General features: G+C 48.9%; 4 protein-coding genes across 4 annotated transcripts; 1 reads left to right on the top strand and 3 right to left on the bottom strand.

Annotated features, from left to right (window-relative positions):
* Positions 1–32,469: 32,469 nt before the first annotated feature.
* Positions 32,470–34,435, bottom strand: LOC103644460 (glucuronoxylan 4-O-methyltransferase 1). Its single transcript, XM_008667663.1, has 3 exons — positions 34,422–34,435; positions 33,534–33,667; positions 32,470–33,131 (listed from the first exon to the last, which is right to left on the bottom strand). The coding sequence occupies exons 1-3, from the start codon at positions 34,433–34,435 to the stop codon at positions 32,470–32,472; spliced, it is 810 nt and encodes a 269-aa protein (XP_008665885.1).
* A 3,598-nt stretch (positions 34,436–38,033) lies between these two features.
* Positions 38,034–41,139, bottom strand: LOC100278469 (uncharacterized). The gene is made up of 2 exons (NM_001371711.1): positions 40,629–41,139; positions 38,034–38,535 (listed from the first exon to the last, which is right to left on the bottom strand). The coding sequence occupies exons 1-2, from the start codon at positions 41,076–41,078 to the stop codon at positions 38,200–38,202; spliced, it is 786 nt and encodes a 261-aa protein (NP_001358640.1). The 5' UTR covers positions 41,079–41,139; the 3' UTR covers positions 38,034–38,199.
* LOC100304379 (uncharacterized) lies at positions 40,759–49,555 on the top strand. The gene is made up of 6 exons (NM_001165816.1): positions 40,759–41,590; positions 43,327–43,418; positions 43,656–43,718; positions 48,789–48,820; positions 48,973–49,067; positions 49,155–49,555. Exons 1-6 carry the CDS (start codon positions 41,388–41,390, stop codon positions 49,237–49,239), a joined length of 570 nt encoding a protein of 189 aa, NP_001159288.1. The 5' UTR covers positions 40,759–41,387; the 3' UTR covers positions 49,240–49,555.
* An 823-nt stretch (positions 49,556–50,378) lies between these two features.
* Positions 50,379–51,978, bottom strand: LOC100192462 (Aspartyl protease AED3). Its single transcript, NM_001137682.2, has one exon. It carries the CDS (start codon positions 51,950–51,952, stop codon positions 50,657–50,659), a length of 1,296 nt encoding a protein of 431 aa, NP_001131154.2. The 5' UTR covers positions 51,953–51,978; the 3' UTR covers positions 50,379–50,656.
* Positions 51,979–71,100: the final 19,122 nt, after the last annotated feature.

Genomic DNA, 71,100 nt, shown 5'->3' with positions numbered 1-71,100 from the left:
TGAAGCCCGTGGCTCGGCTCGGCGTTGTCCTCAGACTCCAGACCACCGAGGGGAGCTCCTTCATCCATCGCTTGCCGAACTTGTTGAGGTCGTTGTAGATCCGTGGCTTGAGTCCTCGCAGAATCATGCCGTTGGCACGCTCTACTTGCCCATTCGTCATGGGGTGAGCCACGGCGGCCCAGTCCACCCGGATGTGGTGATCCTCGCAGAAGTCCAGGAACTTTCTGCCGATGAACTGGGTGCCGTTGTCGATGATGATGGAGTTCGGGACCCCAAAGCGATGGATGATGTTGGTAAAGAACGCCACCGCCTGTTCGGACCTGATGCTGTTTAGGGGCCGGACCTCGATCCACTTGGAGAATTTGTCGATGGCGACCAGTAGGTGCGTGTAGCCCCCGGGTGCCTTCTGCAAGGGACCGACGAGGTCCAGACCCCACACAGCAAACGACCAGGTGATGGGTATTGTCTGCAGAACCTGAGCGGGCAGGTGGGTCTTCCTTGCATAGAATTGACACCCTTGGCAGGTGCGGACAATTCTAGTGGCGTCGGCCACCGCGGTCGGCCAGTAGAAACCTTGTCGGAAGGCGTTTCCAACAAGGGCTCGGGGCGCTGCGTGATGACCGCAAGCCCCCGAGTGTATTTCTTGTAAGAGCTCCTGGCCTTCGGCGATGGATATGCATCGCTGGAGGATGCCTGAGGGGCTGCGGTGGTAGAGATCCTTCCTGTCCCCCAGCAAGACGAACGACTTGGCGCGCCGCGCCAATCGCCGAGCTTCGGCTCGGTCGAGGGGCAGCTCTCCTCAGTGGAGATATTGCAGGTACGGGGTCTGCCAGTTTCGATTAGGCGTGACCCCGCTCCGCTCTTCCTCGACGCGCAGTGCCTCACCCTCGGGGGCCGAGGGTGCCTCGGGCTGGGCCGAGGCCTTCTCGGGCTCGGGCATGTCGTCGGTCTTGACTGAGGGTTGATGTAGGTCTCGGGAGAAGACGTTTGGGGGAACCGTTGTTCGCCCCGAGGCTATCTTAGCCAGCTCGTCCGCAGTCTCGTTGTATCGTCGGGCGACGTGGTTGAGCCGAGCCCGTAGAACTTGTCTTCCAGGCGCCGAACCTCGTCGCAGTAGGCTTCCATCTTCGAGTCGCGGCAGTGGGAGTTCTTCATGACTTGGTCGATGACGAGCTGCGAGTCACCGCGAGCGTTGAGGCATCGGACCCCTAGCTCGATGGCAATGCGCACCCCGTTGACCAGAGCCTCGTACTCAGCCACGTTGTTGGACGCCGGGAAATGGAGGCGCAGCACGTAGCGGAGGTGCTTCCCGAGGGGCGAGATGAAGAGTAGGCCTGCGCCTGACCCTGTTTTCATCAGCGACCCGTCGAAAAACATGGTCTAGAGTTCCGGTTGGATCGGAGCCGACGGGAGCTGGGTGTCGACCCATTCAGCCACAAAGTTCGCCAAGACTTGGGACTTGATGGCCTTCTGAGGGGCGAACGAGATTGTCTCGCCCATGATTTCCACCGCCCACTTTGCAATCCTACCCGAGGCCTCTCGGCACTGGATGATCTCCCCCAGGGGGAAGGATGACACCACAGTCACCGGATGAGACTCGAAGTAGTGTCGCAACTTTCGCCGCGTCAGGATCACCGCGTACAGCAACTTCTGAATTTGTGGGTAGCGGATCTTGGTCTCTGACAATACCTCACTGATGAAGTAGACCGGCCTCTGGACGGACAATGCATGCCCCTCTTCTCGTCTCTCAACCACGATCGCGGCGCTGACCACCTGAGTGGTAGCAGCGATGTAGATCAAGAGGGCTTCTCCGGCAGCGGGGGCACCAAGATGGGCGCGTTCGTGAGGAGCACCTTCAGGTTCCCGAGGGCTTCCTCGGCCTCAGGGGTCCAAGTGAAGCACTCAGCCTTTCTTAAGAGGCGGTACAGGGGTAGACCTCTTTCGCCGAGGTGCGAGATGAAGCGGCTCAGAGCCGCAAGGCATCCCATGACCCTCTGTACGCCTTTCAAGTCCTTGATGGGCCCCATGTTGGTGATGGCCGCGATTTTCTCCGGGTTGGCCTCGATGCCCCGTTCGGAGACGATGAACCCTAAGAGCATGCCACGGGGGACCCCGAAGACACACTTCTCGGGATTGAGTTTTACGCCTTTCGCCTTGAGACACCGGAATGTCATTTCAAGGTCGGAAAGGAGGTCAGAGGCTTTCCTCGTCTTGACTACGATGTCATCTATGTAAGCCTCGACCGTTCGACCGATGTGTTCGCCGAACACATGGTTCATGCACCTTTGGTATGTCGCACCCACATTCCTCAAACCAAACGGCATAGTAATGTAGCAGTACATGCCGAAAGGTGTGATGAAAGAAGTCGCGAGCTGGTCGGACTCTTTCATCCTGATTTGGTGATACCCTGAGTAGGCATCGAGGAAAGACAGGGTTTCGCACCCAGCAGTGGAATCCACAATTTGATCGATGCGAGGCAGAGGGTAGGGAACCTTCGGACATGCTTTATTTAGACCAGTGTAGTCTACACACATCCGCCACTTCCCTCATTTCTTTCTCACAAGCACAGGGTTGGCAAGCCATTCAGGATGGAATACCTCTTTGATGAACCCTGCTGCCATTAGCTTGTGGATCTCCTCGCCTATGGCTCTGCGCTTTTCTTCGTCGAATCGGCGCAGAGGCTGCTTCACGGGTCGGGCTCCAGCTCGGATATCCAGCGAGTGCTCGGCGACATCCCTCGGTATGTCGGGCATGTCCGAGGGACTCCACGCGAAAACGTTGGCGTTTGCGCAGAGAAAGTCGACGAGCACTGCTTCCTATTTGGGGTCAAGCTCGGAGCCGATCTGGACCTGCTTGGAGGCGTCGTTGCTGGGGTCGAGAGGGACAGACTTGATCGTCTCCGCTGTCTCGAAATTGACGGCATGGCGTTTCACGTCCGGCGCCTCCTTGGAGAGGCTCTCCAGGTCGGCGATGAGGGCCTCGGATTCGGCAAGGGCCTCGGCGTACTCCATGTCGCATTCGTACACGTGCCAGTACGTGGGGCCGACGGTGATGACCCCGTTGGGGCCCGACATCTTGAGATTGAGGTAGGTGTAGTTGGGGACGACCATGAACTTGGCATAGCATGGCCTCCCCAGCACTGCGTGGTAGGTTCCTCGGAACCCAACCACCTCGACGTGAGGGTTTCCCTTCGGAAGTTGGAGGGAGTCCCGAAGCAGACGGGTAGATCGAGTTGTCCGAGGGGCTGGACGCGTTTCCCGGGGATGATCCCGTGAAAAGGAGCCGCGCCCACCCGGACCGAGGACAGATCGATCCGCAGGAGCCCGAGGGTCTCGACGTAGATGATGTTGAGGCTGCTGCCTCCGTCCATGAGGACCTTGGTGAGCCTGACGTTGCCGATGACGGGGTCGACAACGAGCGGATATTTCCCCGGGCTCGGCACGCGGTCGAGGTGGTCGCCCTGGTCGAAGGTGATGGGCTTGTCGGACCAGTCTAGGTAGACTGCCGCCGCCACCTTTACCGAGCAGACCTCCCGACGCTCTTACTTGCGGTGCCGAGCCGAGGCGTTCGCCACTTGCCCACCGTAGATCATGAAGCAGTCGTGGACCTCGGGGAACTCCCCTGCCTTGTGATCCTCCTTCTTGTCGTCGTTGTGGGCCCTGCCACCTTCCACAGGTGGCCCGGCCCTGTGAAAGTGGCGCCGAAGCATGACGCACTCCTCAAGGGTGTGCTTGACGGGCCCCTGGTGATAGGGGCACGACTCCTTGAGCATCTTGTCGAAGAGATTGGCGCCTCCGGGAGGTTTTCGAGGGTTCTTGTACTCAGCGGCGGCGACAAGGTCCGCGTCGGCGGCATCGCGTTTCGCTTGCGACTTCTTCTTGCCTTTCTTTGGCGCCGCGCTGAGTGGACGCCTTGGGGACATCTTCCGGCTGGTGGCCCTGGGGCTGCTTGTACTTCCGGAAGATGGCCTCAACCGCCTCCTGGCCAGAGGCGAACTTGGTGGCGATGTCCATCATCTCGCTCACCCTGGTGGGGGTCTTGCGACCCAGCTTGCTCACCAGGTCGCGGCAGGTGGTGCCGGCGAGGAACGCGCCGATGACATCCGAGTCGATGACGTTGGGCAGCTCGGTGCGCTGCTTCGAGAATCGCCGAATGTAGTCCCGGAGAGACTCTCCCGGCTGCTGGCGGCAACTTCGGAGATCCTAGGAGTTCCCAGGGCGCACGTACGTGCCTTGGAAGTTGCCGGCGAAGGCTTGGACCAGGTCGTCCCAGTTGGAGATCTGCCCCGGAGGCAGATGCTCCAACCAGGCTCGAGCGGTGTCGGAGAGGAACAGGGGGAGGTTGTGGATGATGAGGTTGTCATCGTCCGTTCCACCCAGGTGGCAGGCCAGCCGGTAGTCCGCGAGCCACAGTTCCGACCTCGTCTCCCCAGAGTACTTCGTGATAGTAGTCGGGGTTCGGAACCGGGTCGGGAACGACGCCCGTCGTATGGCCCGGCTGAAAGCTTGTGGACCGGGTGGTTCGGGCGAGGGATTCCAATCCTCCCCGCTGTCGTAGCGTCCCCCATGCCTGGGGTGGTAGCCTCGACGCACCCTCTCGTCGAGGTGGGTTCGACATTTGCGATGGTGGTGCTCGTTGCCGAGGCGACCAGGGGCCGCAGGCGCTGTGTTGCGCGTGCGCCTGGTGTGGACCGAGGCTTCCCGCATGAATCGGGAAGTCGCGGCGCAATGCTCTGAGGGGTATCCCTGCCTTCGGGAGGTCGAGCTTTCGGCCCGTTGGACCGCGACATCCTCCAGGAGATTCTTGAGCTCTCCCTGGATACGCCGCCCTTCGGTGGTTGATGGCTCCGGCATCGCGCGGAGAAGTATTGCTGATGTAGCCAGGTTCTGGCCGACGCCACTGGAAGCCGGTGGCGGCCTTGCCCTGACATCGTCGGCGATGCGGTGCTGGATGCCCTGGGGTAGGTGACGCGCTTCTCCGGCCGGAGCTTGGTCTGCCCATTCCTGTCCGATCTTCCGTCGGAGCGGCTCAAGTGTTCCTGCTCCCTCGTCGAGCCTAGCCTGCATCTCGCGGATTTGCTCGAGCTGTGCGTCCTGACCCCCCACAGGGACTGGGACCACAGCTAGCTCCCGAAGGATGTCAACGCGAGGCGCATGCCTAGGGAGATCACCGTTTTCCGGTATACCAAGATGGTTGCCTTCGCCGGGACCCCCTAGATCGACGTGGAAACATTCACGACTTGGGCCGCAGTCCTCGTCGCCGAAGCTGCGGCTACCGTCGGAACAATCGGAAAGGCAGTAGTCGCATGCAGTCATGAAGTCCCGCATGGCACTGGGGGTTACCGAGTCCGGAGAAATCCCAACAAAAGTCGGGCTTGTCATCTTCCTCAGAACCCGAGGGTCCATAGGTTGAGATGGCCGTCAGCCGGTCCTAGGGTGACCGCATACGATACCCTGGAGGGTTTGAACATGCCTTTATAAAAGCGTCCACCAAAGCGGGGTCGCTTGGTGGGTCGCAGCTGGATCTAAAAGGCATGAGATGGGGATCGGTCGGTACCTCCTGGTCGATGGGCGGTGACGAAGTCGCGTCAGGGACAGACTGCACCATCGTCTCGGGTACGAGGGTGACGCCCAGCAAGTCCTTTGCGAGCGTGCTGACGTCGTCCGTCCGCTTGGAGTTGGCGTGTTGCGGGGAAACGACGCTCGTCTTCGTCTCAGATGCGAGGTCGGCGCTCTACGTGTCCCCCGTTGGGGCGCTGGCGCCGTCGACTCGCTCGACAGCCGACGAGGTGCCGCCTCCTGCTTGGCCTTGGTTGCCCCGCCTCCTCCTCCGTCGGCGGGGGAGGCGACGGGACAAACCTGAATGTTGTTCTTCTGCCACGTGGGGAAGACGTCGTCGATTCCGCCGCCGGCGGGCGGGTTGTCGGCCGCCATTGTGTCGCGCGGCGGGGGAAGGAGTATCATGTCGTAGCTGTCGTCGAGGGACATGAACTCAAGACTCCTGAAACGGAGCATCGTCCCAGGCTGGAAAGGTTGCTGGAGACTACCCATCTGAAGCTTGACGGGAAGCTGTTCGTCAACACGCAGCAGGCCCCTACCTATCGCGCCAACTGTCGGCGTTTCGACCCCGGGGGGTCCCTGGACCGACGAGTAAATTGTCGCCGCGTGCCCCAGCCCATATGGGTCGGCGCGAGACGGAGCACGAAGGGGGGAAACGAGGAGACAGGCGTAAAGGGGAAGCCCATGGCCTTCGTGTTTGTCCTGCGCCCAGGTCGGGTGCGCTTGCAGTAGGGGGTTACAAGCGTCCGCGTGGGAGGGAGCGAGAGGCCTGCGTGCGTTGTCCTGTCCTCTCCGCGCGACCAACCTCCCCGTAAGAGAGCCCTGAACCTTCCTTTTATAAGCGTAAGGAGAGGGTCCAGGTGTACAATGGGGGGTGTAGCAGTGTGCTAACGTGTCTAGCACAGAGGAGCTAGCGCCCTAAGTACATGCCGTCGTGGCAGCCAGAGAGGTTTTGGCACCCTGTTCATGTGATGTCGTGGCTGTCGGAGGAGCGCTGGAGCCTTGCGGAAGGACAGCTGTCGGAGCTGTCGAGTCCTTGCTGACATCTCCTTGCTTCCGTAAGGGGCTGAGAGCCGCCGTCGTCATGGAGCACGTGGGGCGCCATCATTATTTGTTTACCGGGGCGAGCCAGATGGGACGCCAGTCTTGTTCCCTGTAGCCTGAGCTAGCTAGGGGTAGGGTAATGATGCCCCCCCTGTGACGTGGTCGGTCCGAGCCCTGGGTCGGGCGAGGCGGAGGCTCCTCTGAGGTCGAGGTCGAGTCCGAGCCCTGGGTCGGGCGAGGCGTAGACCGTCGTCTGAGGCCAAGGCTGAGTCCGAGCCCTGGGGTCGGACGAGGCGGAGTTCGTCGTCTTCCGGGGCCGAGGCCGAGTCCGAGCTCTGGGGTCGGGCGAGGCGTAGACCGTCGTCTAAGGCCAACGCTGAGTCTGAGCCCTAGGGTCGGATGAGGTGGAGTTCGTCGTCTTCCGGGGCCGAGGCTGAGTCCGAGCCCTGGGGTCGGGCGAGGCGGAGTTCGTCGTCTTCCGGGGCCGAGGCCGAGTCCGAGCCCTAGGGTCGGGCGAGGCGGAGTTTGTCGTCTTCCGGGGCCGAGGCCGAGTCCGAGCCCTGGGGTCGGGCGAGGCGGAGCTTCCTATGGCGCCTGAGGCCAGACTTGGCTGCTGTCAGCCTCTCTCTGTCGAGTGGCACAGCAGTCGGAGCGGCGCAGGCGGCGCTGTCTTCTTGTCAGACCGGTCAGTGGAGCGGCGAAGTGACTGCGGTCACTTCGGCTCTGTCGACTGAAGGGCGCGCGTCAGGATAAGGTGTCAGGCCATCCTTGCATTAAATGCTCCTGCGATACGGTCGGTCGGTGTGGCGATCCGGCCAAGGTTGCTTCTCGATGAAGACTGGGCCCCGGGAGAGCCGAAGGTGTGTCCATTGCTTGAGGGGGCCCTCGGGCGAGACGTGAATCCTCCGGGGTCGGCTGCCCTTGCCCGAGGCTGGGCTCGGGCGAGGCGAGGTCGTGTCCCTTGAGTGGATCGAGCCTTGACTTAATCGCACCCATCAGGCCTTTGCAGCTTTGCGCTGATGGGGGTTACCAGCTGAGATTAGGAGTCTTGGGGGTACCTGAAAGGGAAATGTGCCCTTGGGCCATTTCTAAGTGTTTTGGTGATTTAGTGTCCAACACAAGTGCCTAAGTGTAAAAAAGTGGACAAAGTACAAATCAAGGATAAAGGTATGTTTCTCAGGCTTAGTACATTGTTTTGTGGACTAATGTATTGTGTCTAAGTGCTGGAAACAGGGAAAATCCAATTGGAAATGTCTTGGCTCGAGCAGCCAAGAATCTGCTGAGTCTGGGAGCACCGGACTGTCCGGTGGTGCACCGGACAGTGTCCGGTGCGCCAGGCTGGCTCGCGCGAAGTGGCTGCTCTCGGGAATTCGCCGACGGCGTACGGCTATAATTCACCGGACTGTCCGGTGTGCACCGGACTATCCGGTGAGCCAACGGTCGGCCGAGCCAACGGTCGGCCGCGCGATCTGCGCGGGACACGTGGCCGAGCCAACGGTCGGAAGGGGGCACCGGACTGTCCGGTGTGCACCGGACATGTCCGGTGCGCCAACGGCTCCTAGATCTGCAACGGTCGGCTGCGCCATTTTTGGAAGGAGATCGGGCACCGGACAGTGTCCGGTGTGCACCGGACTGTCCGGTGCACTCGACGACAGAAGGCAAGGATGGCCTTCCTGTTTTGCTCTCAACGGCTCCTAGCTGCCTTGGGGCTATAAAAGGGACCCCTAGGCGCATGGAGGAGATACACAAGCAACCTTAGAGCATTCTTGATCATCCACACTCAGTCTTTGCACATTCGTTTGTCATCTTCAGTGATTCGAGCTCCGTTCTAGTGAGAACTTTGAGATAGTCTTTTGAGCTCGATTCTTGGCCGTGTGTGCGCATATTGCTGTGGATTTGTGTGTGTTGCTTCCCTTTCTTACTCCATGCTTCTTTGTGAAATTCAATTGTAAGGGCGAGAGACTCCAAGTTGTGGAGATTCCTCGCAAACGGGAAAAGATAAAAGTAAAGAAGAACACCGTGGTATTCAAGTTGATCATTGGATCACTTGAGAGGAGTTGAGTGCAACTCTCGTCCGTTGGGACGCCACAACGTGGAGTAGGCAAGTTTTGTACTTGGCCGAACCACGGGATAACCACCGTGTCATCTCTGTGATTGATTTCTTGTGGTTATTGTGTTTTGGCTCCTCTCTAGCCACTTGGCAATTATTGTGCTAACGATTAACCAAGTTTTTATGGCTATAAGTTTAAGTTTTACAGGATCACCTATTCACCCCTCCTCTAGGTGCTCTCAATTGGTATCAGAGCCGTTCTCTTCAAGAAGGGACTAATCACCCGAAGAGATGGATCCTAAGGGAAAGGGGATGGTGGTCGACAACAACGAGAAGGAGTCTATCTTCAACGAGCCGAAGAATGACAAGTCTACCGACTTGGGCTCAAGCCACAAGCGCAAAGATGGGAAGAAGAAGAAGACAAGGCGCATCAAGGAGATCGTCTACTACGACAGCGACGAATCCTCTTCTTCCCAAAAGGATGACGACAACGACTACAGGAAGACGGTCAATTCGAACTTTTCGTTTGATTATTCTCGTATTCCACATAATTCGAATTCGCATTTGCTTTCCATTCCTCTTGGAAAACCTCCACACTTTGATGGGGAGGACTACGAATTTTGGAGTCACAAAATGCGTAGTCATTTATTCTCTCTCCATCCAAGCATATGGGAAATTGTAGAGAATGGAATGAAATTTGATAGCTCGGATAGCCCTATGTTTGTTAATGAACAGATTCATAAAAATGCACAAGCTACTACTGTGTTGCTAGCCTCTTTGTGCAGGGACGAGTACAATAAGGTGAGCGGCTTGGACAATGCCAAGCAGATATGGGACACCCTCAAGATTTCTCATGAGGGGAACGACATCACCATGCTCACTAAAATGGAGTTGGTAGAGGGCGAGCTTGGAAGGTTTGCGATGATAAGGGGCGAGGAGCCAACCCAAACATACAACCGGCTCAAGACCCTTATCAACAAAATAAGGAGCTATGGAAGCACGCGATGGACGGACCATGACGCCGTCCGACTATTACTAAGGTCCTTTACCATTCTTGATCCTCATTTGGTGAATAATATTCGTGAGAATCCCAGGTACACCAAAATGTCGCCCGAAGAAGTCCTAGGAAAATTCATCAGCGGGCGAATGATGATTAAGGAAGCAAGGTACGTAGACGACGCCTTGAATGGACCGATCAACGAGCCGCAACCTCTTGCTCTCAAAGCAACAAGAAGCAAGGAGGCGCTACCTAGCAAGGTGGCACAAATTGAGGCGGCCGGACTTAATGATGAAGAGAGGGCTCTCATCATCAAACGCTTCAAGTCGGTGCTAAAGGGTCACAAGGGGCAGCCAAGCAAGACCAAGACAAAGGGGAAGCGCTCATGCTTCAAATGCGGTAAGATTGGTCATTTTATTGCTAACTGTCCCGAAAATGAAAGTGACCAGGAACACGGGAGCAAGAGGGAAAAGAAGAAAAATTACAAGAAGGCCAAGGGCGAGGCACATCTAGGAAAGGAGTGGGACTCGGATTGTTCCTCCTCCGACTCTGACAATGAAGGACTCGCCGCCACCGCCTTCAACAAGTCATCCCTCTTCCCAAACGAGCGTCACACATGCCTCATGGCAAAGGAGAAGAAGGTATGTACTCAAGACGGTACTACTTATGATTCCTCTAGTGATGATGAATCTAGCGATGAGGAAATAGACTACTCTAGCTTGTTCGAGGGATTGGATAGAAATAAAATTGATAAAATCAATGAATTGATTGATGCATTGAATGAGAAGGATAAACTCTTAGAGAAACAAGAGGATTTATTGTATGAAGAGCATGATAAATTTGTAGAAGCTCAAAGATCTCATGCTCTAGAAGTTAAAAGAAATGAAATGCTTTCTTGTGAATTATCTTCTTGCCATGAGACAATTTCTAAATTAAGGAGCATTAATGATGATATGAATGCTAAGTTAGAGATTGCTAGTAAATCTACCTCTTGTGTAGAAAATGCTTTAACGTGCACTAGGTGTAAAGATATTAACCTTGAAGTTTATAGTGAACACCTAGCTTGCATTTCTAAATTAAATGAAGAGGTAGCTAGTCTTAATGCCCAACTTAAGACTAGCAAAAGTGATTTTGAAAAACTAAAATTTGCTAGGGATGCCTACACGGTTGGTAGACACCCCTCAATTAAGGATGGACTTGGCTTCAAGAGAGAAGCCAAGAACTTAACAAGCCATAAGGCTCCCATTCCCGCCAAAGAGAAAGGGAAGGCCCCTATGGCTAGTAGTGTGCAAAAGAACCATGCTTTTATGTATCATGATAGGAGACAAACTAGAAATGCTTATAGGAATTATAATGCTTATGATGATCTTGACTCTCATGCCATGTTTGCGTCTAGTTCTTCCTATATGCATGGTAGAAATATGTCTAGGAGAAATGCTACTCATCATGTGCCTAGAAAGAATATTATTCATGCTCCTAGGAAAGTAGTGAATGAACCTTCTACAATTTATTGTGCTTTAAATGCTTCCTTTGCTATTTGTAGAAAGGATAGGAAAATAATTGCTAGGAAGTTAGGGGCAAAATGCAAGGGAGACAAAACTTGCATTTGGGTCCCTAAGGATATTTGCACTAACCTTGTAGGACCCAACATGAGTTGGGTACCTAAGACCCAAGCCTAAATTTGCCTTGCAGGTTTATGCATCCGGGGGTTCAAGCTGGATTATTGACAGCGGATGCACAAACCATATGACGGGGGAGAAGAAGATGTTCACCTCCTACGTCAAGAATAAGGATTCCCAAGATTCAATTATATTCGGTGATGGGAATCAAGGCAAGGTAAAAGGGTTAGGTAAAATTGCAATTACTAATGAGCACTCTATCTCTAATGTGTTTTTAGTAGAGTCTCCTGGATATAATTTACTGTCGGTTAGTCAATTATGCAATATGGGATATAATTGTCTATTTACAAATGTAGATGTATCTGTCTTTAGAAGAAGTGATGGTTCACTAGCTTTTAAGGGTGTATTAGACGACAAACTTTATTTAGTTGATTTTGCAAAAGAAGAGGCCGGTCTAGATGCATGCTTAATAGCTAAGACTAGCATGGGCTGGCTGTGGCATCGCCGCTTAGCACATGTGGGGATGAAGAACCTACACAAGCTTCTAAAGGGAGAACACGTGATAGGTTTGACTAATGTGCAATTCGAAAAAGATAGACCTTGTGCAGCTTGTCAGGCAGGTAAACAGGTGGGAGGAGCGCATCACATCAAGAATGTGATGACAACATCAAGACCCCTGGAGCTGCTACATATGGACCTCTTCGGACCCGTCGCCTATCTAAGCATAGGAGGAAGTAAGTATGGTTTAGTTATTGTTGATGACTTTTCCCGCTTCACTTGGGTGTTCTTTTTGCAGGATAAGTCTGAAACCCAAGGGACCCTCAAGCGCTTCCTCAGGAGAGCTCAAAATGAGTTTGAGCTCAAGGTGAAGAAGATAAGGAGCGACAACGGGTCCGAATTCAAGAACCTTCAAGTGGAGGAGTTCCTTGAGGAAGAAGGAATCAAGCACGAGTTCTCCGCTCCCTACACACCACAACAAAATGGTGTGGTAGAAAGGAAGAACAGGGCGCTCATCGATATGGCGAGGACGATGCTAGGAGAGTTCAAGACCCCCGAGTGCTTTTGGACGGAAGCCGTGAACACGGCTTGCCACGCCATCAACAGGGTCTACCTTCATCGCCTCCTCAAGAAGACTTCATATGAGCTACTAACCGGTAACAAACCCAATGTATCTTACTTTCGTGTATTTGGGAGCAAGTGCTACATTCTAGTGAAGAAGGGTAGAAATTCTAAGTTTGCTCCCAAAGTTGTAGAAGGGTTTTTATTAGGTTATGACTCAAATACAAAGGCGTATAGAGTCTTCAACAAATCACCGGGTTTGGTTGAAGCCTCTAGCGACGTTGTATTTGATGAGACTAATGGCTCTCCAAGAGAGCAAGTTGTTGATCTTGATGATGTAGATGAAGAAGATGTTCCGACGGCCGCTATACGAACCATGGCGATTGGTGATGTGCAACCACAGGAACAAGATGAGCAAGATCAACCTTCTTCCTCAACTATGGTGCATCCCCCAACTCAAGACGATGAACAGGTTCATCAACAGGAGGCGTGTGATCAAGGGGGAGCACAAGATGATCATGTGATGGAGGAAGAAGCGGAACCAGCATCTCCAACCCAAGTTCGAGCGGTGATTCAAAGGGATCATCCCGTTGACCAAATTCTGGGTGATATTAGCAAGGGAGTAACTACTCGGTCTCGATTAGTTAATTTTTGTGAACATTACTCCTTTGTCTCTTCTATTGAGCCTTTCAGGGTAGAGGAGGCCTTGCTAGATCCGGATTGGGTATTGGCCATGCAGGAGGAACTCAACAACTTCAAGCGCAATGAAGTTTGGACACTGGTGCCTCGTCCTAAGCAAAATGTTGTGGGAACCAAGTGGGTGTTCCGCAACAAACAAGACGAGCACGGAGTGGTGACGAGGAACAAGGCTCGACTTGTGGCAAAAGGTTATGCCCAAGTCACAGGTTTGGACTTTGAGGAGACTTTTGCTCCTGTGGCTAGGCTAGAGTCCATTCGTATCTTGCTAGCATATGCCGCTCACCATTCTTTCAGGTTGTTCCAAATGGATGTGAAGAGCGCTTTCCTCAACGGGCCAATAAAGGAGGAGGTGTACGTGGAGCAACCCCCTGGCTTCGAGGACGAACGGTACCCCGACCACGTGTGTAAGCTCTCTAAGGCGCTCTATGGACTTAAGCAAGCCCCAAGAGCATGGTATGAATGCCTTAGAGATTTCTTAATTGCTAATGCTTTCGAGGTTGGGAAAGCCGATCCAACTCTTTTCACTAAGACTTGTGACGGTGATCTTTTTGTGTGCCAAATTTATGTAGATGACATCATATTTGGTTCTACTAATAAAAAGTCTTGTGAAGAGTTTAGCAGGGTGATGACGCAGAAATTCGAGATGTCAATGATGGGCGAGTTGAACTACTTCCTTGGGTTCCAAGTGAAGCAACTCAAGGATGGCACCTTCATCTCTCAAACGAAGTACCCGCAAGACCTGCTGAAGCGGTTTGGGATGAAGGACGCCAAGCCCGCAAAGACTCCGATGGGAACCGACGGACACACCGACCTCAACAAAGGAGGTAAGTCCGTTGATCAAAAGGCATACCAGTCAATGATAGGTTCATTACTTTATTTATGTGCTAGTAGACCGGACATTATGCTTAGCGTATGCATGTGTGCTAGATTTCAATCCGATCCTAAGGAATGTCACTTAGTGGCGGTGAAGCGAATCCTTAGATATTTGGTTGCTACGCCTTGCTTCGGGCTCTGGTATCCAAAGGGGTCTACCTTTGACTTGATTGGATATTCAGACTCCGACTATGCTGGATGTAAGGTCGATAGGAAGAGTACATCGGGGACGTGCCAATTCTTAGGAAGGTCCCTGGTGTCATGGAACTCTAAGAAACAAACTTCCGTTGCCCTATCCACCGCTGAGGCCGAGTATGTTGCCGCAGGACAGTGTTGCGCGCAACTACTTTGGATGAGGCAAACCCTCAGGGACTTTGGCTACAATCTGAGCAAAGTCCCACTCCTATGTGATAATGAGAGTGTTATCCGCATGGCGGAAAATCCTGTTGAGCACAGCCGCACAAAGCACATAGACATCCGGCATCACTTTTTGAGAGACCACCAGCAGAAGGGAGATATCGAAGTGTTTCATGTTAGCACCGAGAACCAGCTAGCCGATATCTTTACCAAGCCTCTAGATGAGAAGACCTTTTGCAGGCTGCGTAGTGAGCTAAATGTCTTAGATTCGCGGAACTTGGATTGAATTGTAGCATATATGTGTTTATGCTTTTGATCATGTTCATTCTGCATTTTGTTGCTTATTATGGTGATCAAGTTGTACAAACATTCCCTGGACCTAACAAGTCCTTGTGTAAGTGATGCACATTTTGAGGGGGAGTTGTGCTACAACTTGACCCTTTGAGACTAACCATATGCTTGAGTTTGCTTGATTTAGTCTCGAAGGAGAATAATTGAAAGGGAAAAGGTGGACTTGGACCATGAAAGACTTCCACTGCACTCCAATGAGAGGGTAACTTATTCCAAGTTCATCTCATGAACTCTTATTGCCATTTGCTCTTAATTGAAGATTTTGGTGAGGCAATGGGGTTAAAAGGCCAAGATTGATCCCGTTTTGGTGTTTGATGCCAAAGGGGGAGAAAATAAAGGCCAAAGCAATAAATGGATCAGCTACCACTTGAGAGATTTGAAAATAGTAGAGTAGAGCTTTTGGTTTGTCAAAACTCATTTGTTGTCTCTTTTGTCAAAAGTTGGCTTCTTGTGGGGAGAAGTAGTGATTATGGGAAAAAGGAGGAATTTTGAAATCGTTGATCAATCTCATTTGGAATGACTCTCTTTATGCTTCAACATGTGTGTTTGACTTAGAGATAGAGATTTGAGTTTGATTTACAAAAACAAACCAAGTGGTGGCAAAGGATGATCCATATATGCCAAAAATGAATCAAAATAAATTTGAGTTTTATTTGAAGTGATATTGCACTTGTTCTAGTTGCTTTATGTTGTGTTGGCATAAATCACCAAAAAGGGGGAGATTGAAAGGGAAATGTGCCCTTGGGCCATTTCTAAGTGTTTTGGTGATTTAGTGTCCAACACAAGTGCCTAAGTGTAAAAAAGTGGACAAAGTACAAATCAAGGATAAAGGTATGTTTCTCAGGCTTAGTACATTGTTTTGTGGACTAATGTATTGTGTCTAAGTGCTAGAAACAGGGAAAATCCAATTGGAAATGTCTTGGCTCGAGCAGCCAAGAATCTGCTGAGTCTGGGAGCACCGGACTGTCCGGTGGTGCACCGGACAGTGTCCGGTGGTGCACCGGACAGTGTCCGATGCGCCAGGCTGGCTCGCGCGAAGTGGCTGCTCTCGGGAATTCGCCGACGGCGTACGGCTATAATTCATCGGACTGTCCGGTGTGCACCGGACTGTCCGGTGAGCCAACGGTCGGCCGAGCCAACGGTCGGCCGCGCGATCTGCGCGGGACACGTGGCCGAGCCAACGGTCGGAAGGGGGCACCGGACTGTCCGGTGTGCACCGGACATGTCCGGTGCGCCAACGGCTCCCAGATCTGCAACGGTCGGCTGCGCCATTTTTGGAAGGAGATCGGGCACCGGACAGTGTCCGGTGTGCACCGGACTGTCCGGTGCACCCGACGACAGAAGGCAAGGATGGCCTTCCTGTTTTGCTCTCAACGGCTCCTAGCTGCCTTGGGGCTATAAAAGGGACCCCTAGGCGCATGGAGGAGATACACAAGCAACCTTAGAGCATTCTTGATCATCCACACTCAGTCTTTGCGCATTCGTTTGTCATCTTCAGTGATTCGAGCTCCGTTCTAGTGAGAACTTTGAGATAGTCTTTTGAGCTCGATTCTTGGCCGTGTGTGTGCGCATATTGCTGTGGATTTGTGTGTGTTGCTTCCCTTCCTTACTCCGTGCTTCTTTGTGAAATTCAATTGTAAGGGCGAGAGACTCCAAGTTGTGGAGATTCCTCGCAAACGGGAAAAGATAAAAGTAAAGAAGAACACCGTGGTATTCAAGTTGATCATTGGATCACTTGAGAGGAGTTGAGTGCAACTCTCGTTCGTTGGGACGCCACAACGTGGAGTAGGCAAGTTTTGTACTTGGCCGAACCACGGGATAACCACCGTGTCATCTCTGTGATTGATTTCTTGTGGTTATTGTGTTTTGGCTCCTCTCTAGCCACTTGGCAATTATTGTGCTAACGATTAACCAAGTTTTTGTGGCTATAAGTTTAAGTTTTACAGGATCACCTATTCACCCCCCCCCCTCTAGGTGCTCTCAGTACCCCTAATTATGGTCCCCGACAAGAAGCAAAATTGCTTTGGGCTACTCATAGTGTCTGACACCCTGTGCAGACCACCTAGCAACAATCTACAGAACATCCGCCTATTCAAAGTCAAATCAACCTGAAGGTGCCAAGCTTGGTAAAATGATTTTTAGCGTAAAGTGTAGACTGTTCGAACCTACTGACGTCCGTGATTCACTTTATTTGACATTCGACGACGCATTTAATGTGATTATAGTCGTTGCAAATAACCATTGCAATCTAGCCATTGATCTTGCACGGGCAGACCGTCCGCAAGTGGATAGAGCGACAATAACGGCTATGTGGTGGTTAGAGGCTATAAATACCACCACATTCAATGATATCCAAGTGATCCAAGCAATCTAAGCATTCACTCACATCCCTTTGCAAGAGAAAGGGTTTTCAAATCACACTCAAAGCAACAGAAATCCTCCAAGTGCCATAATTGAGATAGTGATTGACGGGTCCCCAACAATGGGGTAACCATAGTAGGCACGTTACTTGTGGTAGCTCGACTAGACAAATGACCACGGGAGTAAAAGTCGATCGACTGTCGTCGAGCAACTCTACGAGGCAGATAGGCCGACCAAGTCCCACCGAGCAACTCTGTGAGGCGGACAGGTCGACCAAATCTAGTCTAGCAACAATGCGAGGCGGAAAGGTCGTCCAAGTCCCATCGAGCAACTCTATGAGGCGGATGGCCCAACCAAATTTCGTCGAGCAACTCTGTGAGGTGGACAGACCGACCAAGTCCTATCGAAAACTCTGCGAGGCGGACAAACCGACCATATCCTATCGAGCAACTTTGTCAGGCAGATGAGTTTACCAAGTCCCACCGAGCAAATCTGCAAGGCGGACGAACCCACCAAGTCCCACTGAGCAGCTGGGGCAAGGCGGAGATGTGAAGACCCACAATGAGGGCCGATACATCTGAGGTCCCTTAGTTCCATGACCCCCTGTAACGCACCTCATAGGCGCACACCTGTAACTATCTAGCGAGAAAACGAGACAGACATTATTGACCGACACCAGCCACGATAAGGCATGTCGCCACCAAATATCGTCTCGACTGACGCCACGACACGTCGAGGGAGTGACGGAGAGTCTCTATCAATGGGACGAGTTGTCATCACGTATGACCCTTAATTCCCCAACCCTACGGTGTGGGACCAAGCAAGTTCAACTACAAGGAGCCTCAGCACCATAGTCTCTATAGTAGCCCACAAATGGGACATGGCGGCCGACATACTGATCGTTCGCTTACGCGCATATCAGGAAGACAACGTCAGTAGAACTACGTTAGAAAAACTCCCATAGATAACAGATCCCACTCTGCTTCAAATGACCCATCTCTCTATAAATACCACCCCCTTGAACTATAAATGGGGCAGCTTAAACAGCTACCAGGGCAGGCAAGAGAGCTAGGAGCATTCTGTCGTAATTCTCCTCTCCCTCACCCTGACCCTCTCACTCTCACTAGCACCCTTTATAACGCCACCAAGAGCAATACTAAGATTAGCACTACAGTGGATGTAGGGCACTTGCCTGAACCAGTATAAACTCCCCTCGAGTCACGTGATTCACCATTCGAAGTGAGTCTGCGTTAGCCTTCCCCTATTGAACACAAATTCTATTGTGTCATCGGTTTTAGACACCACGACAGTGATCATTAGTGATTAGCGCCTTCTGAGATTGAAGGACCGGTGAGGCGACTAGATGGGGGTGAATGGGGGCCACTAAAAATTCTCTACACTAGAACACACTATGACTTGATTCCCAACTTATCCCAAACCTCTAGGGACTCACAAAGAACTAGATCACTGTGTAATTCAAACTAGTGTCATTTGAATACACCTAAAACCTGGAAGAGGAACAACCTAACTGTTTGCGCTTCCACTTCATATTCGTTCGGTATCAACCACCCTTGCTCAAACTTATGAACTTCAATTCCATATCTATTGAAAAGGCCTCAAAATTTCTTCATTTTTGGTGCTTAATGCCAAAGGGGGAGAAAGTATTAGGCCAAAGCAAAAGGACTGCACACCTGTTTTCTGAACACTTTTTACAAAACTTTGCATGAGCAAAAACCCTCTTTACAGCTAAGGGAAGAGCTTTTTCAAGGGGAACTTTTATTTAGCCAAAGGAAAAGGCATTTGAAATAGGGGGAGAATCTTTTCAAAACTTGAAAATGCTTTTGAAATCATATTATTATACCATTGGCTAATTGCAAAAGGTTTGCAAAAACCATCACATGCGGTGCAAACCTTTTGCAATTAGCCAATGGTATAATAATATGACCTGTGAACAAATCAATGATGAAGTCGTTGAGTTCTGCTGCCCACTTTTCCAATTCGTCCCTAAGCTTCTCCGCTTCTCATAATATCCTTGAGTGGTTGTGATGACGACACGATAATGTTGTGCGATTGGAAATAATGCCAAAGCTTTCTTTAAGCCATTAGGACTGTGTCGGAGAGGGAATTCTCCGGCCGGGTGGCGGAGTGCACCTGCCCTAAATCCTAAGATGAGGAGGGGGCTTAAGCGTTTTGCATGTTGGTAGATGAACGATAAACTCAGGAACACGCAAGGATTTAGAGTGGTTCGGGCCGCCGGAGCGTAATACCCTACTCCACTGTGTGTTGGATTGCTGTGAAAGCTTGAGAGCTCGGAGTCTGAGTTCGGTCTAAATGTTTGTCCCCGTGTTTTCTTTCCCCCCTTGTAACGCTGCATGCCTCCCCTTTTATAGCTCAAGGGGGCGCGTACAAGGGTGCTGAGCCCCGACATGTGGGCCCAGGAATATAATGGATGTAATACTTAGAGTCGCTGGAGCAATCTTCTTGCACTCTGACATCCGCGATCTGTGTGGTCTTGGCGTGCCGGGGAAGCTTCTCTGGCAACACATAAATGATGATGGACACAATCCTCCTTGCAGCACGGCGTACTGTTTGGCAATGGACTGGATAGGCACGCCGCCTGCAGGTTGGCCTGGACGCCGCCTACCAGCTGAGTGGACAGGTCACAATAAATGCTGAGGTGGCACATCGCCTGTCATCAGGGTGGACAGGCGACGCGTCCTCTCCGCAATAAATGCAGAGACTGTGCGGCCCAGAGGCCTTACGTCAGGCTCCGCCTGCTGGCTTACGTCACGGGCAACAAGCCACGTGGCAGCATCGGGTCTCCGCCTGAGCGGGGAGCGCAGGCGCACAGGACAAAGTCTGGACATGTGTCAGTACCGGACCCTTGCTTAGGCCAGGGTATCCCCTGTCCCGGGACCTCATTATGGATGGCCTGGACTTTACCCGGAAGGATCCGGACCCCATCCAAGGGACCCTGGCACGCTTACTTGGGAGTCCCGGACCGTATTCGGGGGCCCGGGCTGTGCGCACAGGGGTCCGGTGCTTCCTTGCGGAGGTCCGGTCCAGCTGATTGCATCCTGGGATATATCATCTTTTCTGGCTACGTGGCGCCCCTGGAGCCGTCCACATGGTGGGGTCGGGTGCTGTTCACCGTGCGGCTAGAGATTGTCGCACGGGCACCGTGCCTTCATACTATAGTAAGGGGTACCCCTGATTCAAGGTACCGACAGTGGCCCCCGGGCCCGCCTCAGGGGAGGAATGAGCCTGCAGGTGGGGCCAAAGTTTGATTGGCAATTGGCACACTGCTTCCGCGCGCTTGCTGTCATAAATTGTCGCCTGTTCACGCCAACTGTCACGCCTGTCTCCGCGGCTGACCGACACGTGACTTCCGTACTTGATGGTTTCACTGGGCCATGCGCGGGGTGCCTCGATACTGCTGCATTGGTTTTGAAAATTCACCTTCTCAGTCTTCTGCGGCGGCCCCGAGGAGGCACAGTATTGGTGCGAGCGATGGTGCGACTTCTCTGCACCCAGGAGCCGGTGCCCAAGGAGGATGGCTCGTGGACCCGAGCCCTTGTGCCAGGGACTGGGCTGTTGGTTTTGGCGGAGGCGAAGAGACGCACTACCGTAGGCGGAGGCGCGCTCTTCACGTGTCGATTCGCCTTCTCCGCACCTAGAAACCGGCGCGCCAGGTGCATGACATGTGGGCCTGGGCCCCCATGCCAGAGGTTGGACCGCTGGTTGTGGTGAAGACGAGGGGGCGCACTACCGCGGGGCGGTAGCATGCTCCTTGTGCGGCAGTTCACCTTCTTAACCGTTGGTCGCGGCGAGGATGAAGGGGCGCACTACCGCGGGGCGGTAGCACACTCCTTGTGCGACGGTTCACCTTCTTGGCCGTTGGTCAGGGCGAAGATGAAGGGGTGCACAACCGCGGGGCGGTAGCACGCTCCTTGTGTGACGGTTCGCCTTCTTCGCACTCGAAGACCAACGCGCCAGCTATATGACTTGTGGGACTAGGCCCCCGTGTCATAGGATGGATACCCTGGTGTGCATCGGGGGAGACTTCTCACGGTGTTTCGAGGCGGGAGCGGGGGAGTCTGCCTTTAAAGAGGGGTTCGTCCCTTGAGTAGCAGCCATGCCTTACTTCTCTCCCACTCGCGGCGTCCTCTCTCCTTCGAGCTTTCTGCGCCCCTTTGCCTTCAAGGTCTCTGCTTTGCGTTGCCGTAGTTTGCCATGGCCTTGTAAGTTCATCCCGAGCATGCCCAGACTGAGTGAGTGCTCGACATGGTATACCGCCTGCTTGGATGGGATGCGCCGGCGTTCGGCGGAAAGATTTGCGTCGGCGCCATCCATCCCGATGAACTTGCCGCTGGAGAGTTCATGCCTTTTGTCCTCCCCAGTGGGTTGGTGCTACCGGTCTTATCTTTCCTCTGCTGGAGGTGCGTGGCCTTGTGGGAGCGACACTCTTCCACCGGTGCTTGGCTTCAAGGATGTTCATCAGCCTTGCGGTGATGGAGAGCAAGCTGAGCTATACGGCTCCGCCTCCCACATGGGCTAGTGACCCGCCTCTTCCTCCAGCATTCGGAGGAAAAGGATGATCACCAGCCTTGTGAAGGAGGAGAACTTCGGTTACGCGGTCCTGGCTAGACCGCAAGCACCGCCTGTCGCCATGCTCCCAGCTCCATGGCTTGGATGGTCTTGTCCTCACCCCCGTAGGAGGGCGGGGGCGAGGACCTCTTTGCCATGGCGTGCACACTGAGGTGGTCGCCACCGCTGGGAGGTTGCCCGGTGCAGGGGTGGTTGCCGCCGCTGGCAAGTCGTCGGTGCAGAGGTGGTCGTCGCCGCTGGTGAGGCTGCCTGGTGCAGAGGTGGTCGCCGCCGCTGGTGAGCCGCCCGGAGCTAGCTTTCAACGCGACCCTGCTGGTGCAGAGTAGTCCATTCCTGCAGAGTAGAGATGGAGCTAGGACTCCGCTTGAAGGCGGATGTAATACTTTTGCTTTTTGTAAGGTACTTTTGAGTACTATTTATCAAGCAGTATTAGCACTTATCTATGTACCACTTGTCCATGTTGTGTGTGGTGTCACCGATTCCTCCTTGGTACCTGCCCCCCTGGGATGTAGGCTCGATTTGTCGAGGCTGCAGACCAGCATACCTAGGAAAGAGTTGGCAATGTCCCCCAGGAGGTAGCCTCGACTAGGACCCGGGCCTGCACACAGCTTTGGCTAGGGAGCATTAGTAGTACACCCGCAGGACCCACCATCTAACACTAGCCATCCTTTGATACATGCTCGGGACCTGCAGGGTCTAGTCTGGGAAGCCAAGTTGTGCATCCGGACCTCCTGGACGGTGGTTCTAGATACTAGGACACTCGTCACAGAGTGGTGGAGCGTGCAGGCCCACAGTACAGGACCAGGTTGAGCGGCTACACGACTCCGGACCACCCCAGGAGACAAGTGTCCATTCTCTATTTCCGGACCCCAGGTTGCCGGACCCACAAGACTTATAGCTCCAAGTACTAGGGTACTCGTCACGGAGTGACGGAGTGTGCAGGCTTTCGGGTATGGGACCAGGCTAAGCGACCACACATGCTCCGGACCACCCATGGAACGGGTTCCCGTTCTTTAGAATCGGCCCCCAGGCTGTCGGTCCCTCCTGGCTGTTCAATTTGGATGTCATCATGTCTGATGGGATGGGAACTGCTTAGGTGGGTTAGATAAAATAACATCCGGAAACCTGCAAGGTAGGACCATGGAGCAGTAGGATAAAACTATCATAGAGGCACACCTGAGGGGGTAAATCTTTTCTTTATAACCTGTCGTGCATGGGTGCAGACCAACAGGCCGGGCTTATGAGGGCGGACCTCACCGGGCTGGTCGTACACGTATTTCCTAGTTACAAAAGGGAGAAAAATTCGACCCCTCAGACTTGCTCCTATGGATAGAACTTACAGAGATGCTCCAGTGGTCAAGAAGAGGTACTCCTTCAGTCGTAGCAAGATAGTCACCCTCGGGTCAGCGTATTCCCATCACCTTGAAGGGTCCTTCCTAGCTGGGGGAGAGTTGCGGAGCCCTTCTGAAAGTCGCCTAGAGGGGGGGTGAATAGGGCGAAACTGAAATTTACAAAGTTAATCACAACTGCAAGCCGGGTTAGCGTTAGAAATATAATCGAGTCCGCGAGAGAGGGTGCAAAACAAATCGCAAGCGAATAAAGAGTGTGACACGCGGATTTGTTTTACCGAGGTTTGGTTCTCGCAAACCTACTCCCCGTTGAGGAGGCCACAAAGGCCGTGTCTTTTTCAACCCCTTCCCTCTCTCAAACGGTCCCTCGGACCGAGTGAGCTTTCTCTTCTCAAATCAACCGGGAACAAAACTTCCCCGCAAGGACCACCACACACTTGGTGTCTCTTGCCTCGGTTACAAGTGAGTATTGATCTTAAGAAAGAATGAGAAAGAAGAAAGCAATCCAAGCGCAAGAGCTCAAAAGAACACGACAAATCACTCTCATTAGTCACTAAAGCTTTTGTGGAATTGGGAGAGGATTTGATCACTTGGGTGTGTCTAGAATTGAATACTAGAGCTCTTGTAAGTAGTTGGAAGGTGGAAAACTTGGATGACTTGAATGTGGGGTGGTTGGGGGTATTTATAACCCCAACCACCAAACTAGCCGTTTGGTGGAGGCTGCTGTCGCATGGCGCACCGGACAGTCCGGTGCGTCACCGGACAGTCCGGTGCGTCACCGGACACTGTCCGGTGCGCCAGCCACGTCACCAGGCCGTTGGGTTCCGACCGTTGGAGCTCTGACGTGTGGGCCCGCCTGGCTGTCCGGTGGTGCACCGGACAAGTCCTGTAGACTGTCCGGTGTGCCACCCGCGCGTGCTCTGCTCCTCTGCGCGCGCTGGCGCGCATTTAATGCGTTGCAGTCGACTATTGGCGCGAAGTAGTCATTGCTCCGCTGGCTCACCGGACATGTCCGGTGAATTATAGCGGAGCGGATTCCCGAAGCTGGCGAGTTCAGAGTCGCTTTCCTCTAGAGCACCGGACACTGTCCGGTGTTGCACCGGATAGTCCGGTGAATTATAGCGAAGCGCCTCTAAGAATTCCCGAAGGTGAAGAGTTTGGCTTGGAGTCCCCTGGTGCACCGGACACTGTCCGGTGGCACACCGGACAGTCAGGTGCGCCAAACCAGGGCTGCCTTCGGTTATCCCTTGCTCTCTTTGTTGAACCCAATTCTTGGTCTTTTTATTGGATAGTGTGAACCTTTGGCACCTGTATAACTTATAGACTAGAGCAAACTAGTTAGTCCAATTATTTGTGTTGGGCAATTCAACCACCAAAATCATTTAGGAAAATAGGTGTAAGCCTAATTCCCTTTCACCTTCTTGGTTCGGTACTTGCTATAGGACTAGGTCCCGACCCTGGGTTCTCATCTGCGTTTGATGATGGGGTCCTCGTCCTTATGTTGTAGCCATTTCTGCATGGGCTTGTCAGAAACCTGGACCCGTGGGGAGTCCAGAAGGGTTTCCGGGGGAAGGTAGGCTTCGGCCCCGTAGATCAGGGAGCATGGGGTCCCTCAGGGGGTCCATCTAGTTGTCGCCACTGGAGTAGGAGTCTCCGGTGAAGACATCCTTCAGGCCCCCCTCGGGTGACTGATAAACGAGGTCCCGTTCAACCACAACCACCTCGCCGTCGTCGACCCTTTCCTTGCCAGGTCGGCGACGAGGTGGGGAGCCGTCCTTCGAAGACTGCTCGCGCCGATCGCTGACGCGTTTCGCGAGGTCGATGATTTCACGACACTCCGCGGCGTTGTGGCGACCATTGGGGTGCATAGGGCATGAGCCGTTGTTACCCCTCTGCGGCCGTGGGCGTTTGTTGCGGTCGCCCTGACCCCCGATCGCGGCTGCGACGACTAGAGCGGTGGACCACGACTTCTGGTGGTACAGTCCTTCTTCTTTTTCTTTTTACCGTCCCGAGGGACGGTACCCGATCCACCCGTCTGGGTAATCCCAGGCTGCGGGGGTCAAGTGCCATGCACGACCCTCGACGGCTCTGGCACATTTGTCGGTCAGAGCGAAGAGTGTGGAGACAGCCTCCACGTCATGCGTGGCCAACTTCTCCAACATTTTCTCATCACGTACTCCCTGGCGGAAGGCCGTGATGATGGAAGCATCGAAAATGCGAGGTATAGTACCTCGCACCTTGGTGAAGCGGGAGATGAATGTCCGGAGAGTTTCCCCGGGCTCCTGCCTCACTGCGTGGAGGTGGGCCTCCACACCGTGTTGCTGGTAAGCGCTGGCGAAGTTCGCAACGAACCGTGCGCAGAGCTCTTCCCAGGAGTAGATTGACCCTGGGGCGAGGTTCATGAGCCAAGTACGGGCAGGCCCAGACAAGGCAACATGAAAGTATGTCGCCATCACAACAGTGTTTCCACCTGCTGTTGTGATAGCGGTGACGTACACCTGCAGGAATTCCGACGGGTTTGACGTTCCGTCGTACTTTTCCGGTAGGTGTGGCCGGAACTTGGATGGCCATGACGCCACGCGGAGATGATCCGCGAGAGCGGCGTAGCCCACACCGGCCAAGGGGATACCCACTTGGGACCGGGTGCCCATTGGGGCCTGTGGTGCTACCGCAATGAAGTCTTGATCGAGGTTGCGACCCTCAATGTTTTGCCGGTGCTCGCGCACTCTCTCTAAAGAGATTCGGGCATCCTCTTCCGCACGCCTGCGGTTGAGCTCTACCCGGAGGTCGTCGGTCTGCGCGCCCCTTACTGAGGTTGAGCGCACAGACGTCGTTGCCTCATGTTGGCGCCGGGATGACCGAGGCCTGGACCTGGCCGAGGTGGAATGCGCCATGCCGAGCAGCCGGTCGACATCGTCGCGCCACTACTTCATGGCCCCTGACGAGGCCGTGGAGCTTGGAGGGTGGCGCAACAACTCTCTGGTCGCGGACAACGCGCCGGGCGTCGCCCTTGACGGAGTCCAGGATGCCTGTGCAGGCATGTGTTGCCGCACAGCGTGCACAGCAGCAGCCCCAGACACTGGGAGGTTGGATACTTGTGGCACGGAGGACATAGCTTCTTCCTCCACCATGAAATCCTCCAAAGTGTCGACGCGGTGCTCAACAATTTGCACCATCATGCCGAACAAGAGAACAAGCAAAAACCTAATGCCAAAGCCCCTACCTGGCGCGCCAAATGTCGGAGAGGGAATTCTCCGGCCGGGTGGCGGAGTGCACCCGCCCTAAATCCTAAGATGAGGAGGTGGCTTAAGCGTTTTGCCTGTTGGTAGATGAACAATGAACTCAGGAACACACGAGGATTTAGAGTGGTTCGGGCCGCCAGAGCGTAATACCCTACTCCACTGTGTGTTGGATTGCTGTGAAAGCTTGAGAGCTCGGAGTCTGAGTTCGGTCTAAATGTCCGTCCCAGTGTCCGTCCCCGTGTTTTCTTTCCCCCCTTGTAACGCTGCATGCCTCCCCTTTTATAACTCAAGGGGGGCACGTACAAGGGTGTTGAGCCCCGCCATGCGGGGCCCAGGAATATAATGGATGTAATACTTAGAGTCGCTGGAGCAATCTTCTTGCACTCTGACATCCGCGATCTGCGTGGTCTTGGCATGCCAGGGAAGCTTCTCTGGCAACGCATAAATGATGATGGACACAGTCCTCCTTGCAGCACGAGTGTACTATTTGGCAATGGACTGGACAGGCATGCCGCCTGTAGGATGGCCTGGACGCCGCCTGCTAGCTGAGTGGATAGGTCACAATAAATGCTGAGGCGGCACATCACCTGTCAACAGGGTGGACAGGCGACGCGTCCTCTCCGCAATAAATGCAGAGATCGTGCGGCCCAGAGGCCTTACGTCAGGCTCCGCCCGCTGGCTTACGTCACGAGCAACAAGCCACATGGCAGCATCGGGTCTCCGCCTGAGTGGGGAGCGCAGGCGCACAGGACAAAGCCTGGACACGTGTCAGTACCGGACCCTTGCTTAGGTCAAGGTATCCCCTGTCCCGAGACCTCGTTATGGATGGCTCGAACTTTACCCAGAAGGATCTGGACCCCATCCAAGGGACCCTGGCACGCTTACTTGGGAGTCTCAGACCGTATTCGGGGGCCCGGGCTGTGCGCACAGGGGTCCGGTGCTTCCTCGCGGAGGTCCGGTCCAACTGATTGCATCCTGGGATATATCATCTTTTCTGGCTACGTGGCGCCCCTGGAGCCGTCCACGTGGTGGGGTCAGGTGTTGTTCACCGTGCGGCTAGAGATTGTCGCACGGGCACCGTGCCTTCATACTGTAGTAAGGGGTACCCCTGATTCAGGGTACCGACAGACTGCATAAAGGACCTTCTCCATCTCTGTGTAATTTATTTTGGATGGACTTAATACTTCGGATATGAAGTAAACAATCATCTGCATTTTCACACCTTCGCTTACCACCTCTTGGACCAAGGCACCACTTACGGTTGTCTGCTAAGCTGATACATAGAGTAATAGAGGAGCCCCTGGCGAAGGTGGACAAAGTGTCGTTAGCTTTATTATATAGTCCTTCAATTCCTCAAAGGCTTATGATGAGGAGGACCCCGTTGAAAAACCTCTGTTGACTTAAGGACCTCAAAGAACAACAGGCTTCGTTCAACAGACCTTGAAATGAATCTGTTTAGAGAAGCCAACCTCCTGCTAACCTATGAGTCCCCTTTTCTTGACATTGGTGGCACCATCCGAATATTGCTTCGATTTTGCTTGGATTTGCTTCTATACCCTTTGTTGACATGAGGCAACCCAGAAACTTGCCTTCTTTCACTCTGAAGACACATTTCTCAGGGTTAAGTTTTAACCCCACCATTTGGAAATTGGCAAAGGTTTCTTAGGGATCTGAAATATGATCTTGTTACTTAGTGCTTCTTACAATGATATCATTGACATAGGTCAAGACATTCCTACCTAGCTGCGAACTTAGCGCCTTGGCTGTCATTCTGCTGAACCACCAGCATTCTTGAGCCACTCAGGCATCTAAAGGAAGCAATAAGTGCCATTAGGGTTATGAAGCTGGTTTTTGGCTCATCTTCCTTCTTCATCCATATTTTATGGTAACCTGCGTAGTAGTCGAGTAAACTAATGAGCTATAAAGTTGTAGCTGCATCCACTAGTGAATCAATTCTTGGTAATGGGAATTCATCCTTCAGGCATGCTTTGTTGAGGTCGATGAAATCAATACACATTCTCCATTTACCATTGTATTTCCTGATTATAATTGTATTGGCCAACCATTATGGGTCTTCTCTTATGACTCTAGCACTAAGAAATCTTTTAAATTTAGCCTTTACACCTTTGGCCTTGTCTTCGAACATTTTACGAAGCTTTTGCTTGTGTGGCTTGGCGCTTGGATCCACGTTTAGGGCATGTTCTATTATGCTTCTGTCCACTCCACACAGGTCATTTCCTGACCAGGCAAAGACATCCTTGTTGTGAAATAGAAACCTTCGAAGATTATACTCTTGCTCCAAAGTTAGCTGATTGCCGAAGATGACTCTCTGCTCTGCAACATCATCATGGAGCAGCATCGACTTCGGTTGATCCACCGAAGATGCCTTTCTTTTATTGGTTTCTCAGAATCCTGAATTTGAGATTTGGCTTCATCTATGTTATAAATAGTCTTGAACTCTTGCAGAGTCCCTTCTACCTTTCTTGCTGCTTCTTGACTGCCATAGACTGATTCACTCCTTGATTACTGGGTATCTTCATGTAAAGATAAGTTGAATGTAGAACTGCTTCAAACACATTGAGAGTTCCTCTTCCGATGATAGCGTTGTATGGGAATTTCATATCAACAACCTCAAATATGACTTCCTTTGTTCTTGTGTTATTGACATAGCCGAAGGTAATAAGCATGATCAACTTTTCTAGTGCCATCACCTGCTGCCCTCCAAAGCCACAGTGAGGGAAAGTTGAATCTTGGAGCTTATCTTTGGGCTCTTGCATTTGCCTGAAAGCTTTGAAAAATATGATAACTACAGCACCGCCTGTGTTAACCAGAACAAAACCTTTGATTACATAGGAGATAACCATGGCATCTCTGTGCGGATAATCTTTAAGACGAAGATCATCCTGAGAGAAGGTAATAGGAATGTGGGACCACTTGGTCCTATTGTAGGGTCCTTGAACGCCTACATGTTGCACCCTTCCTTGGGCTTCTTTCTTCTGCTTTTTGTTGCTAGATTTGAAGCTTGAGCCCCCCAGCGATACAGAGAGTAAGCTTCTCCATTGAAGTAGATGAAGCTTGATGATTCACCATTGTCTTTGTAGTGATGAAGCTCGTTGTGGTCGTGAGATCACCGGAGGCGGGCGCCAATGTTGGATACTTGATTTCAATCCCCTAGAGGCATTGAAAATCAAGGCAACACAAGTTAAGAATGTAGTTCTCCATCCTTGACTTCAAAGTGTTAATGTGAAGGACGAATGTCTTTATAAAGAAGTATAAATGAAACAATGCAGATTGAAACAACATTACACCATGAAGTATGAAAACCATCTTCTTTGCCTTAGCATTTTTATTCCATCTCTTTTTTTACATTAGATGAGTTTACAAGCATACCTTCGTCTCCTTAACGCAAGGTGACACGAAGGTACTTCGAAGGCTAAGCATCACGAAGTTGTTCCCTCGAAAAATGTACTTTCTATAGGGCACTGTTCATCTATTTATAAGGGAAGATGAATCACCTTTGTACATAATTACAATAATGCCCATCAAGGTTTTATACACATTGTTAACAAATGATATTAGGACAATAACATATTTTCTCCATCCTCAGCTGTGTGGGTTTCGGCCTTCGTTGTTTGGTAGCTTCCCCTTTGGCTTGTGTCCGAAGTTACCAACTTTGGCTGTCATCTTCACCATTTGCGCGCACAGACGAAGCTTCTTTGTACGCTACCTTGGTCGAAGGTCAGCTTCATCCGCCAGTGGAAATGTTCCTAAAATACACTTGTTTGTGCCGAAGCAACATGTTAAACGAGCGATCTTCGGCATAGAAGGCCCCTAACATACGGTAAATGACCATAGCATTAGTCGCACGACGTTGCGATCCGTCCATCTTATGCTCCCATAGTTTCATATCTTGTTCACCAGGATTTTGAGCCTGTTGTATGTTTCAGTTGGCTCTTCACCCCTCTTCATGGCAAACCTCCCAAGTTCACCCTCGACCAACTCCATCTTGGTGATCATGGTGATGTTGTTTCTCTGATGAGAAATCTTGAGGGTGTCCCAAATCTCCTTAGCATTGTCCAAGCCACTAACTTTGTTGTATTCATCCTTGTATAGAGAGGCTAGAAGCACAGTAGTAGTTTAGGTATTTTTATGAATCATTTCTTGCATGTGAATAATATTGTAGCTCTCGCGATCACTATCTACAACATGCTTCCCATTTTCTACTATGTCCCAAATGCTAGGATGAAGAGAAAATAAATGATTGCGCATCTTATGACTGCACCAAAAATAATCCTCGCCATCAAAGTGAGGAGGTTCGACAAGAGAAATAGACAATAAATGAGCATTGACATTGTAACGAATACACGAATAATTAAAATACGTCTTAGAGTAGTTTTTGTTTGACCGTCTTTTTCTTTGAAGGGGAGGAGTCGATGTTGTCCTTTGGTGAAGACGAAGAGGTGTTGCTGCCGTAGTAGATAATATTCTTGATCCTCTTCTTCTTGCCTTCCCTCTAGAGATGGCAATGGGTAAATACCCACCGGGTATTACTACCCCATACCCATACCCACGACAAAAAATAACCCCATCGGGTCACCCATATACACTGGTGGGTATGAATTTACCCTAATACACATACCCACGTGGGTATGGGTCACCCATCGGGTCACCCGTACCCACAAAAATTAAACATCTATCAAAATATTATATTATACAAATGTCAAGTATATACATCTAAATACCATTGTAAAATTTCTAGCATCATTTAACCAACCATTCAACACACCAAAGATAATTGGATAAAGTAATAACACTATGACAGTACTACATAGCACATTACATGTTCCATTACATGGTCATTAAATTGTCGTTAGACCTTCTATGACATTATGGCCTAAAAGGTTGTTAAATAGTAAAAAAGATGGATTACTAAAGTCCAAGATCATGCTTGGGCTAAGTTTATATTGGGTATTTTATACCCGCGGGTTAACGGGTATGGGTGAAGGTGGAACGTTCTAATACCTGTTTACCCATTGGGTGAAGATTTTTGCCCAATAGTAGACCCACAGGTAGAATATTTAGCCCACATGCATACCCTAATGGAGTAAATACCCATCGGGTATCGGGTCGCGGGTACCCATTGCCATCTCTACTTCCCTCCTCTTCCCGGATCTTGAGTTGACATGATTTTCTCTCTTGGACTCGTTGTTGAGTGTCTCCTTCTCGTCGTTCGCCTTGCCATTCCCTTTAGCATCGTTGGCCATTTCTTCGGGTTGTTAGATCCAACGGAAGAAACCGGCTCCAATATCAATTAAGTGCACATAGAGGGGGTGAATAGGTGATCCTACAGAAATTAACTTAAAACACAAAAAACTTGGTCTAAAAGTTAGAGTTAGAGCAAATTAAACCAACTTTGAGAGGAGAGAAAGAGATGTTCCCTTCACTTGATTGCTCTGTCATGACATGAACTAGACCTAGAGCAATATAGCAAGTGAGAGTACAAAACTTAGAAGAAAAATCGTAGTAAAGTAAATAGCACAAGAGATGCGACGATTGTTATCCCGTGGTTCGGTCAAGTGTAATATGTTTGCCTACTCCATGTTTGTGACGCCCCAATGGACGAAGGTTGCACCCAACCCCTCTCAAGTGATCTAAAGATCAAACTTGAGTATTACGGTTCTTCCTTATATCTCAGTATCTCGTTTGTGAGTGAGGAAACTTCTCAATTTAGAGTCTCCAACAGCTTTACACAATGATCACAATTAAAACCAGAGTAAGGGAGGGAGAAAGAACACACACGCAAGAGCAAATCACAGCAACACACGCAAGAGATGCAAAGACAAGAGCGCAAGAACACACCGACAGAGTTACAGTTCAAAAACAACGCTCAAATATCTCTAGAATCACCCGGAGGCGTGGTCGCGACGTATCAGAATGTTGTGCAGCTCTTGAGGTGCTTGTGTACTGTTCCAAGGCATGTAGGAGTCTCTTTTATAGCCTAAAAACATAGGAGACGTTAACTTATCCAAATTGAAGTCCGGTGCGTGACTCAACAGACTGTATATCACCCGGGTAGTCCGGTGCGTGACTATGGATATGTTTGGTTGGCTGGCCCAGCGCACGACCAGGTCCATTTGAAACAAGCACGCCATGTTTGGTATCCTGGCCCAGCTTGGGGGTCTAGCTGAGGCGAGCCACATCTGACTTCGTGGCCAGGCCCAATTGAAACGCAGGTAACTTCCTTCGCGCATCAGCCTGGCCCGTGCTCGCCCACTGCGCTAGGGTTCACTCGCCTCTCGAGTTCACTCGCAGACGCGCCGCGGCTCTCGCCTCTCTCGCCTCACGCCTCTTCGGTCGGGCTGCGCGACGCAGGCCGGGTGGGTGCGGAGCCCCAGCAGCGCGTCGGCGTCGGCCAGCGCCGTGTCGTAGGCCACGTGGTGGGACTCCAGCGCCGGGTGCCTGCCCCGCACGCTACCGATCCACGCCGCGTCCTCCTCCAGGAACACGGTCCGCCCCCCGTGGTTCAGCGCCGCCCACATGGGGCTGTCGAGGCCCAGCCCGAACACCAGGAAGTTGCAGGGCGTGCGGCGCTGCAGCACGCGCAGCGCCACCCTGATCTCCTCCGCCGTCTGCTGCGGCGTCGCGTTGGACGTGGCGTAGTGCACCAGCGGCTGCGGCTCCAACAAGCACGAGGGCGATGACGGGACAGGCGACGTGACCAGGGTGCGCGCGGCGAAGACAAGGAGGAAGCCAGCGAGCGCGGCGGCGAGGAGCAGGCGCAGCGCCACGCCGGCCTTGCCCTGCTGCGCGAGCCTGGCGCGCAAGGAGGCCAGGTGGACGTCCTTGCGGGCGTGCGTGGGGCCTTGCCGGAGAAGACGGCGGTGGAGAACAGTGGCATCTTCGGCTACGACTTCATCAACGACGTGAAGACGACGCTCGAGAGGGCGTGCCCCGGCGTCATCTCCTGCGCAGACATCATCATCGCCACAACAAGGGACACCGTTGGCATGGTGAGTGATGAGTTATATGGGCCAGGTTTATTTTGACCAGTCAACCAAATATTTTAGGTTGGCTCATTATATGCGGGCTTCTTTAACTCCGATCATCTCACTTAGTCCGGCTCAGTCTGGATCACGCAACCAAATATATCCACGTCTGGCTCGGGTTCATGTCACCACGTGGATGGCACTGGCATATCCTCTGGCTCACCGCAAAAAGCTCGGATCCTACTGGTGGACCCCTTCCAAAAGCGGGACTGCCTGCTGGCCCAAGTACATGTGCATGCATATCAACGATGCATTGGGGGTGCTTTGGGTTGGGGATGTATCAACGAGATGCGCATTTATCTGGCCGATTGTCTGTGTACCTCTATAACCTTGCAAAATGAACGATGCATTGGGTGGGGACGTGGGGGGTGCTTTCTGGAGGCTTGTTAATGGCAATGCCAATCCCAATCGCAAGCGCGCGTGGTGCCTGATGACGAGCAAGCACGAGGTGCCTCTGGCCGATAACAACGTAACGTAACCGGATAATGGATCGCAAAAGCGTCCCACTTTCCAGACAAGGGGGGCCTTTGGACCGAACGTTGGTTGGTCACTTGGTCTCACTGTCTCAGACTGTCTTTCAGTACGGAGGAAATGTATTTTTGGTGTTCAGTTTCAGCCACGAAGGGAACATGAACAGCTGGGCTTGGTTTCCGGCCGACCGGCCCAGTTCCCAGTAGGAGTACTTACAAGCGGCGAGACCTGTACCCCGCAGATCAGGATCATCATGTTCACGTTCTTGTTATCAATCATGTACTACGCGTACTTCCTTCCCGTACAGTACTGTACAGTACTGGGGCGTGCCAAGATCGCGTGAACAAACTCATCTGTGACAGATGGCCTCTCGTTCGTTGCTGGGACTAGCAAGTACAGCGGGCAACCATTTTGTGTTCTAGACTGCACTGTTCATGTGTTGCTCACCGTTCCTCGCAGAGATCATGTGAGCATGTTGGTTTTTTTTTTCCTCAAGGCCCATCACCAATTCTTCACCGCCAGTCATCACATCCCACGCCTGTTGCATGCAGGATCCCTTCTTGGCGGACGACGGTGAAGAAATAGGGCACCTTCTCGCAGCCACTAGAGTCCAAGACCAGGACATCAAAGGAGCAGCTGCCACTGCACGCGAAGAGGGGACCTATTCCCTTCCAAAGCAACGAACTTTCTTCCGCGGTTTATCTGTTGTAGCGCTTGCCTCCGCACTCGTCACTCACCTAACAGCCTCCATCCCCGCTGTGTTGTTGCATCGACCGTCCCTGGAGATGGATCGGCGGACATCTCAGCAGCAGTGCAGCACGAGCAGGCAACACGAGAGATGGATCGAGTACATGAGCAGCACCTAGACAGGAACTGGACGGACGTGGACAGGAACCGGATGGAGATGGATCGAGTACGTGAGCAGCATGGCAGCACGGGATGCCAAGGGGAAAAAAATGGATTGGCGCCGATGAAAACTGATTTAGTTGCTAAATACTATATTTGAGGCTCTGTTGTTGGAGACCCAAGTTTTATGTCACTCCTAAGTAGATTAGATCGGTTCTACAAATTAAATTTAGGACCTCGGTTTAGGATTCCTTTTTGGAGTTGCTCTAATTAGCTGTAGTGGGATATTTTACGTAGGAAGCATGGCTTAGATAGAACAATTAGGCGAGAGCAAAAATCTCTAAACTACAGTCAACCTGTAGTGGGATATTTTAGATTATTTATTTTTTTGACATAAAAATGATATGGACCAATTAGAGACGACACGTGATAGCAGACGATCGATATCGTTCTTCAATATAACAGTCAATACTGATCAGTTTCGCCTCCAAAGCAAGCCCTAGCGACCCGTCTAGAGAATCGATAAGTCCTAGGTCTCCTCGATCGGTCGTATAGAGAGTCCTCACATGTGAGTCTAACAGCCATGTTGGAGGGTAGGGTACACTTTTCACATGGATCTTTTCACAGTTCTAATGTTTTGTATTAGTACAATAATGCATGATGGGTCTGGCCATCTCCAGCAGAGCGTGTATATGAACGTGCGAAACACTATTTTGCATTGTAGACTATACCGTTTGCAGAGTAGATTTTAAAATATAAAGTGAGATAGGGAGTATGATAGAGAGGCTGATAGGGATAACCTAATATGATACGACTAATTTTGTATCTAACTGAAAGAACAATCAAATTAGTTTTGTTTATGTCTACTAGCATATATTTGTGCTAACGCTACGATTCCGAGAAGGGAAGGGGTCGACAACTGAAAGGGAAATGTACATTTGGATCATTTCTAAGGTGTTTTGGTGATTAATTGCCCAACACAGCACATTGAACTAACATTCTTCATATGAGCATGAACACATGTTTAAATCAAGCAAATTGAAGATGTGAAGTACAAATGAGTTGGATTGAAAGACAAAAAACTGCAACCTTGGGTAAAACTACAAAACCAGGAGGTTTACGTTTTTGAATAAGTTGCACTTACACTATACTATGTTTCTTGCACTTTTATTTGGCTACTAACTTCTTTGTGCAAGTAAAGTGGCATTTCGACTTAGCTTGAGCATATTTCCAACCATTTTGAAAAGAAGTGATAAATGTATGATTCAAGGTCTGAGTCAATTGTTTTTGTTGCTAACTATGTTTATCTAAGTGCTAGAAACCATCATAAAAAAGTCAAAAAGAAGTGAAGGAGTTTGGCTCAAAAGAGACAGAGTGGGCTTCTCCGGACAGTCCGGTGTGCCCCGGACATGTCTGGTGCTGGCCCGGGCAATTGGCCACAACTGGCTGCTCTCAGGTTTTTGCTTTGGCTCGCTGGCTAAAATTTACCAGACAGTCTGGTGTGCACCGGACATATCTGGTGGGCCAGACGACAAACGATCGACAACGCGATCGACGTCGGCCGCGTCAGCACACCAACAGTCAAGAAAGGGTCACCGGACAGTCCGGTGCCTACCCGAAAAGGAAAGCGACCAATCAACCGATCTTGTGACCGTTGCATACCAGAGTGTCCGGTGCACCCACAGACAGAAGGCAATCTTTAGTTTCCAAAGGAAGAAGCAGTCTCCTTGGCTTCTTGGGGCTATAAAAGAGGCCCATATGCGTGAATGCGTCTATACCCGTACACCAAGCATTTTAAGAGCACACTACAGCTCGGAAACTCCGCGGCCACGCTGTTCTAGTGTTTGAGAGAGATTTGAGCACATTTCTGAGCTGTCACTCTGGGTTTTGTTCTTGCGCTCTCCTATTTGTTTGTGTGCGTGTTGTTGCTGCTATTGTGCTCTTGAGTGCGTGATCTCAGTCCCTCTCTTACTCTAATTTTGATTGTGATCATTTTGTGTAAGGCTGTGAGAGACTCCAAACGTGTGGAGATTCCTTGCAAATGAGTTTGATATAAGGAAGAATACCATGACACTCAAGTTTGATATTTGAATCATTTGAGAGTGGTTGAGTGTAACCCTTGACGAAGAAGATCACCACAACATGGAGTAGGCTTTGGCCGAACCATGGGAAAAATCGTTGTGTCTCTTGTCAACTTTACTTTACTTTGATTTCTATTTTCCTTTGAGCTTATATATTGCTAATACACATCTCAAGATAGCAACCAAGTAAAGAGTCCTCCTTTATCTCCTTATCTCATCTAAATTTGGTTTAACTTACTTTAATTTATTTTACAGACTAAGTTTGTATTGTTTTAAACAAGTTTCGCAAGATTACATATTTACCCTCATCTAGATGCTCTCAACGGCAATGGAGCGAGTGAGGAGAGGAGGAGGTGGTGGGCAACGAGGTCGCGGAGAGGGGAGATAGATAAATATACACTAATTCCGTATCCTCTTAACTCCCTCCGCTTGCAAATGAGAGTATGAGACACACCATGCATGGCTAGTTCTTTCAAAGGAAAAACAAAAACCAAAATAATGACGTACGCAATTATGTCGGCGTAGCGTAGCGTAGCCATACCATAGCGGCATAGGCACCTACAAGGTGCAAGCGCATTGCAATTTGCAGAGACAGCCTGCTTTGACGGGACACATCTGCAGTTAGACCTACTTATCAAGAGGTCAAGACCAAGAAAAGATGGTCGTCGACGCCGTACGAGTCGTTGCTCCCGTACCTGGCGCAGGGCCACGTGATCTCGTTCATGGAGCTAGCCGACTGCCTCCTCGACTGTGGCTTCGCCGTCACCTTCGTCAACACTGACTTCAACTTCAACCACCACAGCACTGTCGCGGCCGGCTGCGGCTCGTGAGCGTCGCTGAGACGCTGACGAGATGGATGACGATGCCTCAACGCCTGCATGCAGGAGTCCATGCTGCTGCGTCTCGACGCACTACTCGACGATGACAACGAGCGTCTCGATAGGGTTACGTGATAGGGTTACGTGCGTCGTGGTCGACGTTGGCATGTTGTGGACATTGGATGTGATCAAGTGGGATGTCGTGGAAAAGATGATATAAACAAATGTTATCCATTGAATTTATGTATGTATGGGAAAGAGGATTATCCGGCTATGTGAATCATTGATTTTAATGATGTTAAGTCTAGATGCAATTTATCTGGTGAATTTAATTTGGGTTATGAAATTGGGGTGATTGAATTGTGATTTTTTGCAAAGTTAAAACTGGAGGATTATAGTGTGGTATAAATTAGCCAAAACTATCAGTATACGATTAATAATGGCGTGAATGAGATTAAAATTTGTTTAGTGTCATTGACTGGATTTGAGTTTTTTTAGGTATCGGATATGTGGTACAGGTTTAGCCAATGACAGAAAAATTGCCCAGGAAACAAAATACGGGCGGGTGAAATGACAGAAACTAAGAACAGCATGCGGCAAGCACTCGGCGTGGATCATATACCGGTTGCAAGGTAAAAAAGTTGGTATCGGTCTTTAGGACAGGCACCACATAATAAACCAACATAATAGTAAGAACCTACCTTCGTTTCCACGGCAACCCCGGTATAGTTAACTGGGCAAAATTGCAGGGCCAGTTAAGAAGTAAGAACCTACCCTCCCCTCCTGCCCCGGCCCCGTCCACCACGCCAGCCGCCTCGGCCTCCTCCACGGCGTCCTCCTGCCCGCCCTCCACCGCCATCCTTTTGGTGGCCACCAGACTTCTTGCCATTGCCGATCTTAAAGTCCTCAGGGAGGGGCAGTATGTTGTCCACACATTTGCGGAAGCTGAAGTCATCCACAGATCCATCAGTCCTGCGCACAAAGAAGCAGTGACTTTTCCACACCGGGTGGTTGCCTATCTCAAATGCTTCGACTCCTGCCCCAATCTTCTTAGCAGGTTCAGCATGACCTTTCCTCAGCAAATCCTCCAGCACCATTTGTTCATACTGCAAAAGTTGAGATCCAAATAAGAAAACCATGTGCCCATGAGCAGATATTAATGAAGGCTATGGGTTTATCTACGGGAGATCAATGTCACTACCTTTGTGGCCCATAAGGTCAATTACCTAGTGGGCACAACACAGATAGCAATCATTTTCGACAGCACAATAACCAACTGACAGATTTTTCCATTATTATTCAACTAGTTAGCTACCCGTACATTACTACGGTTTCAATATATCATATAGGTAGACCTTGCTTAAATGAAGTATTTCTTTGAATACAATTATATTTTTTTATTTTCAAACTATTAGTATAATTATATTTAGAATTTCTCAACTTTATATATCACAAACGGGCGTTGGTTTTAGTGGTAAGAGTCGAAGGCTTTGTTCCAGGCAGCCAGGGATTGAATCCCCTCGCCCCACCCCACTTTTTGAAAATTGGAGGAGCTCTCACTAGAAGCGTGGGGACGGGCGGACACAACGCACGAAGAAACTCGTGCTTCAAAGGTGTAGTGATAGTGACTTATAATGTATGCCTGTTTCAGGAAAACTAGTCTGCAATCATGTTAACAAGTCATCTACTTGACTTTCAAGTGCTACCACAGCAGCTGTTTAATTATTTTTTAAACCGGAAACACAAATCATTTTTCAAGTGCTACCGGAAACACAAATTATACAGACTGCAGACTTAAAAACACAAATGAAAAATAATAAGTTTGGGGAAAAAAACTAGTGCCATACAAGAAAAGCAAAGATTAGTACAATTCTTTCCATTTACAATGTACTCCCTCCGTTTCCTTTTAGTTGTCGCTGGATAGTTCAATTTTGCACTATCCAGCGACAACTAAAACGAAACGGAGGGAGTATCATATAACATGGAAGTAATGAGACCCAAAGTATCCTAACTGTCTAAGACCATCTACTGGAGATCCCATTAAGTTTAGCAACACATAACAAAGAAAAAGGGAACAAATCATCATTCTAGTATCACACATAAGTTCGAAAACTGGAAAGAATAACTAAACAAGAATGTTAAGACAGTGATTCATGATTCTGTGGATAGCTCAAAGCTATCAACAGCAGAGATTTATTAAACACCAGAAAAGCACTTGGAACTCTACACTGAAACTACAAGCCCCACTAAGCATATTATAAGTGAATCAAATGGCAAATGGTGTTTAAGATTTCAAAGAGGCGCTGCTTGTGACTGTGATAGCAATGTTAAACATGAAGATTAAACACAAACATATATACAGATCCGAACACCATTTAAAAATATTATTGCATGCATTAAAAAATACTACATATTATCAAAGCTGATAAAACATAACCATAGTCACAAACTTCCCGGATCGATAGGATCGAGGAACGGGGTCGAGGAACGTGGTACGCTACATGTGAGAGATTTTTACATGGCAATAACAAAAATGACCCCGCGTACCCGGGTCGGGGACGACGTTTCCGGGTCGAGGGTCACTACTAGTGTACCAGTTTATTGTGACTATGAACATAACATAGAGACACATGAATTTCCAACAAAGCAAGCCAAATAAGCATATAGGTCCTCGTTTGACCATAAATTTAATCCAACACTTGATTTAACAAATCATACTAATAGCGAGAAACTCAAACAAAGCTAATAAAAAAATGAACCATTCAAGCAAACGGAATGAAAATTATAAGAATTACCTAGCCATAACAGAAGTACAAAACTTAGAAGACCAAACTGCATCATGGTACAAATAAGCAAAACAGTAAAAATAAGATCTTTTCTAGCACATTCATTTTCATAGCTATGACTGATAAAGACAGTGGAGCTGGAAGGGGTGAGAAATAATGCAGGATCCAAATTAGAAACATTCAGAACGAACTAATCAAGTAATTGCAAACCCGCAAAGAATGGATTCGCAAATTAAAACAAATATGATAGGTACAGTAAACTGATGTCTAAGAGCAGCCTTGAATGCACCCCAAACTCAACAGAAGCTTACAAGGTTTAACTAACACTAAAAGTTTATTACACCACGCGCATATCAGATCAAAGGTAAAGGAACAATCTTCTTCGCAACCAAGATAACAACCCTAACCCTCACCTTATTGAACTCAAGCTGCGGCGTCCAGGAGTGGAGCAGAGCGTAGAAGTAGTTGAACATATCGATGGCCGAGGCGAATTCTTTAGGCCCCAGCTTCACAGGCTTGCCCTCCGCCTCCGCTGCCTTCTCCTCATTTGCCTCCTGTGTCACAGGCTTTCCCTCCGCTTCAACTGCCTTCTTCTCATTTGCCTCCTCTGTCACAGGCTTGTCCTCCGCCTCCACTGCCTTCTCCTCATTTGCCTCCTGTGTCTTCCCCTCCGCCGTCTCCTCTACCCTCCCCTTCTCCGCCTCCTTGGCCTCCTCCAACTTCGGCTTCTTCGCCGCCGCCCCTTCCACCTCCGTCTCCTCGCCGCCGCATTCAGCAGCAGGATCGCCTCCTTCCTCCCTCTCTCTCTTCTGACCGGCTGGTGCTGCTGTCGCTACGGCCACCTCCATCTCGGGTTCAGCCATGGCTGGAGAAGCGCGGTCGAAGCGGAGCTCCACCACCCGTCGGCGTTGGCGGTGTTCCTGGATCGGGTTCGCCTAGGGTTTGATGCTCGGTGGTTTGGAGACTTCCGTCCGAGGCGAGAGGGTTTATGAGTAAGCGAGTTGCGGCGTCGGGGCCGAATGGTTTGCTGAAAGCCCAGTGTGGCCTTGTGAAGCCCACAAGATAGAGCCCAAGAGAGGAGCAAGGACGAATCGTGCTCGTGAGTCGACAAGTCAAGGGATGCGCTTTACCGACGGCGACGCGTACAAAAGCGGTTATCGAAGCTACCGGAGATGCCACTCCCCGCACCGTTCCGAGTTTTCTCCCCACCCACCTCCGCGGCTGCCAGTCCCGCCGGAGCGCAGCGCGCGCTGCTCTACGGACGCCGCGCGCCGTTCGCGGGAGCGCTCCTGTTTTTCAGCATCGGCGCCGTCAGCGCTGCGGTCGCGTTCAGGACAGGGTGCGCCATCTCACACCGACGTCCCCCCTTCCTCGGGTAACTTCCTACTCCCTCTCTCGATGTCCCTTGAGCATCTTTGGCTGATGCAAGGAAAAGCACTCGCATTCCCATGGGTCATGGGTTCGCGAAATTTGGTGCTGCCGCAGTTTACTACATTAGATTCAGTGTGGATTTAATTTGTGGATCACATATGACATATATGTACGCCAGTACTTCCTGTTTCAGAAAGCTGGTGCTAAATGGAGCTAGCCTCGAACCTGTCAGGCTGTAATGATCGTAGCTTGTAAACTCTAGCCACCATCTGCACTAAAACAGATGGGTATAACTTTGAGGTTGGGAAGAAACGCCATTACTGTGGTAGTTTGATTCTCGGTGTCGGTGGCGACGAGGATCACGGTGGTGGCCTTCACTTTACTAACCGTGTTGAGATAGATCAGATCTCATGTGTGTTCGAGAAAGGGGTACGGCGAACGTTGGTTCAGGCATTGACCCTCTTCCTTGTTTTATATACGCAATGTGAAAGGGGCCACAACCGAACTACTGAGTACTGACTGCATAGGGATAGATCAGATCTTATATGCGTGTTTGGGAAAGGGTATGGCGAACTTGGTTCATGTATCAGTCCTATTCTTTTTTTATTTCTGCGATGTGAAAGGGGCCCACAATTCGAAGGTTGTTGTGCCTCCGATCAGAGCGTGGAAGGTGGGTTTGACTCGGTCCCTTGACCAAGACGGATGAGATCAACTCAACAATTTTTTTCTAAATTTCTTAACTAAAACTTTGAACCTTAAATTTAAAACTTAGCAAACACTAACTTAATTCCTCAAATTTGTATAATTATTGTTCTTAAGGAAATGCAATAAGAAAAGAATAAAACATTTGCACTGTGCACATTGTTCTTTGGCCTAAATTGGCTCTAATGATCGAAGGTTGTGTAGCATCTATGGTTAGGGTCCCAGTACCATTGCTAGGCTCTAATGATCATAGCTCATAAGCCCTAGCCACAAGATGCACTCAAACAGAGACCTATACCTTCGGGGGTTGGGAGGAGACGCCATTAAGGTGGTAGTAGTTCGACTCCCGGTAATGGTGATAGTGAGGATTACGGTGGCGTTCTTCCCTTCACTAACTACGTAGAGTAGAGATAGATCGGATCTCAGGTGTGTGTTCAGGAAAGGGGGTACGTCGAACATTGGTTCACATGACGGCTCTCTTGTTTTGTACGCGCGGTGTGAAAGGCAGCTGCAACCAAAAGGTTGTTGCACCTTTGATTAGAGCGGGGGAGGTGAGTCTGACTCAGTCCCTTGACCGGGCCAGATGAGATCAACCCAATAGGACCTCGACAGTTTCACAACAAGGGCGGCTTAGAACTTGATATATGTAATATGTATGGAAGTGAGACAAATTAGAGTTGAATGAAGATGCATCATTGTCATGGAACTCATGGATGCATTAATGTTAAATTCTTCATTGTGATTTTGGAAAGATTACTACTAGGCGTGATTTGTGGGGATTTGTAAGATCATATAGACTACCATTGGGCGACTTAGTTGGCACAATGTCTGTTTAGAGTTCCAACACCCATTGCTACAATTGAACTAGTGAATTACTAGCGAGAACGTAGGTATGAGACCGTGATCATGTGGTATTAAATGTAGCATGATGCTATGGAAACCTTGGAGGGTAGAAAAGCTGATTCTCATGACATAGTATATCCAGGTACATGTAGTGAATCCAAGATTGAGAAAGTTCAATGATATAATTTTTTGCAGGGCAAGAGGTCTCAGTTCCACTAGAATGGAGTCAGCTTCGACCACAGTGCCATCCATTGTCGTGTATGTGACAGTTCCAAACAGGGAAGCAGGTAACTGGTGCCTAACTTTCTTTGCTGTTAGTGCCTTTTAGCTTGTGGGCATCCAATATTTGTCCACTTGATTAGTTAGTGCCTTTTAGCTTGTGGGCATCCAATATTTGTCCACTTGATTAGTGTTATTTTTCTAAGGTTTTTCCTTGTTGTTGTTATTATTATTGCATATTTTCTGTGAATATTGCTGGGTTTTGCTTTAGTTGTCATAAATAACTTATCTCACATCTATCACAGGGAAGAAGCTGTCACAGAGCATCATCAGCGAGAAGCTTGCTGCTTGTGTCAATATAGTACCTGGTTCGATTTCTGTTTTTTCATCGTTCATTCTTTTTAAAAATTTTGACATCATGAACACAGTGCACAAGAAAATGTGATTGTTCATTTTTTTCAGTTATTTGTCTTCCTAGAATGGAAAATGTATGATGTATAATTACTGATAACAGCACTAGAAGATATAGACCTACTTATGTTATAGTTTCTGGGGCAAGGGGAGTCTTGGGCTCTTGCCTCTTCGTCTTCCAAAAAATAATATTTTTGCTGAATATTAAAGACTAAATATTGCCATTTCTGAATTAGTTGGCAGTTTTCACTTTTAAGTTGTGCCAAGTGATGCAAAGCTACGATACATCTGTAAGGGCTGGTTTGGTGGAAGGGAAATTGGAGGAGATCCATGGGGGAGGAATTCCCTTGCTATTCAAAATTGAGTGACCTTATAAGAAAACACAGTACTAGGTTTATGTTGTTCGGTGTTCGCCCTGACCTATAGGTTGAGGGAGGCTGAGTATATATAGGACAGATACTGCCATCAGGATAGGATTACAACATGACAGGAAGTCCAACTCAATTACAACCATCTTACCCGACTCTTATTCTAACTCTGGAACAGATCAAACCTGATTCTATACTATCTTTAACTAGAATCAGTTAAAGTCTTCCTCTAGTAGAGCATCTCCAATAACGTGCCCTATAAAAATGCCCTATAATTTGAAAATGAGTACTCCCTCCGTCGCAAAATAAATTTTGTTTTACCTTTTTAGTTGATTCATACAATAATTAATGTATTTGTTTTATATATGTCAATATGTGTCTAGATTCATCATCATCCATTTGAACCTAGAAATACAAATCAAGAGGTAAAACGACTAATATTTTGGGACGGAGGGAGTATAATTTATAGAATTTAGGGCACCAACAAAATATCCTGCTCCAACAGTGAAGCCCCAAATCTATATTACAGGGCGGCCCGCTACGGTGTAGTATATTTGAGGCATTTGAGAAGGTGTCCTATAATTTTTTGACCAAATTTTATAAAATAAGGCATTGTTGGAGTAGTTTTTTTCTGTGTAGAGCTCTATATTTCAATTTGAGACCCCGTTTGAGGCATTGTTGGAGATGCTCTTATAGAACAACCATGTGGACCCTTGATCTGATATGACCGTAGCCTGATAAGCACATTCTATTCTACCACCCCCCTCAATCATAACTTACATAATTTAAAGATTTTCTCTAAATAAAGCCAATTTCTGCATAGTTTGTGCCTTGGTAACCATCTATGACTTGACCTTTTGTAGATATGATTCTGACCTCCAAAAGTTCTCTAGCTACTTTCTTTCATGAAATAAAAATCAATCTTAACATGCTTCGTACAATTATGAAATATTTGATTTGTTGTAAGATAGGTTGCTCCAATATTGTCACACCAAATTCTTGTAGCAAGAGGACAAGAAACCTTCAGTCCTTCTAAAAGGAACTGCACCCACATCAATTTTGCAGTGGTGTTAGCTATAACTTTATATTCAGCTTTAGTACTTGACCTTGAGACTGTGGGCTGCTTGTGAGCACACCAAGACACCAAAATCTTTACCAAGATATACTGCAAAATCTCTTGTAGAGCGCCTATCATCAATGTCACGAGTCCATCTGCATCAGAAAAGACACTCACATGCATAGGAGACTTTACTATTTTTAGACCATGTTGAAGAGTAAACTTGGCATATCTAAGAATCTCTTCACAACGCTCATTGATGAGTGTTAGGTGCATGCAAAAACTGGCATACCTTATTGACTGAAAAACTTAAATCAGGTTGTGTCAGAGTTAAGTGTTGTAAGGCACCCACAATGCTCCTGTATCTTGTTGCATCTTATGGCTCTAGCAACTTTACCTTCACCAATCTTTAACTAGTTAGGTGCTCGTGCGTTGCAACGTCACACATGACAGACCGCGATGACATTCTAGAGCCTCAGCAGTGTATGTTGTCACTAATGGTGTCATCTTCAACCCACTATCTGGGCTAACAAGCCCCTGCTGTGAGCTTGTCGAGGCAAATGGGAAGTGCGACAAGATGCAAGCTTGTTGCAGAGGAAAGGCGACGACGTGGCATGAGAGGAAACCACGCCAACGAGAGGAGAGAGGAGCGAAGCATCGCGAGGTCGTCAGAAAGAATGAGGTGGCGACGAAGGAGTGCGTCGTGGAGGGACTGGAGGCACTAGAAGTTGGCCTACACATGCGAGGAGGACCAAGGAGGCAAAGTCGGAGTAGCACACTACAAGTTGATTAAAAAATATTGGGAGATTTTTGCAAAAGTCTTGTTTTTGTTTAGATTACAATGCCTATAGAGAAACTGCAGTTAATATGTGGTCACTGGTCACCTATAAACAACGACCACTCTTCTAGAACAGTCTATGGAGAAAAAACGAGTGCAAGGTGATTAGATAAATTTATCATGTCAAGAAAGAATGGAATTTCAAGGTTTGGTGTTAGATATAAAAGTTGGCAATTAGAGAAATATCAAATAGTTTTATAGACCAAATTATCTCCAATGATGAGCATCTTCCATAAACCATAACTGAACAACAATAACGTTCGGTTGAGAGGCAATACAGATTAAAAACAAGCTTGCTGCAGCTACAGAAATCATCAAGGCTGGGATGAAAATCGACTGAGCATATTTTTTTTCAGTGAAGGCGGTGAAGGCAGTTGGGGCGAGGATGGCTCGGGCGGCGTTGAAGGCGGGATGGTTGCACATGGCTTGGGAAGGGCGGCGATGGCTCGGACGCCGCAACGCGTGGGGAGTGTGGCGGGGACTCGGGCGGCGTCGAAGTAACACCACGCACTGCGTCAATGGGAGGTGGGCGTCGAACAGGGCGAGGATGGCTCGCGCGGAGTTGACGGATTTGATGGCGGCATGGTGGCACAGCGCGTGGGAAGTGTGGCGGGGGCTCGGGCGGCATTGAAGGCGGGATGGTGGCGCAGGGCTTGAGAAGGAGATCGCGTGGAGAAGGGCGGCGATGGCGTGATGGAGGCGCCGCGCGTGGGGAGTGTGGCGGGGGCATGGTGAAGCTGGGTGTGGACGCCCTCACTAGATACATATGGATTAGTAGAGATTTCTATGAAGTACCGAGTTGAGTTGTGGTGGGTTGCAATTCATCGTTCCAACTCTGTTGAGCAAATCTGAAGCATACTTAGTCTGAGACAAATGGATACCATCATTTTTTTGACCGTGAAAACTGTAGGGGAATCCCCTACAGCGACGCAAATTTTATTAAAACAATAAGGCAAAAGGAGGAGGGAAGAGGGTAGAGTACAGGAGGACTGTACAAACAAAGGAAGAGAAAAGAAAAGGGAAGGCTAAACCAAACCTGACTTACCTAGGAGGAAAGGGAAGCAAAAAGGAAAGAAAGGAACAAAACCCACAAACCCGGCAAAGATCAAGCCGAGCAATCTCCACGGGAAAAGAAACTACAAAGAGAGGAGCCAAATGCTCACAAGACTCTTCACGGCAGGGGGCATTCTAAGTGTCTGCAGCTCCACGGTCTGAATAAAACCACGCTTCTAGCCTAGAAACATGAATACCATCATTAGCTGTTTGTACCTCAATGCCAAGAAAGTAGTGCAGTTGATCTAGGCCTTTCAACGCTAAATCAGCACTAGATTGCGAAATAGGCATCTTCTTTGTAGATTCCATCTCATCTGCAAGAGATTTCATCTTGGTAATATATTCTAACATAGCCATGTTACCTTTTCTAGTTGTTGTCAGGGCGATCCTCGTGTTCATAGTCCTTGTCGTAGACTGGGATGCATAAGTCTTTTGGAGCTCAAACCACACCTCTTGGGGGATCTTGTAGGTTGAAACTTGACTCATGACTTCTTGAGCCATGGAGGTCATGAGGGAACTGAGGATATGCTGGTCGAGCGTCGTGTGTACTTTGGATTGGTTACTCGAAGAATCGTCGCCTTTCTTGGTGATGATATTCTCTTTTGGTGCAACAGCCGAGCCATCGAGGTAGTCCTATAGCTGCGCACCCCTGAGGATAGGTAGAAGTTACGCCTTCTAGAGCGCAAGTTGTTCTTAGTAAGCTTCACCGCCACGGATTGCCCTAGTTGGCACAATAGAGCTTGAGGCAGACGCCATGGAGACTTGTTGTCGACTAAGGCTCTAGAGGTGGGTGTAGGAGTTGGCTTTGATTACCATATAAGAAAACACAACACCAGGTTTATGTTGTTTGCCCTGACTTATTAGGCCAAGGGGGTTGACTATATATAGGGCAGAATGCTGCCATCAGGATTACAATTTGACACAGGGAGTCCAACTTGTGTACGATTATCTTAACCGACTCCTCTCGGACAGATCAAACCTGATTCTATCCTATCTGTAATCATAGTTTGTTAAGATCTTCCTCTATTATAGAACAACCGTGTGGACCCCTAATCTGATATGTCTGTAGCCTGATATACAAGCACATTCTATTCTAAGAGACCTTGATAACACTGTATTGCCAGTATAGCTTGTAGCCTTGTATAAGAGCTTAAGTACTAAACTGTGGCATAGTCCTTAGGTCCTATAATACGATGCATTCTAAAAATTTTAAGATGACTTAAGGCATTACTCAAATGAAGCATGTACCCATGGATTAAACCCAATTAAGAAGTTTCTTCTCAAATTATGGTTTCCTTTTTAACAAATTTTGCCAATTCTGAGCATGCTCACCACGTGGAATGCCTTATATTTTATTATAAATTTTAGAAGTCATAATACGCTATATTCCAGGACGGAGTTAGTAGGGCACATAGCTTACTGAAACGATTAGTTAAACTCATGCATTAAATATAAACTTTGCATATCTAGCTTCAGGCAACCCAGAGTCAAGATAGTCATAAACATAAATGAAGATTGCAGAAGAAGAAGATATGAGGCCGCCTGGCCATAAAAAATGATCAGTAGAATTGCATATAATGTAGTCCTTGCTGTTCATTTGAGTGGTTATTATGAATATCTTACTATGTGTTGTTTATACAACATCTGTAATAGAATGTGCACTTTTCTTTGAAGTGGTGAAATAAACTGAGGTCTCCCATACCTTTTTCAGGCATTGAATCCGTGTACTGGTGGGAGGGAAAGGTATGGTGCTAAGATTTGCATGCAGACTGAATAGATTAGATGATATTTGCTTGTACCTATATGCTATCCCCGAAATTTCTAAAATCTCTCTTGAAAAACTGTTCCCTGTTTATCGAACTAAGCATATCTGATAAGAATCTGCCCCTTTTCAGGTACAATCTGATGCTGAAGAATTACTCATCATCAAGACCAGGGAATCACTTCTGGATGCCTTGACTGCACATGTCAAAGCCAATCATGAATATGAGTAAGCTCTCCATCCAGTTTTCCGATGCTGTTTTTGTTGTGCAATGCTACCCTTGTTTTGGGATTTACGTGAAACTCGTCTATGCAGTGTTCCTGAAGTTATTGCTCTGCCCATAACTGGTGGTAACACCAAGTATTTGGAATGGATCAAGAACAGCACCCGGGACAAGTGATCTCTTTTTTTTTGGAGCTCGACATAATGCGATGATCGAAGTGCCCATGGCTCCTTAGCTCTTCCAGTGGCTTGCACACAAGGGTGTATCCTCTCTTGACCTGGACATCTCAATTACGTTGCTGTACCGAATCCATATCTACCATCTTCAGGTAACAAGTGATTTGGTGTCCCGTGTGGGTAATCCAAATGCATGCATTGCTCTGAGTATTGACAGGTTGGCTAGTGTAACGTGTAAGTCCAAACCAGATCGTATCCAAACATGCGTATTGTTGGTCTTTGATCGATATTTGGGCCGAGTTTTCTGCTGGTGTGCCTGAAACTGATGTTGCGTCACCGACTGTTCAATTACTATAACATGTTCGCTTTTTACGTGATGATTTTACCCAATGGTTTGTTGATATTTTCAATTCTTGCACTCAGTCCGTCCACGAAAGAGTCGTCAAACTAAACTAGTTTAAATTTGACCGAATTTATAGTAAATGGTGTTGGCATTTATTCTTTAACTAGAGTTACTATTAAAATATATTTTATAATCTATTAATGATACCTCTTTTATATCATAAAAAGGCAAAGAGCAAATATAATTTCAGTCAACTTGAACTTCTTTCACTTTTGGGTTTTGGGAAAACAAGAATTGCATTCTTGTGTGTGTGTTGGTGGGGCAGTCCTAGTATACCATCTAGGCATCTAGTCTATCTAGGAAGTCTGGACTGTGAATGTTTAAGAGCAGAGAATAAGAGAATTTTATGCTGAAGACAGTAGCCCACCACAACGTGATCTGGCCGGTGGCCGACCACGACGAGATCGCGCTCGTCAGGATGCTGGACGTTCATGCACGGGACGGGACGAGACGTGTCCTGCTGTGGCGTGGCGTGCGCCGGTGCCGCAGCTACGATATTCACCCATTCCACGTGAAAATCACACGGATTGCATGGCAGCTCAACGGCGCCAGCGGATCGGCCGCCAGGCATTTCCGTTCGAGCCTCTACGCACGGCCTGGGCCTGGACTACGTCTGAAATGGTACACGTTCAGAGATACGGTCAAGTGACAGCTTGTGAATCGCATCGCCATCCTCTCGCGTATCCATGACAAGGCAGCTTTTGTACTGTGCTGTACACGCTCGTGAGTCTGACACTGTCGACGTACGAATTTGATGCAGCACCTCCAAATTTTAACCTCTCGAAACAGGCCAATAGCCATACATTATAGGACACAAACGAAAACAAGAGCCATTACGTGATTCTCTAGCTACCCGTGACGAAACAGTTTTTTTCCCCGGGTCACGTCCGTTATTGCAGAGTGCAGACAACGTAGCATAGACTAACAGGACAACTAACTGCACACCGACCGATGCGGCAGCCGCAGCGCGTCTCCTCCTTCCTCCCGTGCATAGGGCACGGACGGATTCAGGGGCTCAGTTGCAGGGCTCCCTCGCGAACCCGACGCGCGAGCCGGCGACGTCGACGACGACCCGCACGTTCTGCTGCTGAAGGTTGGCCACCACGTTCACGACGGCGTTCACGTTCTGCGGCGCCTCGGCCATGGCCAGGCACGCCAGCGGCGTGGCGCTGCTGTGGATCAGCGTGTTCTCCATCGGCAGCGTCAGGTCCACGCCGCCGTCCATGTGCAGCGTCACGGGCGGCGCGCCGCCCGCCGCCACCTCGTCCGTGTTGAAGCACGTGTCGAACGCTCCCAGCGACGTGTACCCGCTCGGCGCCGCCACCTGCCGCCGGAACTCCTCGCGCAGCGCCGCGTACACGGGCGCTGTCCACCGCGTGATCACCGTGCCCGAGTCGATCACCGTGCCGGCGCCGGTGGCCGGGTCGAACGCGAACGACCCCGCGGGGACCTTCACCCAGGTCCGCCCCACGCTGAGCCCCGTCACGTTCACGTAGTAGAGCGACGGGCGGTGCGGGTTGGTCAGCAGCGGCGTGTACCGGACGTTCCTGGGCTGCCCGGCGGCGCCCAGCCGGAGGGAGCCGGAGAAGTAGTAGGACCTGTAGCTGGGCAGGCAGTAGGAGAAGACGCCGTTGTACCTGCTCCCGGTCTGGGACAGCAGAGACATGGGGCCCCGGCCGAGGCCGAGGAGCCCCTGCTTCGGCAGGTTGGTCGTCGGCCCGGCCACCGCGCCCACGCACCCGAACGCGTAGCCGGCGATGGCGTCCTTGCCCAGGCGCAGCGTGTCGCTGCCCAGCGACGCCTGGAACGAGGTGTCCGCGAACGGCTTGGAGAAGGCGCACGCCGGCAGCGGCGCCGAGGCGTCCTGGTTCGCCGGGCACGGCTGGCCCTCGAAGAGCGGGCACCAGTCGGAGGCGCACGGGAGGGAGGCGTACGAGGAGGAGCTGGCCGGGATGAAGCGGCTGCCGGCGGGGCACGTGTCGCACGGCGCGCAGTGCGACCAGGTGGCGTCGGCGCTGGTGTCGAGCGCGAGGAGCAGCTGCTGGACCGGGGTGCCGAGCCCCGCGCGGACGACGTACGAGGGCGGAGTCTGGCCGGAGGCGACGGGAGCGGAGGTGACGCCGCCGGACGAGGCCGCCTTGGATGAGAGGAAGAGGAGCCGCGCGTCGTCGGCGCGGGCGAGCGCGATGATGGACTCGAGCGGGGACGGGGACGGCGGGTGCACGTTGTGGTACACGGAGAGGTCGGCCGCCGAGACGGCAGTGGCTGCGACGAGGAGGAGGAGGAGGATGGTAGTAGTGGTAGTCGCCATGCCGATGGACGGAGGGAGCTTAGCTGGGCAGAGTGTGAGAGTGATGAGTGTGCGAGGTGGGTTTATATAGCTGGGTTCTCGGAGTGCGTACTGCGATGGTGATGCTTTAGCTAGGATTTTGGTTATTTATTCTTTTATTTAATAAGGGAACTCATTTTTAATTTCAGATAAGAGTGTACATCTGGCAATCTTGTTTTTGGCGCGGCCAAATCCCCTAGGGGCAAGGGAGGGTGTTGGGGGCCTTCGGCTTACGAAGGTCCTCAAAAACAGGATTTAACAGTATTTCTGGAGTATAATGTGTGAACAGGTATCTTCGGACTCGAGTCGGTATCACAGTAGGAGAAGCCCAAAATAATACGAAGGTTGATACAGCGCCGAAGATGTGAGCGGGAAAGCTTCGGCGTGGTAGCAGAAAATGAAACCGACTTAAAGATGAAAAGGCTATTCAGACCTCGGTGGATTACTGTAGAATTATTACCAAATGTAAAGGGCATGAATGTAATTTTGTATGGGCTGTGTCACGTGCCTATAAATAGGTGAACAGTACCCCCGTATTGTTCACGCTGATTTGGCATTTGCTTTTGCGTCACACCTGTACTTTCATCTCCTTCCAAACTGAAGGTACATTTGTAATTCGATGTAATTCCTGTTTCTCCATAATAATAATGCAAAAATAAGTTGATAATAATATATAATTGCCTATGTTATCCTTCATATTCTTTATGATTCATTCTTCGTCATCGTATGCTGTGTTTATGAAGGTACGTCCTTCATAACCTTCGTCCGAAAACCATTATATCCTAAGGGAAATAATGCTTTAAAGGACGAAGGACTTTACCGATTAACATTTTCTGTGTTGTCTTGTTCTTAACTCATAGCATTTGAGAACAAGTCCCCAACATTGGCGCCCACCTCCGGTGAACTCACTTTCACTCTTTGAGTTTTTGAACACCTTCGGCGATCATAAACCTTTGCTATGGCGCCGAAGAAAGCTTCAGCAACTGGGGCTGCAGCTCTGCAACCGCTGTACCACAATCAGGAGACTGTCTCCCTTCGGGAGGCCCGAAGCCAGAAAAGGAAGGCTGTTAGCCCGACACCGCCAGAGGATGAGATAGACCAAGAAATCAGAGACATGGAGATGCTTCATCAACAGGTGCAGAGGAAGAAGGAAAAGATGGCCAGGCTAGCTGAACTGCAAAGGCAGATAGACGAAGCCTCTGAAGAAGTTCGTCATCTTACTCATGATGAGCAACACCGAAGGCCTCAGCACCAAGACCTTCATCAGGAGGGTTTCCTCAACGAAGATGACTGGTATGACAATTTCCATCATGGGAATTTTGTTTTTGATGATGCTTCTCCTCTGTCCGCTGAGCTGCAGGCTACACCTTGGCCTCCGTCCTACAAGCCGCCTCAGCTTCCCATATTCGATGGCCACTCAGACCCGAAGCAGTTTTTGATGAGCTACGAAGCAACAGTATCTTCGTATGGTGGCAATGCTGCAGTCATGGCCAAATCTTTTGTTATGGCTGTCAGGAGTGTTGCTCAAACCTGGTATTCCTCCCTTCGACCAGGAACGATCACTTCATGGCAAAAGCTGAAGGACTTGTTGTTAACCAGCTTCCATGGGTTTCAAACGAAGCCGGTCACTGCTCAAGCTCTATTCCAGTGCACCCAGGATCACGAAGAATACCTTCAGGCGTACGTCCGGAGGTTCTTGCGTTTAAGGGCACAGGCACCAACAGTGCCCAACGAAATTGTCATTGAGGCCATGATCAAGGGGCTTCGGCCAGGACCTTCAGCTCAGTACTTCGCTAGGAAGCCTCCTCAAACTTTGGAGAAGCTGCTCCAGAAGATGGACGAATATATTCGGGCCGATAATGATTTTTGTCAAAGAAGGGAGGAGGCTTTCAGGTTTTCTGAAATGACCAGGGGCTTCGGAGGAAGATTCTATCCGAGGCACGTTAGGTCAATCCATAACTCTACTCAAAATGATGATAAGGGGAGCCAGCAGCAAAGGCCACAGTGCTCCTCACAGGCTTCGGGGCAACAGCAAGGCTCCTTCCGACCACCAGTTCCAAGAGGCAGAGGCGCCAGGGGCTTCGGCGGAAGATTTGGAGATCAACCAAGAAGAATTTTTTGCTTGTTCTGTGGTGAGAACAAGGGCCATACCACCAGGATGTGCCATGTTACCATCCAGAAGCAAAAGGAAATAGCCGAAGCTGTGACACAACAGGCTCAGCCGAAGAAGGTCATGCACACTGCTTCGTATCATTCGCCTTACATCCCAGAATATGTAGGCAACCACCCTGCAGTTTCTGTTGCTTCGGTGAGTCAACCTCGAGCTTCCTGGCAACAGCCTCCGCCTCCACCACCGCTGCAACAAGGCCAACAGCCAGAAGGGAGCCAATATGCTCCACACCAAAGGGACTTCAGAGAACAGTCCGAAGCTCGCACAGTCAACAGCACTGTGCCAGAGTCGAAGCACATCTATTAACAAATATCCTACCTTGATAGCAGTCTTTTTCATTCAGTTTTATTTTTTGTGTAATAAAGGACATTTTTCAAATTTCATGTAATAGTTTCGTTGTTTGCCACAAGGAAAATACATTTTCTTCACAGGCTTAAGTCATTGAAGCTTAAAGATTTGCGATAACAAGGAGGACCTTCGAATTATCAAAAAATTCTTCGAAGCAACAAAAAGTCGTTCTAAGGAACACAGAGTAAGTTTGCTGAAGTCACAAAAAGCCGTTCCAAAGGGAACGCAGTGTAAGTTTTCTGCTCCAAAGTCGTTCCAAAGGGAATGCAGAGCTTACAGCGAAAAGTCAACGCTGATACCGCCTAAGTAAAAGGCGAAGCGCGAAAAGTCAACGCGAATACCGCTGAAAGTAAAAGGCGAAGAAGCTCCTAATGTAGGCTTACAGCGAAAAATAAACGCTGATTCCGCTGAAGTAAAAGGCGAAGAAGCTCCTAAGGGAGGCTTATAGCAAAAAGTCAACGCTGATTCAAAAAGATTATTTGTTTTATCGCAAGGATGTGTGCGTATCTTCGGAATAAACACCATCTTACATAACATAACATCATCACATCATTTCGCATAGCATAAGCATCATACATCATGCTGCATATGGCACAAGAGGGGGACACAATGTCGATCTTCAGAAGAATGTTTTGGAAAAGGGGGAAATCATGCTAAGTCGCAAGGAGATACATTATTGATCTTCGGAAAATAACTTCACGAAGCTTGGATATTATTCATCAGAACACTACGGATATTGTTGTGACAAATAAAAATTCTTCTTCACGAAGCATGAAAAGAAGGGAAGGTGTTTTTTCGTCAAAGACTCAAAAACGGTACGTATGTAAAATTTCATGCATCGTAAAGAATTGAACAATAAAAACAGGTATATTATATTCAAGGTTATAAGATGTTACACATGTTACATTTCAGAAGTTTTTACAATAGTACTTAATCTTCTCTCAGAACAACTTCCGCAGCCTCGTTCAGGAGCCGATTAACAACTTCATCCATGATAGCTTCAGCCATCTTTTTAATTTCGTCGTCTCCTTTCGAGTGAGGGCCCGGAGACGCTTTAGTAGGATCTGAAGGAGGACAGGATACGGCTACATTGCTATTACAAATTGCGAACGAAGTTTAAAACCAAAAATTACAACACAATAAAAACCATTAGTTAATACCTATTTGCCCTTCGGGCTCTGCGCTCTTCTCAGCAGCCTCAGCCACTTCTCTAGCATCGTGAATGCCTTTCTCGCTTTTTTGGATAATTTCTCGAGCCATTTCTCGACCACCATTGTCCCAGACATCGGTGAAAATTTTTCCACCAACCATGCTAGCTTCGGCTGAAGGATCTCTCGCATCTTCGAAGGACAAGGTAGCTTCGGATTGCGCTAAAATCTTTACATGCTCGCAGCCCTTTTTCTCCAAAATGGTGGCAATCCCTCTGGCACCCGAGAAAGCACATATGTCTCCGCGGCTATTTAAAATTTCCTCGAAGGCCTCTGCTTCGTGATTAATCCATTCGATGGGACCTTCGGGGTTGCCTCTTGTAAAGTTTTCTTCGCTCGAGAATGCGCCGACGCTGGCGAAGCTAGCTTTCAGCTTCCTAACACACTCCATAGATTTGTTATAGCATCTTTTCTTGGACGAACGAAGCTCTTCAACAGTTCCCTCTAAATGATTTGCCCATTGGTCGCTAAGTTCTCGCTTCGTTTCTTCAAGTATGTGTTCCTCTTTGGCTCTGGCCAGTTGTTTTCGAAGATCTTCAATTTCACGCTTCGTCTTCTTTTATTCTATTTATCAATGAATGTAATATTTTATCTTTTTCGAGACCTTCGTTCCTCAGTTCAATTACTTCGGAACGAAGGTTGCTCAGGGCTATAGCGCACCCTTCGTCTTCAGCATCTTTTTGGGCCCTGAGGGCATTGCTAAGTATAAGGCCCTGCAAAGAAAAATGTGTGTGCGTCAATAGATTTAAGCAAACGAAAAATTTTGATCTCAACAAAAAATACAAAGATCTCATTTTTTGCACCTTTAAGCTATTGTATGCCAGGCTGTCGGCCAGTTCGTTTTTCGACAGCACCGAGAGCCCGTCTTCTAGTGTTGGGAATCCGAAGCTCTTGCCCATCTCCCGACAGACAGAAATCTCCTTGCTGTCAGGGAGACAATACAAAAAGTCTTCTTCTCCACTGTCGTTGAATATTAACGCCCCCTTTGGATACTTCAGTTTTTGGGCGTAAAGCTGGGCCTCTTGCTTCTCTTTTTCTGATAATTTTTTCCCCGAAGCATGACGAACAATATAATCAAGAACTTTGGGCGATGCTTCGGGGGCAACAGCACTGATTTCTTCAACAAGAATTGGCTCCGTCATTTTTTCTTCCTCGGTTTCCAAGGATTTTACCTTCGTAGGCTCTGAGGGCCCAGCTTCAGCTTCGGTTTCTTGCTCCGGAGCCTTAGTATCAGAAATTTCTGTTTTCGCTTCAGAAGTTGCAACAGTCTTCTTCGGAGTTGTGCTTGAGGACTTAATTGTTTCCAGAACATCTAACACATTGACCATTCTCTTTCTTTTCGGAGTCACCACTGGCCCCTTTTGATTTTTTATTGTCTCAACATTTGCTGAAGGACTTAAAACTTCTGATATTTTTGATCCCTCGGTTGATCCTTTTACTTCTTCCATTTTTTCTATCGATGGCGCTTCGGCCATCTCTTTGGTTTCTGGTAACAAAATCTTTGGTTCTTCCAATTCTATTCTTGTTGGCGCTTCGGCCATTTCTGCGACTTCTGGCATCAAGGTTGGCTTGGTTGGCTTTTCAGCTTCGGTGGCCGAAGAGGTCTCTCCGGTGAACTCAGGCACCGAGGCTGGTTCAATATAGCGTGGCCGATGTGTGAGGACCTTTATCCTTTTTCTTTTCGGTGCTGGCTCACTAGGAGCAGTTGCAGCTTCTTCTTTCGCAGAGGTTGTGCTTTTTCTTTTCTGCCCTCGAATGGGATAACGATAGTCAGGGTAGACGAACCCGATTGCGTCAAACACCCGGTTCAGTCTTTTCTTTTTCCGGCCTCCGAAGGCTGCTGACAATGCAGTATCTTCGGCCTTCGAGTAAGCCCCAAGCAGTTCATCACTTAAATTTTCAATGCTTTTTAGCCAGTCATCATCTGGCTCAACGAATTTATCTCCGAACTTGAAAGTATACTTCAGCCTGATAAGTCCACCTTCGTCAGCCTCCTTTATGGTTTCTTGCGGCATTTCCCATTTTTCCGCGAGCGGCCATACTCTGAAGGCAATATGCTCTTGTACCAAATCTCTCGTTCCAATAAAAGAGCAAATAACACCGAAGGCTCTCTGGCATTCTTCGGCAGCTTCATTCATTTCAACCTTCGGCCTCCGCAGGCCGAAGCTTTGCCAAATAGGGCGCATAATTATACCTTTGATATCTTCCCGTACTTTCAGGTCATTCTTCACATAAAACCATTCTGTCATCCAGTCGCCGGGCCATCTCTTCCAAAAGGTTGGCACGGGACAGCTTGACCCAGACCGAGAAACGAAACTGTAGCAGCCAAAATTATTGTGATACTGTTCCTTACCCCAAGGTTTTATCTCGTATGATAATTCGTGTATATTGCAGAAACTTTTCGCATCAGGTTCCAGACCTTGGCTTCTCACGGCCCACACGAAGATATTCAGCCTTATGATTGCTTCGGGGGTAAGTTGGTGAAGATAGACTTCGAATATTTTCAGCACCTCTACGACAAAGTTACTCAGGGGAAATCTAAGTCCAGCTTTCAAAAAGCTTCGGTACACTACGACTTCATTTTCTTCAGGGTTCAGACAAGTCTTTTCTCCTTCGTCGGCCCTCACAACGAACAAGTCCCGGAAATACCTTCCTCTCATGTTGACAAGATGATTTTCTTTGATACTTGATTTGCCGAAAACCGCATGGCTTGGTCGCCAAGGGCGATCTTCGGAGTCTTCACCACCACTATCCACATCATAACTGTCGCTGTCATCAGTATCTTCAGACAAACCTTCTAAAATCTCTTTGGTGATTTTTTCTGTATTGGTCTTCGACATTGCTATAAGAAACCCCAGATTCTTCTCTTCAGAGAGACTCAGCTTCATCTCGGCAGCATCCTTCTTATCTTCAGACATCTTCGGAAACACTAAAAAACTGTTTTCAATGCCGAAGCTTCAAAACTTAAAAAGCTAAGCAAATCTTGGTGCGCAAGAGCTAAAAATTGAGTGAGCGAGAGCAGATGGCAAGAGAGCGTGCCAAATGAGCTTGCGGTATGATCTTATTTATACGCCCAGTGCGTTGAAAATTGAAAGACCCCGCCTGTCAGTGAATGTTGCTATTCTAGCAAAAGGAAGGTGTTTTTTCGAACCTTCGGCTTAAAGCCTTCGTCCATGTCGCAATCTAAATTTATTATTTTAACAAATTAATATTGCGAGGGGCTACTGTTGGGGGCCTTCGGCTTACGAAGGTCCTCAAAAACAGGATTTAATAGTATTTCTGGAGTATAATATGTGAACAGGTATCTTCGGACTCGAGTCGGTATCACAGTAGGAGAAGCCCAAAATAATACGAAGGTTGATAGAGCGCCGAAGATGTGAGCGGGAAAGCTTCGGCGTGGTAGCAGAAAATGAAACCGACTTAAAGATGAAAAGGCTATTCAGACCTCGGTGGATTACTGTAGAATTATTACCAAATGTAAAGGGCATGAATGTAATTTTGTATGGGCTGTGTCCCGTGCCTATAAATAGGTGAACAGTACCCCCGTACTGTTCACGCTAATTTGGCATTTACTTTTGCGTTACACCTGTACTTTCATCTCTTTCCAAGCTGAAGGTACATTTGTAATTCGATGTAATTTCTGTTTCTCCATAATAATAATGCAAAAATAAGTTGATAATAATATATAATTGCCTATGTTATCCTTCATATTCTTTATGATTCATTCTTCGTCATCGTATGCTGTGTTTATGAAGGTACGTCCTTCATAACCTTCGTCCGAAAACCATTATATCCTAAGGGAAATAATGCTTTGAAGGACAAAGGACTTTACTGATTAACATTTTCTGTGTTGCCTTGTTCTTAACTCATAGCATTTGAGAATAAGTCCCCAACAGAGGGGTTTGGACGGCCATCTGGATATATTGGTTTGTTAGAATTTCTGGAAAGAAAACACAACAACCAAATTCTCCGTCGCCCTGCCCCCAGAAGAAGCAGAGTACACTTTTGAGCTGCTTTCAAGAACCTCACGCCGCTGTTTTGGTGAGGACTCACTGAAGAGAGTATTTTTCCTGGAATCTTGGGTTATTTTTTCTTACCAGGATGCCAGCTGGTCTCTATCCCGTCCCGCATTTGTTTTTGTTTTTACTTCTTTGTAATGTGGTCGTTCTCAAGAATAGTTCCTTCGTTTGAATAAAAAACTTGCTTCGCTGCAGGTTCTCAAATAACCATGCATAGTACGTACTAGTAGTTCCATGGAGTTTTGGTTCTGAAAATTTCCAAGGACGATGGGTCAGAGTTTAGTTTACTTTAGTTTTTATTAATTACTGTATGTCGTCGTGAGTAGATGCCCGTGTGGGCGAATGGCAGATGGACATGTCAATATAATCTCAAAAGCACGGTGAGCTGAACTGGAATGCAAAGACTGCTGCATGCATGCATGTATTCCTGACGAGACGAGACAGCTTCTTCACGGGTCAACAAAGGACAAACATCGTCGCACGCATCTTGTCGACTGGCCATCGCCATTCGCCAGCAGGCAAGGCATGCATACGTTCATGCATGCAGCCAAGAAGCCAGCAGCCAAGCATCTGTGTGGGCAGCGCGGCGCGTGCTAGCTACTGCTGTGGTTACCCTGACCTGACGACCACATCATCGTCCATTCTGGTCCGCCGGATCGTTACGTTGGCGTGCTGGTGTCGAGTCGAATTGGTGGCACACCGCACGTGATTCCACCAAACAAGGACCACGCATAGACGAGGCGATCGGTCCATGCATGATATGGATCGGTACAGGAGGTAAGATACAAAAGATGGAGATGGTGGTACTCCCCACCGAGAACGGGCGGATCTCAGCTTCAACGCCCATCTACGTCTATAAATGATGTCCAAATGTCAAATGTGCCACCCGTACGGATCCGATATGAACCCGTTTCAGTCCGGTACGAATAGTGTCGGACTAGGCACGATCCGTTAAAGTTCTGGGCTAGGTCGTGCTGGCCCACGTGCCTAGTAACATACCCAAGCACGGCACGTCCAGGGATAAATTGTGCACACCCAGTACCAGAAGTAGATCAAGCAGTAAGCATTTGCTTACAATGTTTGCAACAAGTAGCATACCTGACTTCCTTACCGTTCGCAATTTTAGTCAATTCATCAAAGTCATTCCAGCATTTGAACATTTTCTTCGAGTTCGAGTTGCTACCACCAGCATCAAGATCAGGGACGGACTCTGGCGGGCTCGTGGAGCCTATGCTAATCCTTATTCCAGAGCCGGCGACAGTATCGATATCAATAGGATCTCCATGGGTCTCACCGAAACCAAGAAGAACCTAGCATCCTCCGCCTCATTGTGGTCCTCGAGCCGGCGCCCCTCCTCCTCTGCAGCCGCGTCAAGGTCCATGACCTTGATTGCGACCACGAGCCTGACGGCTACAACGGGCAGTCGCCTCCGGTTACCTCCAGACTATAGGTGTACATTTGGGTCGGGCCTGATGGGCCGGCCCGAAGCACGGAAAAAAAAGCACGACCCAGGCACGGCACGGCCCGAAATAATTTAGTGCCGGGCCGGCACGGCCCGTTATATTGGGCCGGGTTTGGGCTGAGGTCACGGCCCATGGGCGGGCACGAGCACGGCCCGTTTAAGGCAGGCACGAAAAGGCCCATATAGAGGCACGAAAAGGCCCATATATTTATTAAAACCACACTTCATTCCACACTTTAATATACTTGATAAAAACACAAAGCTAGAGATAATACTAGTTAGATGTTTTTTTGTATCTTTGAATTAGAGTGTGTGATGTAATTTTACTTTTGTTATGAACATTAGACAATAAACTGAACTTACGAACTTTGTATAGAGCTGATTATACTCTTTTTCCTTCTAACAAAATGATTTATAAACGAGGTAGTCATTGCATAGCTGTGGTAACTTTAATACAAATATTAAGTTTGATTTTGTTCAAATTTATTTGTCTTATTATTTTTTTTGAATTTAGGGCTCTAATGTGAATTTTGGGCCAAAAACTGAATTTCGGGCCCTAATGTGAATTTTGGGCCAAAAATTGAATTTCGGGTTTTTATAATTTCGGGCCGCCCAAAATGAACCCGGCACGTTTAAGCAATTACGGACCGGGCCGTGGGCCGAGGGCTAGGCCCATGGGCCGGCCCGGCACGACACGAAATTCAAACGGGCCGGGTCGGCCCGAAATTCAAACAATACGGGCCTTTTCGGGCTTGGGCCGGGCCGGGCCGGGCGGCCCGAATGTACACCTATACTCCAGACGATTACAAGAATTAAACATACATCTAACTGCTCCATACGATTACATGAATTAAAGGGCGAGATATTAAACACACCTTTTCAAGCCGGAGCACCAGAGACGACGGAACGGAGTCGAGGAGCAGCCGAGCAGATAATGGGAGCACCAGACCAGACCAGAGACAGTTGGACAACCGGACAAGTTAGGAGGACGAGAATGGGAGGAGGATGAAAATAGAAAAAAAAAATATATGTCCAAGCATGGCACCAGTGACTAGACCAGGCGACCAGCAAGCAAACCGGATCCCCGATAGGTGGAGATCGAAGACAGCGAAGAAGGCAAGCATGCGTACAAGCTGTCAAGCTACAACTCGTTCTGGCGATCCGAGGAGCACTAGCGATGAACGAACATCACCAGTCACTAGATCCAAATGGGATTAGGATTAGGGTTAGGCACAGGGAGACGGAGGGAGGGACGAGAGGGAGGAAACCCAAACTCTGCAATCAGGCTGGGAGAACCAGAGACGTCGACGATGGCGAGTCGTCGTCCGAGATCGATCTCGAGTTGTCGTCGACGACAGGAGGAGGCACCGAGATGGCGAGGAGGAAGAAATCGCCAAGCGCCGCACCCTCATGGAGCCAGGGGTCGACTGAGGGGATTAGGGTTGCAAATGTGGGGGGGGGGGGGGGGCGAGGCGTGGGGGTTGGTGGCCGCTCTGGCTTATTAGCCAACAGGATGTTATCGGGCCAGACCATCATCCGTGTCGGGTCGTGCCATAGCACATGGGCCGCATAGGTCGCCCAAGCCCGGCATGCTGGTCGAGCCATGCCGGGTGTTGGTCACTTGTTTTCAATTGCTGTGAATAAAAAACAAGGCAACACAATATTAAACATTAAGGATCTTCGTCCTTTGAAGCATTATCTTTTCTTGAAGATAATAATTCTTGGAGGAAGGTGATAAAGAATATATGTCTTTACTTTCAATCAACCCTTTTACAAGTGAAATATTATAATATAATGAATAATATTTATGTTGAGAAAAGAGTAAGAGATCAATTCTTCTTCTATTTTATTTGTGTGCTTAAACAAGATTGTATGTAACACAAGGACAAATAATTACATTTATATCTTCGGCTCCGCGCGAATGGAAAATGCAAGAATAACCTTCAGAGAGTGATTAGTTGATATTACACTTTCGGGTTCACTTTAATTGCTCTTCTCAATGAGCGTAACAGTACGGGGATAATGTTCATCTATTTATAGGCATGAGACACAGCCTAGGTAAGAGTACAATTGTGCCTTTGATATCTATACATTTATTATAATACAAGTAATGGGGGTAAAACTGTCTTTCTACTCTTGACTTGATTTGTTGCAAACACTTCGGAGCTAGCTTAAGCCGAAGCTGTGATCGCGTCATTTGCCGAAGTTATGCTTCGTTGTTCTACCTTCGGCACTTAGTCCTGCTAGATGTCTGTTAGGTGAATCAAAGCAATATGAGGAGCTTCGGTAAAAAAGGAGACCCCAATACTAGGCACGAAAGCCATCGGACCATGTCGTGTGTGGATCGGGATAAACACGTGCCGAGCTGTGGGTAAAACGGGCGGACCACACTATTTGAACATCTATATATATCTCCGTCCATCTAATGTTGCCTGCTGAGTGGACGAAATGCAGGTAGATAGAGGAAGCGAAGCCAGCGAGCAGCTGCACCATACTCGACCGCGTCGCCCCCCGAGACCCCGGCCGGTCTCATCTCCGCCCGCCTTCGCCGCCGCAAGCTCCCTGCACGCATCGCGGCGCTGCTGCGAACTTTGTCCACGTCCAGTTCACGAGCGGCGTACTGCGGCTCGGCGTGCACGATACTTGGGGGGCCAGGCAGGGCCTAGCTAGTAGCCGGGTAGACGTGGCCCTTGTTTTTTTGTTGTTGTTACGTCTTTCTTAGGAGGATGTCGAGCGCACACAACGTTATTGTTCTTGTTTAGTTCTCGTACTACTACATGCATGGTAGGAATAACTGAAGATGTTACGAAGACATCGTGCGTAGTTTTTTTTTTTTTTGAGCATCGAACACGCTAGCTGTGTGGACACACCAGCAGTCAACAACACTAGCTTGGCCCAAAAAGGTGGAGGGCATTGCGCTCAGGGACGGGAGCTCGTCGACTCGTCGTCGTCTATCCTACTCCTACCCACGGCAAAAAAGCACATATGTCCATGGCAAGGGACAGAAGGCAAAAAAGCACATATGTCCATGGCAAGGGACAGAAGGCATCGCGTATAGCGTAGGAGATCAAGTACGTGTAACACGCCACGCCAGCCGTCAGAAGCGCACGACACGGCCGGCGAGCTTGACCAGCAACCCCGGCGAGTGTCGGGCATGCATGTCAGAACTCCTACGTCAGCGTCCAACCAAACAAATCGCCTCCGATTACCGAGGCGAGACTACTGATAACTGGTACAAGTGATAAAAAAAATATACTCTCTGCGGTGCAGCTACAGCTAGCCTTCCTGACGAGTACGAGTACGATTCCTCCGTGGAATTCCCGCGGGCCCAGGAGGGGTTCCCTCCCGTCCGTCCCACGCGCCTCCCCTACTACGCCTGCATGATCCTCCCTCCAAAGGCAGCCAGGTCACGGGTCCCTGGATCCGCAACGATGCGGACAAGGCTAGCAACTAGCACTGCATTGTCCTTGGAGTACTGGACTAAAAGGATGACTGCGGGCAACGGTGGAAGGCACGAGAACATACTCACCGTAGATGCAAAATTGCCTTCCAGGTCCTGTATTTTCTTTTTCCTGTGGATGGAATTTGCTAGTCTTTGCCTGTGGTAGGCAGTAATATTATGGGTGCTAATCAGGAGCATCTGCTGGACTGGACAATTGTTGGTGATATTTTTTTTTCTTGGAAACAGGCCTTTTGAGAAAGCTTATGCTGCGCATTCATAAAAGCGGCAAGTATGCAGGTCAGGGCATGGCGGCATGCTGTGTCAGGTGCGAGCGCTGGCCGGCCTAGTTCCTTTGAATTCAGCGGCGATCGGTAGAGCTACAGCAATAGGATTGATGGCCCTGCCATTGTTTCAGGCGTGGATCTTCAACTTGATTCATGCGAAGGACGAAGCTTTTGATTTTTTTTTTTACAATTTATATTCATCGGCGGTGGGGTTTGATTGACTCACTGACATCGGTTATTCATCAATCCATACCTTTTTACAAACTCAATGGAGAAATTTATACAAACATGACCCTCTTGCTGCGGCCGTGCGGGCCTGCGCACTTGAGTCTCATCTCCCGGCTGTTTTGTCAGTGAGAGCCACATATTTGAGTAATGAGAGATATGGATGATTTATATATGGTTTATATATGGTTTACTTAGGACTAGTTTGAGAACCTCATTTTTCCAAGGAATTTACATTTTCTAAGGTAAATTAGTTTATTTTCCCTTGAAAAAATAGAAATCTCTTGTACAAATAGAGTTTCCCAAACTAGCTCTTAAAAGTTTTGTTAGAAAGTTAGGCATTTTTTGTTTTAATTTAATCCAGAAAAACAGTACAATATATGTGATGACATGTATGTGCATGTGTGTATAACTACTCGCATAAGCAGTAAACAGCAATGAAACATGCACAAATACGAAGAACAGAGTGTACCCAGCGGAGGGACCGATGCTCAAGGCATCAGTGGCTCCATTCACACGAGACATCTCGTGTGTTTGTTCGATGTAGCCGTACGAAGTCGGTGCAGGAAGATATACGCTGTGCAGTCTCTTGAACGGTCGCCGGGAAGAAGAACAGCAGCACGCGTCAACTCGGGAAGGCGATAATTCGCGTCACTGGAAGAGCCCTCCCTCTCCATTCTTATAGGCGGTCAGAAGGAGGGAGAAGAACAACGGACAGAAACAGTCGCGCATACTGGAAACTGACGACAGTAACTGACGCCGGGAAGAAGAACAGCAGCACGCGTCAACTCGGGAAGGCGATAATTCGCGTCACTGGAAGAGCCCTCCCTCTCCATTCTTATAGGCGGTCAGAAGGAGGGAGAAGAACAACGGACAGAAACAGTCGCGCATACTGGAAACTGACGACAGTAACTGACGTCCGTTACTAGTCATAAGACAGGAAACAGACGGTTATCATGACGGTCATCACTCCAGGCAAAATGCGCAACCGTTTGAAAGGAATATTCGGACCAAGGTCCGATCTACCACGAGCCACGAGCCACGGCACGGCACGGCACGGCACGGCACGGCACGGCCGGCGGCGGCGGCGGCGCGCGCGCGCGCGTGTGGCAGTCCTTCATCATTTTCTCAACTTCTCAATAGATGCACCAATGGTCCACCTATTTAAGTTGATTGATTTGTCCTTTGAACTTCCAATATGGTACTAAATAATTAGTACACCATAGCATTAAAGTGGGCCATTAGCATTGACTATTATTGAATATTAATTTGGGCCAAGCCCACATTAATCCAACAATCCCCACCAAATGCTAAGTCACACAAAAAAACTCTCATCATCTCAAACGTTTGATATACTGGTGTTTCGATGGAGACTGTTAAGTTAAACATCCACCTAGAACTTAGACTACACTTGACCACAACTGCACAATGGACTAGGCCTTGAATTGGCAGTTTTGCGTGGAATGAGTTTCATCTAAACTCTTTACCAGTACTAGATTGCTGAACGCATCCCCTCTGGTTGGAGCATATAAGTCAAACTCCATAGCCTTTCATGGGTATCTAGAAACCACCTAGATCTCATAAACTGTGACTAGCAGTTAACCCATATAGGTATGTTCCTCTAAAGATGTTCTGTAGGACAACATCTTTGCTTCACAAAGCCACTTGAAACATATTAAGGTGTAAACACCAACCTACCTTACAGTAAGGAAAGATATGCATCTGAAATGAGCCTTATTAAGGGTCTTTCCTCTCAGTCTACCACTAGCTTGTTTCACCATTCTAATTCACGGGATCTCCGATCACATAGAACAGGTTACCACTATGATAAACTTTAGGTGGGTCTCATGCCCATCTCACTTGATGCACTATCTATCACACTACGTGATAGCCCCTTAGTAAATTGATCTGCCAGATTTTTAGACGTATGGACATAATCCAACGCTATTACTCCGGAGTTTCTCAATTTCCTGACAGATTTCAAACGCCTCTTTATGTGCCTTGTCGACTTCATATTATCCTTAGAACTGTTTATCTTAATTATCACAGTCTGATTATCACAGTTCATGGAAATAGCCGGCACAGGTTTTTCAACCACCGGTAAATCCATAAGGAGTTCACGAAGCCACTCAGCCTCAACTGAAGCGGTATCTAATGCTGTGAGTTCTGCTTCCATAGTCGACCTCGTTAAGATGGTCTGCTTGCAAGACTTCCATGAAACAGCACCACCTCCAAGTGAAAACACATATCCACTTGTGGCATATATCTCATCAGCATCAGATATCCAGTTTGCATCACAATAACCCTCCAGGACTGTTGGGTACCCGGTATAATGGATGCCTAAACTCATAGTACCCTTTAGATAGCGCAAAACTCTCTCAAGAGCACGCCAGTGATCATCTCCCGGATTTGAAATAAATCGACTAAGTTTGCTAACAGCAAATGAGATGTCAGGCCTCGTAGCGCTAGCTAAATACATGAGTGAACCAATTATTTAGGAATATCTCAATTGATCCCTAGCTATCCTTCGATTTTTCTTTAATAGCTTACTAGGATCATAAGGCGTTGGAGCAGGTTCACATTCGCTAAAACCAAAGCGACTCAAAACCTTTTCCACATAATGGGATTGCACAAGTGTGATCCCACCAAAGCCTTCTCTCAGTAGCTTAATGTTAAGAATAACATCAGCTTCTCCCAAATCTTTCATTTCAAAATTATTAGACAGAAAGTCTTTTGTCTCTTTAATCACATCAAGACTCGTCCCCAAGATTAGAATGTCATCAACATATAGGCATAAAATTACTCCCTCGCCCCCACCATACCGATAGTATACACACTTGTCTGCTTCGTTCACAACAAAATCGGCAGATGTCAAAGTTTTATCGAACTTTTCATGCCATTGTTTAGGTGCTTGTTTTAGGCCATATAAGGATTTCAATAATTTACACACCATGCCTTCTTGACCATTTGCTACAAACCCAGCTGGCTGCTCCATGTAAATTTCCTCATCTAGCTCTCCATTTAGGAATGTTGTCTTAACATCCATTTGATGGACGAGTAGACCATGAGAGGCAGCCAAAGAAAGTAGCACACGAATTGTGGTCAATCGAGCCACAGGTGAATAAGTATCAAAGAAATCCTCACCTTCCTTCTGTGAATAGCCTTTAATTACAAGCCTCGCCTTGTACCTTTCAATAGTACCATCAGGCCTAAGTTTTTTCTTGAACGCCCATTTACTTCCAATGGGCTTACACCCATAAGGACGCTCAACTACCTCCCAAGTTGCATTAGACATAATAGAATCCATCTCACTCCTTATTGCTTCCTTCCAAAAGTCAGCATCAGGAGAGGAATATGCCTCTTCAATGGTACTTGGTGTGTCATCCACAAGATATACAATGTAATCATCACCAAAGGACTTTGCAATCCTTGGTCTCTTACTCTTTCGAGTTGATACATTGTCATTTTCCACATGATTATGTATATGGGATTCCTCAGTGTGTTCTACCGGAATAAAATGCTCATGGGGTATCGTTGGTTCATCATTAGACGTATCATGTGTAGCTTTCATGGGAAATTCGTCCTCAAAAAACGTAGCATCTCTGGACTCCATAATTGTACCAACCAACATGTCCGGTACTCCAGAGTTTATAATAAAAAACCTATATCCAATGCTGTGGAAAGCATACCCAAGGAAAACACAATCAACAGTTTTCGGTCCTAATTTGCGCTTCTTGTTAATTGGCACATTCACTTTAGCCAAACAACCCCAGGTGCGCAAATAGGAGATATTTAATTTCTTCTTTTCCCATTCCTCGAATGGTGTGATTTCTTTGTTCTTTGTGGGAACTTTATTCAGGACATGACACACCGTCAAGATCGCCTCACCCCACCATTCCTTAGATAGCCCTGAAGTCTCTAACATGGCGTTAACCAAATCAGTTAGAGTACGGTTCTTTCTTTCAGCAACCCCATTGGATTGTGGTGAGTATGGCGGTGTCCTCTTGAAAGGGAAATGTGCCCTTGGGCCATTTCTAAGTATTTTGGTGATTGAGTGTCAACACAAGTGCTTAAATGTGAATCAATGCCCATGGATGAACAAAGTGCAAATCTAGAGCAAAGGTATGTTTCTAAGTCTTAGTACATTGGTTTTGTGTACTAATATACTTGTCTAAGAATCAGAAACAGGAAGAAGAAGAAAAGAGGAGAGTTGGCTGTGTACAGCCAAAAGGCTGTTTCGGTCTGGGGCACCGGACTGTCCGGTGGTGCACCGGACAGTGTCCGGTGCGCCAGGCTGCCTCGGGCGAACTGGCCGCTCTCGGGAGTTGACTGGCGACGTACGGCTAAAATTCACCGGACTGTCCGGTGTGCACCGGACTGTCCGGTGAGCCAACTGTCGGCCGGGCCAACGGTCGGCCGCGCGATCTGCGCGTGACACGTGGCCGAGCCAACGGCTAGAAGAGGGCACCGGACTGTCCGGTGTGCACCGGACATGTCCGGTGCGCCAACGGCTCTCTGGCGGGCAACGGTCGGCTGCAACATTTTAGGAAGGAGATCGGGCACTGGACAGTGTCCGGTGTGCACCGGACTGTCCGGTGCGCCCGATGACAGAAGGCAAGATCAGCCTTCCAGAATTGCTCTCAACGGCTCCTAGCTGCCTTGGGGCTATAAAAGGGACCCCTAGGCGCATGGAGGAGTACACCAAGCAACCTTAGAGCATTCTTGATCATCCACACTCAGTCTTTGCGCATTCGTTTGTCATTCTCAGTGATTCGAGCTCCGTTCTAGTGAGAACTTTGAGATAGTCTTTTGAGCTCGAGTCTTAGCCGTGTGTGTGCGCATATTTGCTGTGGATTTGTGTGTGTTGCTTCCCTCCCTTACTCCGTATTTCTTTGTGAATCTCAAGTGTAAGGGCGAGAGACTCCAAGTTGTGGAGATTCCTCGCAAACGGGATATTGAAAGGAAAAGCATAACACTGTGGTATTCAAGTTGATCATTGGATCACTTGAGAGGAGTTGAGTGCAACTCTCGTCCGTTGGGACGCCACAACGTGGAGTAGGCAAGTTTTGTACTTGGCCGAACCACGGGATAAACCACTGTGTCTTCTCTGTGTTGATCTTTTGTGGTATTGTGTTTTGTTGAGACTCATCTCTAGCCACTTGGCGATTATTGTGCTAACACTTAACAAGTTTTTGTGGCTATAAGTTTAAGTTTCACAGGATCACCTATTCACCCCCCCCTCTAGGTGCTCTCAATTGGTATCGGAGCCGTTCTCTTCAAGAAAAGGGACTAACCGCCCGAAGAGATGGATCCTAAGGGGAAGGGAATCGTGATCAACGACAAGGAAAAGGAGTCCTTCGTCAACGAGCCAAAAGATGACAAATCCAACGACTCTGGCTCGGGCCACAAGCGCAAAGATGGGAAGAAGAAGAAGACAAGGCACATCAAGGAGATCGTCTACTACGACAGCGACGAATCCTCTTCTTCTCAAAAGGACGACGACAACGACTACAGGAAGACGGTCAATTCGAATTTTTCATTTGATTATTCTCGTATTCCACATAGTTCGAATTCGCATTTGCTTTCCATTCCTCTTGGCAAACCTCCACACTTTGATGGGGAGGACTACGGATTTTGGAGTCACAAAATGCGTAGTCATTTATTCTCTCTCCATCTAAGCATATGGGAGATTGTAGAGAATGGAATGAAATTTGATAGCTCGGATAGCCCTATGTTTATTAATGAACAAATTCATAAAAATGCACAAGCTACAACTGTGTTGCTAGCCTCTTTGTGCAGGGACGAGTACAATAAGGTGAGCGGCTTGGACAATGCCAAGCAGATATGGGACACCTTCAAGATTTCTCACGAGGGGAACGACATCACCATGCTCACTAAAATGGAGTTGGTGGAGGGCGAGCTTGGAAGGTTTGCAATGATAAGGGGCGAGGAGCCAACCCAAACATACAACC

This window comes from Zea mays, chromosome 1 (assembly GCF_902167145.1).
Source record: "Zea mays cultivar B73 chromosome 1, Zm-B73-REFERENCE-NAM-5.0, whole genome shotgun sequence".
Classification (NCBI taxonomy): domain Eukaryota; kingdom Viridiplantae; phylum Streptophyta; class Magnoliopsida; order Poales; family Poaceae; genus Zea; species Zea mays.
The sequence above is the reverse complement of the archived record's forward strand: the minus strand, read 5'-3'. Positions and strand labels throughout refer to the sequence as shown.

Coding starts and splice junctions, on each gene's coding strand:
- LOC103644460 (XM_008667663.1), bottom strand. Junction 33,132..33,533: donor CATTTTGCAAGGTTATAGAG/GTACACAGACAA, acceptor ATGTCTGCGCAG/GAGATGACGCCGGGGCACGC.
- LOC100278469 (NM_001371711.1), bottom strand. CDS start 41,078: ATGGCTGAACCCGAGATGGAGGTGGCCGTAGCGACAGCAGCACCAGCC. Junction 38,536..40,628: donor CGCAGCTTGAGTTCAATAAG/GTGAGGGTTAGG, acceptor CAACTTTTGCAG/TATGAACAAATGGTGCTGGA.
- LOC100304379 (NM_001165816.1), top strand. CDS start 41,388: ATGCCACTCCCCGCACCGTTCCGAGTTTTCTCCCCACCCACCTCCGCG. Junction 41,591..43,326: donor CGACGTCCCCCCTTCCTCGG/GTAACTTCCTAC, acceptor AATTTTTTGCAG/GGCAAGAGGTCTCAGTTCCA. Junction 43,719..48,788: donor TTGTGTCAATATAGTACCTG/GTTCGATTTCTG, acceptor TACCTTTTTCAG/GCATTGAATCCGTGTACTGG.
- LOC100192462 (NM_001137682.2), bottom strand. CDS start 51,952: ATGGCGACTACCACTACTACCATCCTCCTCCTCCTCCTCGTCGCAGCC.